This window comes from Coregonus lavaretus (genome assembly GCF_964263955.1).
Source record: "Coregonus lavaretus genome assembly, contig: HAP1_SCAFFOLD_3075, whole genome shotgun sequence".
In the NCBI taxonomy this organism is placed as follows: Eukaryota; Metazoa; Chordata; class Actinopteri; order Salmoniformes; family Salmonidae; genus Coregonus; species Coregonus lavaretus.
In genome coordinates this window covers 948-69,216 of record NW_028157728.1, presented here as the reverse complement: position 1 = coordinate 69,216, position 68,269 = coordinate 948, and the positions used below count along the sequence as shown (strand labels likewise).

The 68,269-nt window shown below is 44.6% G+C and overlaps 3 protein-coding genes across 4 annotated transcripts; all 3 read right to left on the bottom strand.

Annotated features, from left to right (window-relative positions):
* Positions 1-7,980: 7,980 nt before the first annotated feature.
* Positions 7,981-13,297, bottom strand: LOC311124982 (uncharacterized protein; the record flags this gene model as incomplete). The annotated part of the gene is made up of 1 exon (XM_084199070.1): positions 7,981-13,297. A coding segment is annotated over exon 1 (4,839 nt), but the record flags the coding sequence as incomplete, so codon positions are not given.
* Positions 13,298-16,249: 2,952 nt separating this feature from the next.
* Positions 16,250-27,195, bottom strand: LOC311124981 (P2Y purinoceptor 3-like). Of its 2 annotated transcripts, none has more exons than XM_084199068.1 (3): positions 26,942-27,195; positions 18,079-18,496; positions 16,250-17,889 (listed from the first exon to the last, which is right to left on the bottom strand). In XM_084199068.1, exons 2-3 carry the CDS (start codon positions 18,477-18,479, stop codon positions 17,163-17,165), a joined length of 1,128 nt encoding a protein of 375 aa, XP_084055194.1. In that variant the 5' UTR covers positions 18,480-18,496; positions 26,942-27,195; the 3' UTR covers positions 16,250-17,162. The 2 variants fall into 2 exon arrangements, with proteins under 2 accessions (XP_084055194.1, XP_084055195.1); XM_084199069.1 differs by lacking the exon at positions 26,942-27,195 and adding an exon at positions 19,863-19,914.
* A 21,004-nt stretch (positions 27,196-48,199) lies between these two features.
* Positions 48,200-58,626, bottom strand: LOC311124980 (myelin-associated neurite-outgrowth inhibitor-like; the record flags this gene model as incomplete). The annotated part of the gene is made up of 5 exons (XM_084199067.1): positions 48,200-48,325; positions 48,608-48,788; positions 48,880-48,924; positions 49,959-50,122; positions 58,546-58,626. Coding segments are annotated over 5 exons (587 nt in total), but the record flags the coding sequence as incomplete, so codon positions are not given.
* Between the last annotated feature and the right edge of the window lie 9,643 nt (positions 58,627-68,269).

The following is a 68,269-nucleotide window of genomic DNA, read 5'->3' as shown; positions in this document are numbered from 1 at the left end:
AGAGATGAACTTGGAGAAGAGTCCCCTAAGTAAGCTGGTCCTGGGGCTCTGTTCACAAACACAAACAGACCCCACAGAGCCCCAGGACAACAACAACAACAACAACACAATTAGACCCAACCAAATCATGAGAAAACAAAAAGAGAATTACTTGACACATTGGAAAGAACAAACAAAAAAACAGAGCAAACTAGAATGCTATTTGGCCCTAAACAGAGAGTACACAGTGGCAGAATACCTGACCACGATGACAGACCCAAAATTAAGGAAAGCTTTGACTATGTACAGACTCAGTGAGCATAGCCTTGCTATTGAGAAAGGCCGCCGTAGGCAGACCTGGCTCTCAAGAGAAGACAGGCTATGTGCACACTGCCCACAAAATGAGGTGGAAACTGAGCTGCACTTCCTAACCTGCCAAATGTATGACCATATTAGAGATACATATTTCCCTCAGATTACACAGACCCACAAAGAATTCGAAAAACAAACCCAATTTTGATAAACTCCCATATCTACTGGGTGAAAAACCAGTGTGCCATCACAGCAGCAAGATTTGTGACCTGTTGCCACAAGAAAAGGGCAACCAGTGAAGAACAAACACCATTGTAAATACAACCCATATTTATGTTTATTTATTTTCCCATTTGTACTTTAACTATTTGCACATTGTTACATCTCTGTATATATACATAATATGACATTTGAAATGTCTTTATTCTTTTGGAACTTCTGAGTGTAATGTTTACTGTTAATATTTATTGTTTATTTCACTTTTGTTTACTTCACTTGCTTTGGCAATGTTAACATACGTTTCCCATGCCAATAAAACCCTTAAATTGAAATTGGAGAGAGAGAGAGAGAGAGAGAGAGAGAGAGAGGAGAGTGTGTGATATTGACCAGGTGTATCTGAAAAATACCATGAGTGATCACTCCCACGCAAGCCTGTGTAAATATGACCCTCGCCTAAAGTACACTACAAAAGGAAGTCACTCATACACACTACTCTGAGATCGACTCACACACCCCTGTGTTTACTCCCGGGGGGTTCAGGGCCATTATGAGAGCGAGAGAGAGAGAAGATAGATAGACCACATTCCTGCTGCCTGTCTAAATGAAAACACTGCAGACGCTCTTTCTCTCTCTCTCCTTTCACCTGTCTCGCCCCCTCTCCACTCCCTCGTTCTGTGTGTTCCTGTATCTGATATCTGGCTAAATCTCGTCTCAAGAAGCCAGAAGGAGATGACCTCATCTCCCAGCAACGCTCCTCGAGAGAGACGAAAGAAGAGGAGAAGATAGAAAAACAAGGCACAGAAAGCTATGACATAATGACATTACAGCTATGACATAATGACATTACAGCTATGACATTACAGCTATGACATAATGACATTACAGCTATGACATAATGACATTACAGCTATGACATAATGACATTACAGCTATGACATAATGACATTACAGCTATGACATAATGACATTACAGCTATGATGGAGTCTAAAGGAAAACCCTGTAAACTGACTGACAGACAGAGAGGGGGGGGGGGGGCAGGAGAGAGAGAGAGGGGGGCAGGAGAGAGAGAGGGGGGGCAGGAGAGAGAGAGAGGGGGGCAGGAGAGAGAGAGGGGGGGCAGGAGAGAGAGAGAGGGGGGGCAGGAGAGAGAGAGGGGGGGCAGGAGAGAGAGGGGGGGGGGCAGGCGAGAGAGGGGGGGGCAGGAGAGAGAGAGGGGGGGCAGGAGAGAGAGAGAGAGAGGGGGGCAGGAGAGAGAGGGACAAGAACCTGACACCCTCAGCACACAGGGGGACAAACACCTACCTAGAGGTGACAGCATTCCCTCCCCCATATGCCCCCCTTGGCACAACTATGATAACATAACCAACAAAAACGGGTCACAACTCCTGCAGCTCTGTCGCACGCTGGGTCTGTACATAGTCAATGGTAGGCTTCGAGGGGACTCCTACGGTAGGTACACCTATAGCTCATCTCTTGGCAGTAGTACTGTAGACTACTTTATCACTGACCTCAACCCAGAGTCTCTCAAAGCATTCACAGTCAGCCCACTGACAACCCTATCAGACCACAGCAAAATCACAGTCTACTTGAACAGTGCAATACTCAAATCATGAGGTATCAAAGCCAAAGGAACTGAATAATATTAAGAAATGCTATAGATGGAAGGAAAGCAGTGTAGAAACCTACCAAAAAACAATTAGGCAACAACAAATTCAATCCCTTTCAGACAATTTCCTGGACAAAACGATTCACTGTAATAGTGAAGGTGTAAACTTGGCAGTAGATAACCTGAACTGTATATTTGACCTCTCAGCTTCCCTATCAAATCTAAGAAACTTAACAATGACAAATAGTTTGATGAAGAATGCAAAAACCTAAGAAAGAAATTGAGAAACCCAGAAAACCTGAGAAACCTATCCAACCAAAAGCAGAGACCCAGAAAACCGTAGGCTCACTACGCCTTCACTATGGTGAATCACTACAACAACCCAGAAATACACTACTTAAAAAGAAGGAACTGCACGTCAGAAATCAGCTCAATTGAATTGATGAATCCATAGAATCTAACCACTTCTGGTAAAATTGGAACACACTAAACAAACAACACAAAGAGTTTTCTATCAAAAATGGAGATGTATGGATAAACCACTTCTCCAATCTTTTTGGCTCAATAAAAAAGAACAAACAGCAAAAACATATACATGATCAAATTCAAATCTTAGAATCAACTATTAAAGACTACCAGAATCCACTAGATTCTCCAATTACATTTAATTTAACTACAGGACAAAATACAAACCCTCCAACCCAAAAAGCCTTGTCGTGTTGATGGTATGCTAAATGAAATTATAAAATATACAGACCACACATTCCAGACTTAAACTCTTTAACATCATCCTTAGTTCTGGCATCTTCCCCAATTTTTGGAACTGAAGATTGATCACCCCAATCCACAAAAGTGGAGACAAATTTTACCCCAATAACTACCGTGGGATATGCATCAACAGCAACCTTGGGGAAATCCTCCGCATTATCATTAACAGCAGACTTGAACATTTCCTCAATGAAAACAATGTACTGAGCAAATGTCAAAATTGGCTTTTTACCAAATTACCGTACGACAGACCATGTATTCACCCTGCATGAGGCATGAGAGTTTGCTATACAAATGGATGGAAAGTGGTGTTGGGGGAAAAACATACAACATTATAAAATCCATGTACACAAACTAAAATTGGCAAAAAACACATTTCTTCCCACAGGGCCGTGGGGTGAGACAGGGACGCAGCTTGAGCCCCACCATTTTCAACATACACTACATGACCAAAAGTATGTGGACACCTGCTCGTCAAACATCTCATGCCAATATCATGGGCATTAATATGGAGTTGGTCCCCACCTTTGCTGCTATAACAAATTCCACTCTTCTGGAAAGGCTTTCCACTAGATGTTGGAACATTGTTGCGGGAACTTGCTTCCATTCAGCCACAAGAGCAATATTGAGGTTGGGCACTGTTGTTGGGCGATTGTGCTTAGCTCGCAGTTGGCGTTCCAATTCATCCCAAAGGTGTTCGATGGGGTTGAGATCAGGGCTCTGTGCAGGCCAGTCAAGTTCTTCCACACCAATCTCGACAAACCATTTCTGTACGGACCTCGCTTTGTGCACGGGCGCATTTTCATTCTGGAACAGGAAAAGGCCTTACCCAAACTGTTGCCACAAAGTTGGAAGCATGAATCGTTTAGAATGTCATTGTATGCCGTAGCGTTAAGATTTCCCTTCACTGGAACTAAGGGGAATAGCAAGAACCATGAAAAACAGCCCCAGACCATTATTCCTCCTCCACCAAACTTCACAGTAGGCACTATGCATTCGGGCAGGTAGCGTTCATCACTATATATATATATATATATATATATATATATATATATATATATATATATATATATACATATACACACACACACACAAATACACACACACAGTATTTATTTTTGTATTATCATTTAATTTCTTTGTCTCCCTCTCTGCTCTCCTACGAGATCAGAGCATGAAGAAACAGACAGACACCTCCCACACACACACACACACAGGTCCCATCACCCAGCGGCTGGCGGCCCTGGCTATCATCAAACATCAATAACCACAACAACTTCCTGTTTCTCTAAGCCCATTTCCTGTCTGGAGAGGATAACTCTGCTGTCAAGGCAACACAGAGGGGAAGAAAAAAAAAAGGGGGGGGGGGGGTTACGGAAAACACTCACATACAACTTCCTAAAGAATAGTCAACAGTGCTTGTGACAAACAGTAATTTCATATAACAAAGTTATGTCAGATGGATAAAACCGTGTGTGTGTGAGTGAGTGAGTGAGTGAGTGAGTGAGTGAGTGAGTGAGTGAGTGAGTGAGTGAGTGAGTGAGTGAGAGCAAGAGAGAAAGAGAGAGACGTTCCAGGGAAGATCTAACCACAATGTTTGTTTGTGTGTCTGTAGAGAGAGAACAATCTTTCTCTGAGTGATACAGTTGAAGTCGGAAGTTTACATATACTTAGGTTGGAGTCATTAAAACTAGTTTAACAACCACTCCACAAATTTCTTGTTAACAAACTATAGTTTTGGCAAGTCGGTTAGGACATCTACTTTGTGCATGACACAAGTAAGTTTTCCAACAATTGTTTACAGACAGATTATTTCACTGTATCACAATTCCAGTGGGTCAGAATTGTACATACACAAAGTTGACTGTGCCTTTACACAGCTTGGAAAATTCCAGAAAATGATGTCATGGCTTTAGAAGCTTCTGATAGGCTAATTGACATCATTTGAGTCAATTGGAGGTGTACCTGTGGATGAACTCAGTGCCTCTTTGCTTGACATCATGGGCAAATCAAAAGACATCAGCCAAGTCTGGTTAATCTTTGGCAGCAATTTCCAAACGCCTGAAGGTACCACGTTCATCTGTACAAACAATAGTACGCAAGTATAAACACCATGGGACCACGCAGCTGTCATACCGCTCAGGAAGGAGACACGTTCTGTCTCCTAGAGATGAACGTACTTTGGTGCGAAAAGTGCAAATCATTCCCAGAACAACAGCAAAGGACCTTGTGAAGATGCTGGAGGAAACAGGTACAAAAGTATCTATATCCACAGTAAAACAAGTCCTATATCGACATAACCTTAAATGCCACGCAGCAAGGAAGAAGCCACTGCTCCAAAACCGCCATAAAAAAACCAGACTACGGTTTGCAACTGCACATGGGGACAAAGATCGTACTTTTTGGAGAAATGTCCTCTGGTTTGATGAAACAAAAATAGAACTGTTTGGCCATAATGACCATCGTTACGTTTGGAGGAAAAAGGGGGACGCTTGCAAGCCGAAGAACACCATCCCAACCCTGAAGCACGGGGGTGGCAGCATCATGCTTTGGGGGTGCTTTGCTGCATGAGGGACTAGTGCACTTCACAAAATAGATGGCATCATGAGGAAGGAAAATTATGTAGATATATTGAAGCAACATCTCAAGACATCTGTCAGGAAGTTAAAGCTTGGTCGCAAATGGGTCTTCCAAATGGACAATGACCCCAAGCATACTTCCAAAGTTGTGGCAAAATGGCTTAAGGACAACAAAGTCAAGGTATTGGAGTGGCCATCACAAATTCTCTCCCACACACACACCCTAATAAGAGTTCACACACACACCCTAATGTGAGGACAATAGGTAAGGACTAACTACAGGCAGCAGGGTATAAGGACTAACTACAGACAGCAGGGTATAAGGACTAACTACAGGCAGCAGGGTATAAGGACTAGGACTACAGGCAGCAGGGTATAAGGACTAACTACAGGCAGCAGGGTATAAGGACTAACTACAGGCAGCAGGGTATAAGGACTAACTACAGGCAGCAGGGTATAAGGACTAGGACTACAGGCAGCAGGGTATAAGGACTAACTACAGGCAGCAGGGTATAAGGAATAACTACAGGCAGCAGGGTATAAGGACTAGGACTACAGGCAGCAGGGTATAAGGACTAACTACAGGCAGCAGGGTATAAGGACTAGGATTACAGGCAGCAGGGTATAAGGACTAACTACAGGCAGCAGGGTATAAGGACTAACTACAGGCAGCAGGGTATAAGGACTAACTACAGGCAGCAGGGTATAAGGACTAACTACAGGCAGCAGGGTATAAGGACTAGGACTACAGGCAGCAGGGTATAAGGACTAACTACAGGCAGCAGGGTATAAGGACTAACTACAGGCAGCAGGGTATAAGGACTAACTACAGGCAGCAGGGTATAAGGACTAGGACTACAGGCAGCAGGGTATAAGGACTAGGACTACAGGCAGCAGGGTATAAGGACTAACTACAGGCAGCAGGGTATAAGGACTAACTACAGGCAGCAGGGTATAAGGACTAACTACAGGCAGCAGGGTATAAGGACTAACTACAGGCAGCAGGGTATAAGGACTAACTACAGGCAGCAGGGTATAAGGACTAACTACAGCAAGCAGGGTATAAGGACTAGGACTACAGGTAGCAGGGTATAAGGACTAGGACTACAGCAAGCAGGGTATAAGGACTAGGACTACAGGCAGCAGGGTATAAGGACTAACTACAGGCAGCAGGGTATAAGGACTAGGACTACAGGCAGCAGGGTATAAGGACTAACTACAGGCAGCAGGGTATAAGGACTACTACAGGCAGCAGGGGCTGACTGTATGGCTGTAGTGCAGCTTGTCTCTCTCCATTAGGTGCCCACAGTCACATACATAAGCAAGAGGTAAATAAAGTAGAGCAGAGCATTGCCCAGGCTATTACCAGCAGGCGCTAGTCCAGAAGCTAATGTGCCCAGTCCAGTGCTTGTTTAACATTTGTTCTAACAAATGTTTGTTTAACGCTTGTATAAATCTGTTTGTTGTGTTTTTTAATGTTTCTGCTAACAAATACACTCTGAGAATAACCATCAGAGCATGTCCATGGCATTAGAGGCCTGTTTTGTGTGTGCGTGCATTAGTGGTGGAGAGCCTGTGTGTGTTGACCAAATAGCACTCAACAAGGCCCAGCCAACAGAAGACACAGTGAGCGGGGCAGTTTCTCTCCCCCAGGCAGTTTCTCTCCCCCAGAGCTGTTTCTCTCCCCCAGAGCAGTTTCTCTCCCCCAGAGCAGTTTCTCTCCCCCAGAGCCATATGCTGAGCAGTTTCTCTCCCCCAGAGCCATATGCTGAGCAGTTTCTCTCCCCCAGAGCCATATGCTGAGCAGTTTCTCTCCCCCAGAGCCATATGCTGAGCAGTTTCTCTCCCCCAGAGCCATATTCTGAGCAGTTTCTCTCCCCCAGAGCCATATTCTGAGCAGTTTCTCTCCCCCAGAGCCATATTCTGAGCAGTTTCTCTCCCCCAGAGCCATATGCTGAGCAGTTTCTCTCCCCCAGAGCTGTTTCTCTCCCCCAGAGCTGTTTCTCTCCCCCAGAGCAGTTTCTCTCCCCCAGAGCCATATGCTGAGCAGTTTCTCTCCCCCAGAGCCATATGCTGAGCAGTTTCTCTCCCCCAGAGCTGTTTCTCTCCCCCAGAGCTATAGAGATAAGGAGCTTGGCAAACTGTCCTCCATATCTGCTCCAAACACTCCATCACTAGAACATTCTACATAGTAAACACACACACACACACACACGCACGCACACACACACACGCGCAACCAAGCCCTCACACATGCAAGCGCACACACAACACACACAAACACAATCCTGGCGCAGCTCTTTAAAGTTAGGCTGATGCATCATGAAGTATAAAAGGGTTCCTCCTTCAACACATCCTTACCAGCCTAGTGTGGATAGATTCATGTCAGAACACAACTCCATCTAGCTGTGTTGATTTCATCCATGACAACAGCAAACATTCAGCCTCCTCTCCTGCAACATGAAAACACACTTTTGACCACTTAGACACAGACACACGTTGGCGATGTTACTCACCACTCTGGGTTTGGCTCTCTGTGGGGCTGGTGTGGTCAGCTCCTCGCTGCTCTTCCTCTGCAGTCTGGGTTCTCTGGCACCAGTGGGAGTAGCAGGGCTTGAGTTGGACACGTCTGGTACATGCACCGTTCCTCCAGACCCAGACTCAGAACCAGACCCAGATGGCTCACTCTCGCCCCCTGGAGCATTCAGGGACAGAATATACCGCTTGGTCACATCTTCCAGGGAGGGGGCCTCCTCACCGGTGGGCTTACCTGGGATGGAGGGTTCAGAGGCGGGTAGGAGGGAAGGCAGGTCCCCCTGGGCTCGCTGGGGCTGTGGGGAGATGGGGATGAAGGTGGCAGGTTCGCTGGCGTGTCGGACGTGCTTGGGCCTGGTTTTGGGTTTGGGGGTGGCAAGGGGCAATGGGGGGGTGAGAGCACTCTGGTCTTGATCCTGGTCCTCCTCTGGACCCTGATCTTCTGGACCTGGTTCCGAGTGGTCCGGCTCTTCTGATGCTGATTGGGTGACCCAGTTGGGGCGTTTCCTGGAGGTCCGCCGGCCCATTCTAGGAGATCGAACCTCCGCTAGTTTGGGGTCAAAGTTCAATATCTCCCCTCCTCCCCCTCCGTCTGTGTCATTGGGAACATAACAGTCATCACCACGGAGACAGGAGTGCAGCTCCCTTTCTGATTGGGAGCGGAATTTCCCGCCTTCAATGTTGCCATGGCGACTACGTAATGGGCGTCCACGTTCATCTCCGAGCTCACACAGCTCGTCTCTCTGTTCACTCAGGATTGGCTCGCTGCTGGAGGGGGGGATCTGACCAGGCTGATCCAGCTCACTAATTGGTTCTTTAGGGTGATGGTTACTTTTGAACCCTGGTTCATCAAGCAGGGGGCCTTCACCACGGCGACTGGGGTCAGAGAAGGACTTCTTCTTCGTGGCTTTCCCATTGTTCTTGTCATCCGTCATCAATCTGTCCATCGCTCCTGGCGCTGCAACAATGCTCCGGATCACATTGCTGTAGTCGTCACGGAGACCACAGTCACTGCACACCGATAGGTCGCTGGCCGCGCTGCACTCTGATAGATCAGCTGCAGAGGAAGACTCTGGGACTCTTCCTCCACCGACTCCTCCTGCCCCCTTGTAGGAGAGAGAGAGCGACCCCAGCAGGTTACTATCCACAGAGAAACTGTTATTACCTTCTTCTGACACAGAGCGGCGCCGGTGAGGCATGGGGTCGCTTAGCGAACGGTAAACAGTAGGATCCCCGTTCCCGTTGGACTCCCCGTTGCTGCCGTTACTGGAGTCAGAGCCCGTATTCCCGGCTAAGGAGAACTTACGGCGGCGGCGGATAGCGCTCGGAGTGGGAGGAGCCTCAAGTCCTGGGACTGAGGCACTCTGGGATACATTGGCCCTCCCACTAATACTGTTGTTGTTGATGCCGCTCATCTCTGTTACTACAGCAACGCCCTCACTCTCAACCCCAAGGGCAGGAACAGAGACAGGGTTCTCTCGTTTCTCTCTCGCTCCTGCATGTAACCCTGATCCCTCTCTCATTCCCTCGTTTAATCCTGGCCATTCCTCCTCATGCAGAGCAGACTGCTTCCAGGTGGTCAGGGGTTGACCCAGCACATCTCTGGCCAACGATGATCCTAAACTTGACCCCACAAATAACCTCTCAGGGTCACCCAGTCCAGTCTCTGGTTCTGTGACTATGCCCTCATCCGTGAGGCTCGACTCGTGACCCGATAGCTCATCAACAGATCGGTCACAAAACACATTCTCCTCAGAATCTCCCTTCTGTCTTTCTCTGTTTTCACATTCCCTCTCGCTCTTCTCTTTTTCCTCTGAAACGGAGGAGGCTGCCCCAATGTCAACCTCTTCTCTAGCTCTCCTCTCCTCATTTTTCAATTCACCTCCCTCGCTCTCTTTTATCTCCTGCTCCTCCACTTCCTTTCTTTTGAAACCCTCATCTTCAGTGCCATCTGTCGCTAGCACATCATCATCATCATCATCATCATCATCCTCATCCTCGCGAGCGCTCATCTGGCAGATATCTCTGATTACCTGTCTGGCCTCCTGGACATACCTGTCCTGCAGCAGAGTGGGCATCACATCCTCATAGCCTCCTGCTCTGCAGTCCTCTCTATCACTCTCCACCTCTCTGTCAGGCACCGCCCCCCTCCCTCCATCCCTCCCTTCTTCTTGATCCAGACGTTGCTCAGAAGTGCTTTTTTTGGCCGAGGAGCCGGCTGGATGTTGCCTCCCTACTGGTTTATCGGAGTAAGTGAAGGATTTGGCGCGCCGGAGAGTTGCAGTGAGGTCCTTTAATGAAGGGCGGAGTCCTGGGTAGAGGCCTCTTGACCCCATCCTGTACACCGTAGATGACCCCTCAGTAACCCCTGACCCTGACCTGTCCGTCTTCCGAACTCTGAGATCTGATAGGTCACTTTTCAGGAAGCTGAGGAGAGACATTGTTTCCGAGGCGATATCCGGGTTTGACATTGACATCCTGTTCCTGTCCTTATCACCGACTACGCCACCACTTAGCAACCGACGGAACACTGTAGTCTCCTCCCTAGCAACCCCTCCAGTGTCCCCTGTAGCTGGGGGATTGACAGGGGAAAGAATGCGGGGGCGGACCCTAACAGGGGCGTGGGAAAAGTTATCCCCGTGTCCGAAGCTAGGGGAGCGGTACATGGTGAAGTTACCGTGGTAGGTCTTACTAAGCATGGAGGAGGATGCACCAACCACACTGCCTGGGGTGTTGGTGGTAGTAGTAGTAGAAGTAGTGTTAGAGTTCGCCCGTCTGTTAATATAGCTAGCTTGGTCCTCTTCTTTCAGTGTCTCTGTGCTACAGTATCTACTGCTGCTCTGCGAGCCACCGGGACTCGAAATAAATGACGAGATGTTGACCTTTGACACCCGCGAAACCCCTGGGAGGGGCGTGGTCATGTGAGATGTCCCCGCCTCACCTGAGGTATATTGGCGTCTATAGCTCTCCTGCGCCCCCATCTGGTTAGGAGTGGAATTGCGCCCCCACTGCGCTACACAGGTTCTAGAGCCTTCGGGTTCTCTAAGCCGGTTCCGGGAGCTCCCAGACTGTTCTGCGGTGGCGCCGGTGTTCTGTTGGTGTCTCTCCAGGTGTTCCATCATACCTGTCTGCTCGTCGTCACTGTCGTCTGATTCGCCATCATCTCGCCCCGTTGCTACGGCAACCTCGCTGTTCTTCTTCTTCTTCTTCCTCAGTGAGCGGCGTCTCACAGTGTCTCGGCTGGGTCCTAGTGACGCAGGGCTGTCCTCCTCACTGCCTGAAGACCTTCCGAGGACCTTACCACCCCACCAGCCATTCTTACCGCGGCAGAGGTAACCTCTGCTGACACCTAACGAGGGAGCGCTCCTTCCTCCTGATCTGTGGTACTCTTCTTCCTCTCCTGAGCTGAACCTCCAGCGGGCTGTGATGGCTGCCCTGGTTGAGGCTCTATCAGAGGAGGGGGCCACTGGTCTGGAGAAGCTATGTGAGGAATGTAAACTGTCCCTGGGCTGCCCGGCACCCTGGCTCTGCCTCTGCTCTTCAGAGGGGCGGACACGGGAGGAGGAGAGGCCCACGGAGTTGCTCTGAGGTGGGGGAGCGGGGGCAGAGGCGAGGACCGAGGCTGGAGAGTCAGAGTTCAGACTAGAAGTCCAGGTCTCAGGCCCCTCTCCTCCACTGCTGGGGCTGTGGGCTCTGTGTGTGTTTGATGGCTGGGCCACCCTAAGAAACCTACCACTTCTACTAATACTAGTGCTGGCTGACTCAATCTCTGCCTCGTCTGAGTAATGCTGGTCAGGGTGAAAGGCTGAGTCAATGCCCTGGTGTCTCCTCTCTCTGCCCAGGAAGGCAGCCCTGCTGCGGTGTCTGTCTGACAGTGAGAGGCTAGTTGTTTCAGGGGCTGGGCTGTTGGGAGACTGCCTGTCGCTTCTGTCTGATAAAGAGTTCTCTTTAGAGCTGGCGGAGTGCTGGAGGTGGTCAGCAGATTTTAAATCCTCTGCATCGAAAAGCTCTCTGATCTTGGTGACACTGGGCCAGTAGGTTAGGTCAACGTGAATAAGAGGATCTCCATGGTGAGTTGGGAAATAGCTCCTGTGTGACTTGCAGGCAGGTGCCCCACTGACAAAAACGTAATCCGCAGCATTCGAAGTCTTACTGCAGTTATTGTTATAAGAGACAGATGGATCAATTTGGGAATAATCTCTTTTACCAGCTCCAACGCTACCTTGAGCAGATTTGCGAGTATAAATCCATTTTTGATTTCTCTCCGAATCCGATCCAGAGACCGAGTCTGTGCCCGAATAAAACGTTTGTTCCTGAACTTTAGTGTCAGTCTGAGACTCTGTTAAAACCGTGTCAGTAACTTGTAAATATCCACGGTCCTCATGGAATGATTTCAGAGACGGGGACCCTTCTCCCCTGCTGCTTTTAACCGGTGGTAAAGTTGTGCTTTTCCCGGCCACGTTACTGCCAGGGCTCGGAGCTCCATGCGTTCGAGACAAATTAGTGCTACTGAACTTCTCAGTGAGTTGGCGAATAGAGGGAGAAATGGAGGAGAGAGGAGTGGTAGAGCCTTTCTTTAGCTCTGCGGTGGGGTGGCTGGCAGCGGAGATTTTGGAAACTTTCCTTGACACACTAACATTACGCAGAGCCGAGGGCTGCGCTTTCTCCCCCGCTGCCGTAGATGGAGGGGGAAGGGCGCCGCTACTGCCCTCCAAATCCGTCCATTTGTTTTGTTGATCTTCACAGCGACTTTTGCTCGCGCTACAACCTTCTGACTTTTTGAAAGAGACACTGCGATACTCCTTCTCCTTTTCTGCCATCGTGCACGTCTTTCTTTTGTTAGTTTGTCTCCTTTTGTTAATTCATTGATAGAGTGGTAAGGCACTTTTTTTATTCTGCAGTGCCTTTCACCCCTTTTCAACCAAGCACAATAGGCTACTTTTAACCAAAACTTGCTGGCAAGGCTTTTTCTCTCTACTGCACTGAAAAGAGGCCAAAGTGTTTACACTAAAAGGAGAGTGAATTATGGAGTAAACAAAGTGAAAGAAAGATAACTCTTCTGCATTCTGACCTTACAACAAGTTGTCCTCTCGAATCGCATCCAAGCACGAAGAAAAAGGGCTAAAGTTTGTCTAAACGTTTCTCCTTCAACTATGCAGCTTTTCCATAGATCCCCCCATATTCCAGACTCTTTCCCATCGCTTTATCCACGCGGCTGGCCCTAAACTCACAACTCATTGTAATCCCGAACTGTTGCTATATTCCTTATTTTTGTTGACATAATTGAGTTTTCCGTGACTTATGTTTTTACATGCAAATGCCTGAGAATGAGAGACCAGGCGTGGGCGTGACTAATCGGGGTATAAGGGCTGTCATAGCCCCTCGGGAATGGGCAGAAAAAAGCATTTCCTTTTAGATGGGAGAGCACAGATATTTCGGACAGAGAGGGAGAATTATAGCTCAGGACCGTGTAAAGTAAACCGTTGGAGGGCAGAGAAATTGTACTTTAAACTAAATTAAACTAGAATAACCTTTGGTAACAGTGTTCCCACTGTCAGTGTATTTAATGAAGTTATTATTAGTGCTGACTCATGCGGGGTCGTGAGTGTCGGGTTTGCGAATTGTGTCAACTTTAATAAAGCATTTTCTCTCATGCACAATGACTCTTATGGTTTTTCCCATGACTGTCTGGTAAAGTAGCTCTTTGTTCCAGCAGGGATATTATACCGTCCTCTGGGTGATGGAATGTTGACCGCAGCGCCATCTTACGGCCAATGTATAAAAGTGCACCATTCTTTTTGCTCTTAGGGTCGAGCCTATGACCTGCCCTGCCTCTCCCAAATGACCTGCCCTGCCTCTCCCTCTGTTTTTGTAGATGAGTGGCGGAGCGAGAACAGAACATTTCCAATCAATATATTAACTGTATACCAGAATAAACACATCTGGTTGATATATGTAATCTTTATTGACAACTGAGAATATTATGTTTATTACAGTGTCAACAGGCTTGTTAATTGGAGAGAAGGTTAGAGCTACAAAGCAGAGGTACGGACATGCCTGGGCATGTATAAAACAGCACAACTAATAAATACATGTATAAACATAAGTGAAGAAATAAAACTAATTTGTAACAAAAAAGTAATTCTGTTCTCTCTATGTTATAAAAATAAGTCTAACTGTAAAAAATGATACACTGACACAGAAACATATCCGCTCCAAGAAGAGCATCTGAGATCTACTTTGGTTCCTATTAGACCCATACAGACATGTGCTCCACATATCAAACTTATGTTATCACTTCATTAAGGGCCTTAAGCTAAGGCAGAGGTTACACAAACACACCACACACACACACACACACACACACACACACACACAGGCACCACACACATGTCACACACATTTGAACAAACCATGCCAAAAATGTGTGGAATTGAGCAATCCAATCTGCTGCAGCTGATACACATAGGGACAACAGCTGATCTGTAAGTCCAGGTTTGAGGAACTAGTCCTGTGATATTCTCTTGGAGACTTATGCATTTACAAGGCCATTGTTTGAAGAAAAAAACACATTAAGCAACATTTAACTAAAATACAACTCTATCTCATATAGTAGTGGCAAAAATATTGAGGAGTGCATTAGATCACAAAGCATCAGTATCAATCTACATGTCAGGGACACAGTTTGTCATGCATACAAGTGCTTATTTCAAGACATTTAATGTTTGTCTCAGACATTCTCACTTTTAAAATGTCTAAATGCCTATTAGATAGGAAAGGAAATAGCACATCACAGTCGAAACAGACACAACAGTCAATTTAAAAGGAATAATCCCCCCCCGAAAATAAAACAATTATTAAACTCTGGTCAATTTGGTGAAAGCCTATGTTCTATTAGTAGGTAAAATAAAATATTTCCCAATGATTTTTTATTTAACTTGTATGTGGTCCGTCTGTGAAATCAGGAAATCGTGTAGGAACGCATCATAGCTACATGGTTCTCATCACTATCACATTTCCTAATGCTTTTAAAACAATTACCTGCACTCCAGATCGCCAAATCAGCCAATAGATGGTATGGGCACACCTGTTTAGAACACATCCATCCATTTTTATACAACGGGTGGGTCTAATCCTGAATGCTGATTGGTTAAATCCACATTCCAGCTGGTGTCTATTCCACAAGTTACCACCGGCTAAATCTATGACGTTAAAATGCCGATTTACTCTGTTCCATCTGACTGCGCAATCCACTGTCTCATCAGCCCAGCCAGGCGATTTATAAACTTGATCTCCACTATAAAAAGCATCTAGACATCATCTCACATTTCTTTTAAACTAACATTTGGTTTTCAACAGCGGAGATTTGTATAAACCTTGCTGTCTGTCTCTCCGACATTTGCAACATTTGCAACATTGTTTCAATATTCAAATTTGACTCCAGCTGTCCCATAGTAATGAATGTGTCGGGAGTCGGGATGAGACAGAAAGGCAGGCAGCGTTTCTCAGCCAGTCGAAATCATGAATCAGCTGGCATCATTTTTATGGATATATAAAAATAAATGTCAATTGAAAAAAGGTAAAACCAAACTAAGTGCAGCTAGTTTGCAATCTTTCCAGCCTCAGTTTAAAGTGATTGTGTTAGCTGTGTTGTTGGCTAGCTCCTCTGAACAACAGTGTCCTGATGAGTGAGCACATTCTCTATGCCAGGCGAAATCGCACCTCATTAGGTCATTGTTATGGATGTATCCAAATAAATGTCACTAGAAAACAGCTTAAACAAATGCAAATGCAGCTACTTTGTTATATTCTGGCTGCACTTTTTGACGTGACTATAAGTTAGCCGTAGTTGGCTAGATAGCAAGCAACTGGGTCGTGTCTCTGGCAACCGAACCGATAGAACAAACGACCAGCTGGCTTGGGTAGCAACCCTAGATTTGTGTCGGGACTATATCTTGTGGAAGGATGAGGTAGTATGAATAAATTAATACAAATAAATGTTTTAATGAAAATACGTCTATCATTATTTGAATATGGTGGTAACCCGGTGGTAACCCGTTGTAGTAGCTCAGTTGGTAGAGCATGGTGCTTGCAACGCCAGGGTTGTGGATTCGATTCCCACGGGGGGCCAGTATGAAAAATGTATGCACTCACTAACTGTAAGTCGCTCTGGATAAGAGCGTCTGCTAAATGACTAAAATGTATAAAAGTGAAAATGCCCTCGAAGCCGGTGTTTGGAGGATATATTAGCACGGTCTGCCAGCCCTCGACAACACCCGTGCCAATATATCCTCCAAACACCGGCTTCGAGGGCATTATCACTTAAATATCGTCATGGCAAAGTATACATTTCACTTAGTTGTGCTCAATCTAAACACTGTACCAAATTATTCAACTCAGTTTTCTCCTTCAAGTACCATCTCGCAATGCACCCTGTGTGTCTGTGGGAAAGGGTCACTGTTGCCATAGCAATGTATTCTGTACACGCTCTGGGCAGAGAGGAACTGCAAACTGAACTCGGTGAGATATTCTCCTAAATTGATGCAATTTGTTTAGGTGATTTTACAGCTAATTAGCTACTTTACATGCTGATATTGTCTTTGGTATTATTCTGTGTAGCTACGTTCGCTAGCTAGCCAGCCCAGAAAGAGAGCATTGCATGTTTTGTATTCGATTTGAGCTGCAAAAGATTTCCACAACGATTTTCATGTTGCTACCAACCGTGTTATAACGACAAAATTAAACATTTGTTTTCATAGATTAGTGTTATTTAACACTGTTTAACACTGTTAATCATAGGAATTAGTGGTTTGGGGCGGATTATCCCTTTAAGGCCATGGGATATGTAGGTAATACATGCCACCTAGTGGCTCATATAGAAAACAACCAGCGGTGTACGCGGACATACAGGATACAATACATAATACTATGGCAACCAAACGCAGTTATATGGCTGACTACTTCATGCATTTTAGCATACAGTCACAAGCAAACATAGTAGCAAACACACTGGCTTGTTGCCATGCTGGCAGAGCAGAAGTCAATGAGGGTTCTGGATGGGTTCTAGGAACCCAGAACCCATGGTATCAATACAATCGTGGACTATGGGTGTTTCACACACACCGCGGTTATTTTGTGAGTTTACCCTTGAATGAGCTTCTAGTTAAACATTGGTTCTAAATAATCTAGGGTTATAGGTGAGGTTTTTCACTTTCTCACATCTTGGTTCCCTGTCTCTGAGAGTGGTGATCTTGGTGACCAGTATTCTGGTGCTCTTGCGGAACCGCGGCTGTGTGAAGTAGAACAGTATAGGATCTAGAACACTGTTCATGCTGGCGAACGGCCTGGTGCACTTGTAGATCACTGAGAACAGGTTCCGTGTCGCACACGGAGCACCTGGTAATGTTCGTATCAACAGATACATGGTCTTAGTAAGGTGGAACGGCAGGAAGCTAACAGCGAACACCGTCACCACGATGATTATCATCTTCACCGCCTTGTCCCGTTTCTCCATTGAGGCGGCCATGTTAACACCCTGATAGGACGGTGGGCGGCAGAGGAGGCGACCCATTCGACAGTAGCACACCACCACGCCCATAAAAGGCAACAGGAAGCCCAGGCAGGTCAGGGCCATCCCATATGGGTAGTAGTCGGTCGAGTGCTCCGGTCGACTCAGGTCGTAACAGACGGTGCGGTTGCGTTGTGTTCCTGTGGAGGCGTAGTAGAAAGTGGGGGCACAGAGGAGGGCGACCACCAGCCACACACCCCCACAGACCACCCATGCCAGCCTGCGACCCCCCTGCTTGTGCCAGCCAGCCATAGGGTGGCAGATGCCCACATAGCGCTGAAGGCTGATACAGGTCAGGAACAGAATACTGCCATGCAGGTTACTGTGGAAACAAGAAATTATATCACTGATGTTGACAGGGTTTTCTCTCTACAATCCACTCAAAGCTCTCTCCACAGAAAGGTAACATGCAGTGTATGACTCATTATTACCTGTAGATCTGTAAGTATAAGTTTTTAAAGTAATATAGAACTATGATATGAATATGTCAGTTAATGAGTAGCTATATTACCTGTAGAACTGAAAGCGGACCAGTTTGCAGGCCAGCTCTCCAAAGGGCCAGTAGTCATGATTGCCGTAGTTGTAGATGAGCAGAGGTAGTGACATCACATACAGGAAGTCAGCCATGGCCAGGTTGAGCATGTAGATGTTGCTCCGGGTCAGGTTGGGTCGTAACCTCCAGTTCTTCAGGATGACTGCCCCGTTCAGAGGCAGACCAATCAGGAAGACCACACTGTAGATGGCAGGAAGTAGGAAGCGCTTAAAATCCTCGTCATAGGTGCATTTTGGCCCTGTGACATTGTTGTCGCCCATGGCGATGAGGAATTCCTCAGAGTGGGGTTCTGTGTAGGGTGAGAATGTTCCAGGGAGGAACGGTTCCGTAGAGAACTCTTCTAGAGAGGATATTGACATGGCAACAGCTTCACATTCTGAAACAGAGAAGAGAGGAGAGGGTTAATTGCATCAAAGTTGACAACCCTGTACTGCTGCGCAATTAACCGAAATGTCATTTTTTTTGTGTGGTTATTAAATAACTAATTGACTGACGTCGGTTCAATTACTTGAATTCCATTTAGTTTTGTTTGTGAGCCCAACGCACCGTTTCTCTAGAGAGAAATCAAATCAAGAACTATGTGGGACGCTGGACTGAAGGGAGTTGTAGTATTCAACCTAGTTCAGCACAGAAACGTGGTAATGAACTACAATGACCATAATCCATTGCGCCCGTTCTTTCAGGCTCGGACAGAGATAGATACACTTTTAGCTTGCTATGTTAGGTTAGATACACACACACACAGTGGCGTCATACACCCCGAAAATCTGAGGGGGCACAAAGTACATGAGGATGGCTAGGTGGGTGGTCCGTAGGGGGGCTTGGCCCCCCGTCCGTAAATTGGAGAATTTAGGATTTTTCAAACACCCTTTTCCTGCAATATAAGCATTATGCTTAATTCTATGTAAAAAATATATGTATCTTTCTGCATATCTAAGCATACCTCTTTACTGGTTCTAACAGCAGACCTATCAGCTTGCTGCCAGCTCTTAGCAAAGCATTGGGGAAAAAATGGTGTTTGACCAAATAAAATGCTACTTCTTTGTAAAAAAAATTTACAACAGACTTTGGTTGAAAGAAATTGATAATAAGAAGATTTGGGGAGATGTACTGTTAGATTTCAGTGCAGCCTTTGATATTATTGACCATAACATGTGTTATGGCTTTTCAACCTCTGCCATATAGTAGATTCAGACCGATCTATCTAATAGAACTCAGAGGGTTTTCTTTAATGGAAGCTTCTCTAATGTCAAACATGTAAAGTGTGGTGTACCGCAGGGCTGCTCTCTAGGCCCTCTACTCTTTTCACCAATGACCTGCCACTGGCATTAAACAAAGTTGAGGGGACTATATTACTTAGTGTTACCTTAGACTGTAAACTGTCATGGTCGAAACATATAGATTCAAAGGTTGTAAAGATGGGGAGAGGTCTGTCCGTAATAAAGAGATGCTCTGCTTTTTTGACACCACACTCCACAAAGCAAGTCCTGTAGGCTCTAGTTTTGTCTCATCTTGATTATTGTCCAGTCATGTGGTCTAGTTAAGATGCAGCTGGCCCAGAACAGAGCGGCACGTCTTGCTCTTCATTGTAATCAGAGGGCTGATATAACTACTATGCATGCCAGTCTCTCTTGGCTAAGAGTTGAAGAAAAACTGACTGTGTCACTTCTTATTTTTATAAGTAACATTAATGTGTTGTAAATTCCAAATTGTTTGCATAGTCAACTTACACACACACTTACCCCACCAGACATGCCACCAGGGGACTTTCACAGTCCGCCGCTCCAGAGCAAATTCAAGGAAACGTACAGTATTATACAGAGCCATGGAACTCCCTTCCATCTTATATAGCGCAAGTGAACAGCAAACCTGGTTGCAAAAAACAAATAAAGCAACACGTCATGGCACAACGCCTCTCCCCCATGTGACCTACTTGTTGTGTATGTGTACTGACATGTATGTGTAACTGATAGATGCACACACACACACACACACCCTACATGTTAATGTTTTTAAATGTATGTAAATTGTAAAGTATTTTGTCTGTAATATATTTTTTGTTAAATGTCGGACCCCAGTAAGACTAGCTGTCGCCATCGGCGTCGGCTAATGGGGATCCTAATAAATCAAATCAAATCTGCTAAAATCTGGGTAAAAGATTTAAAGAATGTGAATCTTATTCAGTACATTTAGTAAATGCTTGAATATTTTTCAATAATCGAACCTAAACCGAACAGACCTCAAAAAGCACTAATCGCTAGCCACTACAACCCTGAGAGAGATGTATCCCCCCCCCCCCCTTCCAACAGCTGTCCTCTTCATCTCAGTATACCTGTACTCTCCACCAGGTGGTGTTGGAGAATATAGTGTTTTCATGTATTAACTCATTTGCTAATATAGTAACTAATATAATCCCTAATTTCTGGCAGTGTGCTATGGGACCATCCATATGTAAAAAAAATTATGCACGCATGACTGTAAGTCGTTTTGGATAAAGAGTCTGCTAAATTGTATGCATATATTGGTGTACTGGTCCAAACCTGTGGATCAAACCCAGCCTAAAGTAGTTTAGCAGTGGGAATGCCTGTCTGTCTGTCTGTCTGTCTGTCTGTCTGTCTGTCTGTCTGTCAGCCCCCCACTACCGACTCTTGGATTGTACGTCTGTGGTTTCAAGATGTTGCATAATCAACATCAATCTCTTATCCTAGCCCCTTCACCATCAACATCAATCTCTTATCCTAGCCCCTTCACCATCAACATCAATCTCTTATCCTAGCCCCTTCACCATCAACATCAATCTCTTATCCTAGCCCCTTTACCATCAACATCAATCTCTTATCCTAGCCTTTTCACCCTCAATCTCTTATCTTCTTCACCATCAACCTCTTATCCTAACCCCTTCACCATCAACATCAAGATCATCATTATCACCCACATCTCTCTTCGTCCAAACCACACGTGGGCAAGTTTTAGATCGCTAGAGCTGCCTTCCAAAGCCAATCTCCAACAAACATACTAGGCTTCTATTGTCTGAACAGTGACGCATGGTTTCACAACATTTCATACCATGAATGACAAGTGAGGGGGAAGGAAAGGGAGTGCCAATATTCCATATCACAGTGTGTGTGTGTGTGTGTGTGTGTGTGTGTGTGTGTATGTGTGTGTGTGTGAGTGTGAGTGTGATGGCTGAAGTACCAATTTCCTGGCAGCTGATTAACCTCCATCACTGAGGAGCAAACTGCAATCACCAGGCTATTATCTACACTCCCCCATCTCTCTCTCCCCCCTCTCTCTCTTTCTCTCTCACTCTGTGAATGTGTGTGTCATCACCAGCCCCCTAAAGCCCCCATGGCCTTTGGGCAAAGTGTTTGCACAAATCGTTTCATTTTAATGGAAACATCCCCAAAGAGTGTGTGCATTTCCAATAAAAAGCTCCAGATTGCCCACCTAGTGTGTGTGTGTGTGTGTGTGTGTGTGTGTGCGCGTGTGTGCGTGTGTGTGCGTGTGGTGTGTCTGCGCCAGTGAATTCTCAGAAAGCAGAGACAGGTGCAAACTCACACACTGCAGAAGCTGTCAGACACACGTCACGTGTGTGTGTGTGTGTGTGTGTGTGTGTGTGTGTGTGTGTGCTTGCCAAGATTACACACCCAGACACACGCAGTGCCACACACTTACTTATTTATAAACCGCATGATCACGTGACCCAAACCAGACACATCAGATATTTCAACAAGATAACATTAAGCCTTATCTTCCAAACCAGACACATCAGATATTTCAACAAGATAACATTAAGCCTTATCTTCCAAACCAGACACATCAGATATTTCAACAAGATAACATTAAGCCTTATCTTCCAAACCAGACACATCAGATATTTCAACAAGATAACATTAAGCCTCATCTTTCATTTGCTCTTTCTCATGCACAGTGATTACACACACACACACACACACTATAATGAAATTCTCTGATTAAATCCCTGACCATGCGAGGAAGGCATATTTTCCTCAGCCTAATCAAAGACTAATGCTGCTGCCTCCTCTTCTGTCTGTGGTTTTACTGGATGGATGAGAGGGGCGGTCACCCTGTCTTCAGTCTGTGGTTTTACTGGATGGATGAGAGGGGCGGTCACCCTGTCTTCAGTCTGTGGTTTTACTGGATGGATGAGAGGGGCGGTCACCCTGTCTTCAGTCTGTGGTTTTACTGGATGGATGAGAGGGGGCGGTCACCCTGTCTTCAGTCTGTGGTTTTACTGGATGGATGAGAGGGGGCGGTCACCCTGTCTTCAGTCTGTGGTTTTACTGGATGGATGAGAGGGGCGGTCACCCTGTCTTCAGTCTGTGGTTTTACTGGATGGATGAGAGGGGGCGGTCACCCTGTCTTCAGTCTGTGGTTTTACTGGATGGATGAGAGGGGCGGTCACCCTGTCTTCAGTCTGTGGTATTACTGGATGGATGAGAGGGGCGGTCACCCTGTCTTCAGTCTGTGGTATTACTGGATGGATGAGAGGGGCGGTCACCCTGTCTTCAGTCTGTGGTTTTACTGGATGGATGAGAGGGGCAGTCACCCTGTCTTCAGTCTGTGGTTTTACTGGATGGATGAGAGGGGGCGGTCACCCTGTCTTCAGTCTGTGGTTTTACTGGATGGATGAGAGGGGCGGTCACCCTGTCTTCAGTCTGTGGTATTACTGGATGGATGAGAGGGGCGGTCACCCTGTCTTCAGTCTGTGGTATTACTGGATGGATGAGAGGGGCGGTCACCCTGTCTTCAGTCTGTGGTTTTACTGGATGGATGAGAGGGGCGGTCACCCTGTCTTCAGTCTGTGGTTTTACTGGATGGATGAGAGGGGGCGGTCACCCTGTCTTCAGTCTGTGGTTTTACTGGATGGATGAGAGGGGCGGTCACCCTGTCTTCAGTCTGTGGTTTTACTGGATGGATGAGAGGGGCGGTCACCCTGTCTTCAGTCTGTGGTTTTACTGGATGGATGAGAGGGGGCGGTCACCCTGTCTTCAGTCTGTGGTTTTACTGGATGGATGAGAGGGGCGGTCACCCTGTCTTCAGTCTGTGGTTTTACTGGATGGATGAGAGGGGCGGTCACCCTGTCTTCAGTCTGTGGTTTTACTGGATGGATGAGAGGGGGCGGTCACCCTGTCTTCAGTCTGTGGTATTACTGGATGGATGAGAGGGGGCGGTCACCCTGTCTTCAGTCTGTGGTTTTACTGGATGGATGAGAGGGGCGGTCACCCTGTCTTCAGTCTGTGGTATTACTGGATGGATGAGAGGGGCGGTCACCCTGTCTTCAGTCTGTGGTTTTACTGGATGGATGAGAGGGGCGGTCACCCTGTCTTCAGTCTGTGGTTTTACTGGATGGATGAGAGGGGCGGTCACCCTGTCTTCAGTCTGTGGTTTTACTGGATGGATGAGAGGGGGCGGTCACCCTGTCTTCAGTCTGTGGTTTTACTGGATGGATGAGAGGGGGCGGTCACCCTGTCTTCAGTCTGTGGTTTTACTGGATGGATGAGAGGGGCGGTCACCCTGTCTTCAGTCTGTGGTTTTACTGGATGGATGAGAGGGGCGGTCACCCTGTCTTCAGTCTGTGGTTTTACTGGATGGATGAGAGGGGCGGTCACCCTGTCTTCAGTCTGTGGTTTTACTGGATGGATGAGAGGGGCGGTCACCCTGTCTTCAGTCTGTGGTTTTACTGGATGGATGAGAGGGGCGGTCACCCTGTCTTCAGTCTGTGGTTTTACTGGATGGATGAGAGGGGCGGTCACCCTGTCTTCAGTCTGTGGTTTTACTGGATGGATGAGAGGGGCGGTCACCCTGTCTTCAGTCTGTGGTTTTACTGGATGGATGAGAGGGGGCGGTCACCCTGTCTTCAGTCTGTGGTTTTACTGGATGGATGAGAGGGGGCGGTCACCCTGTCTACGGCTCTCAGACACACACACACACACACACACACACACTTGACAAGCCATTTAAAGCCAAGGCCATATCTGATTCAATCAATTTACATCATCAATCAATCTGGAGACAGACATTGTAACCATAGAAACATACCCAGGACAGAGGAAGCATAACTCTAAAATTGACATACGGGAAAAGTGGAAGTTGCCAGGGTTTATCTGACCCTCACCTAACCCAGTGGGGACACCAACGCTTCAAGATAAGAAGTTGCGTCCAGATGTCTGTGTGCTACTCTGGGTCAATATTACAACAAACAATACCCACCATTACGGATTACTGGCTTCAGAGCTGGCTTCTCCCCCTGGGGTGACACAGTTAGGGGAACATGGAGTGACTGGAAAGAGGCTCAAATCAGATCTGATGCACAGAAGCAGCAGTTTTCCTGAATGTCCTGACAGAGGTCTGCTCTGCTGAGTGTCCTGACAGAGGTCTGCTCTGCTGAGTGTCCTGACAGAGGTCTGCTCTGCTGAGTGTCCTGACAAAGGTCTGCTCTGCTGAGTGTCCTGACAGAGGTCTGCTCTGCTGAGTGTCCTGACAGAGGTCTGCTCTGCTGAGTGCAACATCAAGCCATCTATCTGATATCATGGTGAGTAGACCAGCTTATTCAGCATGTAGCTCAATATCAATTCTTCAAACTACTTATTAATCATGTACTGTAGCTCAATATCAATTCTTCAAACTACTTATTAATCATGTACTGTAGCTCAATATCAATTCTTCAAACTACTTATTAATCATGTACTGTAGCTCAATATCAATTCTTCAAACGACTTATGTTTAGTCTCCAAACCCATGCAGTCTTACAGCTACTGACTTTCAGTTCCAGCCTAAAGGAGATCCTCCAGGGGTGTTTAGGCACGTATGCTCTAAAGAAGACCCTCTCTGTTAAGGGGTTCGTACAGATACCTCTGTCACCGTTTTTTAAATTATTATTATTTTTTTATTTTTTTATTTCACCTTTATTTAACCTCTGTCACCGTGGCAGAAGTTGTCATGGTTTCGCAAGGCGAGGAGGAAGTGAATGTGCAGCTGGTGAAAGGACCGTCAGTAAACTACAGAGACATGCAGGACAGTTAACTCTGGCCAATAACAAACCATGTTAACGGATTGTATTTGTATTCCTCACCAGGTCTCAAAGCACTATATTCTGTAGGTGAGGAACTCCCCAAATCCACCATCTGTAGCATTGGCACCAACCTGTATAGTTCGTCCATCCCTGAATGAACGTTACGCCCACCAGACCAGGAGAGAGGCGGTTAACATAGAATACACACTGCTTCTCAATCTCCCTCCATCCTCTATGTCAACTGTGTCTGTGCCAGTGGAGCCAGAGAAAGCACCCACAGGACCCTGACTAATGTCTGATGTGGTCCGATCCAACAGGACCTTTACTGGAAACACTGCTGTGGTCACTATACACGTATTATGCTTTCCATCACAAAAGATGCACACACAGGTGTACACAGACAGACAGACAGACAGACAGACACGGACAGACAGACAGACAGACAGACAGACAGACAGACAGACAGACAGACAGACAGAGAGAGACAGACAGACAGACAGACAGACAGACAGACAGACAGACAGACAGACAGACAGACAGACAGACACACACACACACACTATTCTCCTGCAGTGAGGTGTTATATAGAGAACACTGTAATAGCACCAACTGTATATCATTCATCAGCCATGTATTTTATTAATAATTAACAGTGTTTCCCCTAGGAATTTATTCAGCAACGTTGGCAGAGTTAGCAGGGGTCCACGATAAATGCCACGGCTAAATGCATATAAATGTTAGATATTACTTGTTAGATATACTGCACTGTCGGAGCTAGAAACACAAGCATTTCGCTACACCCGCAATAACATCTGCTAAACACGTGTCTATGTGACCAATAAAATGTGATTTGATTTGATTAAGGGAAATGGGAAACACCGAGTAGCCTAAACATGTCTCGGACAGAAGGTAGAGCTAGAGGAATGGAAAGCTGTAAAACTGAGTGGGTACTGTACTCCACATGCACAACATAGTCCTTACTGTTCCTAATCAAATATTATTGCATCTCAAACAAGGTGTGTGTGCGTGAGAAAATAGCAACTCGAGGGTTGGCTTTATCAACATGGTGCTCTAAAGTGCCTCACCAAAACAGGATTTCCTGTTTATCCGAATTACAGCAATAGGACAACAAATCCCCCACCATTCATCATGACACACTGAAGGTTATTGAATAGCAATAATAGGCCACTTCATGTTGTTAACAGGTTAAAATAGCGATGTGGTTTAAAGGGGGAGTCTGCTGTTCAAACAATAACATAGGAGTTACCCCACAACTGTTTGGGTAAACAACTGAGGGTAGGCCTGGAGAAATGTATCCACTCTCAAATTCATAGACAAAGTTATGGATGACCATAACAATATTCTAGTTTTAAACATGTTTTGAGGCTATATAGTGTTTGTTTACATTTACTTTGTTTACAAACAATGGAGTAAAACAAGCTTGGGTTCTGATGAGGTACGACAGTTGAACTGAGCTCATTAGGATTTATACGTTATTTTCTTCAAGAATTAATGTGTTTATATCGTGAATTTAAAAGTTTAAGAAATGATGTAGACAACTAGCTATCGATCGCAGAATTCCCCTTTAAGGTCATTAACTCATGCCCAAAAAAATCTGTCTCGAAGATTTGATCACATGTAATTCGGAGAGCCATTGCCAAAATTATTTTATATTCTATGGAAACATGTTTCAGACTACTATGGTATAATGGTATAATGACTATACTATGTGCCAATGAGGTTATTTAGAGTCGGCTAAATATAAAGTGAAATTGTAACACTTACCTCTGCAGCTGCGACAAAATATCGACTTTCTCTGCTGCTGTCAACAACCGGGAGATCCAACCCTGCTAAGGTGCCTCAGTCTATCTCGTGTTTGACGAGGCAGTCGCCTAGTAGTCCAAACAAAGTACTTTCATGAGAAAAATAAGTAAGCCAATCAATGGAGATCCTTCATAAAGTCCAACTGATTTTCATGTTTTTTGCAGCACCAGAGAGCATGATATCGTTGACATTGGGCGGATTCGATTATGCAAAGCCGCGCGGCACCGGTCTAGAAGGCCCGTGATGTGACGGCAAAAGCACTGAGGGAGGAGCGCGGTGTCAAATCGAAGAGTAATCTGCGCGGCTCGGTGATGTTGTCAACAAGGCAGCATTGTATTTTTCCATAAAATATATGTTTGAATTTTCGAACTACTTTTCATTGGGAAGGCAGATAAAGCGTGTTTATCAAAAACAGTCACTTTTGCATGTGGAAACAGAATCCTACTCATTACTCCGTGCTAATTACGTTACGTGGGCTTTGAACTGGGCACCTGGCTCACACCCAGGAGGCAGCGGTAGTGGAGGGTATAGTATGAAAATGTATGCACTCACTAACTGTAAGTCGCTCTGGATAAGAGCGTCTGCTAATGACTAAAATGTAAAATGTATACCCACTTGTTTTTCAGTGGGCATTGCGTATACTCACTTGTTAATCCTCACTGATGCTTATCAAAGTAGTGTAGTGGAGGTATATGCCGTGTAAATGAATAGGGCTGATGGAACAGATCGTAATGTTTTGCTTCAAATGTTGATAAACTATTATTTCTTCACCGTTTAGCCGCAGAAATGTACACACGGTAGTATAGTACATAGTATCGAAGGCACGCGTGAACGTTCCAAAATGCAATTTGCGGGAAAACACTGTTCTAAAATGCGCACCGCACATGCAAGCGGTTTCATGGACAAGTGATGGGAATAAAGATGCAACAACTATCATGGGTTGCTAATATGATTCGGATAATGCCCTTGCCAACTAGACAATGAAATAAAGTTGACAACCAATAGAACAGGAGAACGCATATGAGTAAGTCTTCATAGAAATAATTGTCTCCACGTTTCTATGGTGGGATTTTGGCTATAGGCTACTTTGAAGCAAGGTAAGACATGCCTGATAATATGAAGTAAAACGTCCAGGTTTCAAACAATTAAGCAACAGGAAAAATATAGAGATGCTCATGATGGGCCTAACCAGTGGCGGTTCTAGACACATTTTACTAGGGGGGCCAAGGAGGGGCCAGTGTTTAATCAGGGGGGCACACATAAAAAAACTGGCAACACATGATATTCAAAGATTATAAACTTTATTTTACTTTAAAATCATATGACATTTATTATAACACGTATTTTGTACAAGAGTGCAGATGCAAGAGAGATAGTGCCATAAAAAAAAAAAAAAGTACAGGGTACAAATACAGGGTTCATATTCAATGTGAACAAAACTCCAGGATACAACAAAGGGTACAACAATGTGCCATTTCCTATTTATGGAAGCCCCACTACTGTGGACAGTTGATTCCCCATTTTGTTTTAAGAAAGAAAACTTTCTGAGTGATTTATAAACAAAACACACTACCCTGTATCCATTTAGGTAAAATAAACCAAATCAGAAAAGAAATTCAATTCAAAGAGGCTTTACTAGCATGACCATATTGACATACAGTATTGCTAAAGCACATAAACAGGAAAACGTGTTACACATTAACATCCAGTAGTCCAATAGGATGCAGACAATAAACATTAAGTTAACATTCGTTTAAAAGCAACAATCATGTCAACACAATGTAGCAATATGAACAACACTGATGGATATCAGCAACAACATGAAAACAAGAATATTACAGGTGTCTGTGTGTGTGTGTGTGTGTGTGTGTGTGTCTGTGTCTTTGTGTACTTCACTGTCAGTTGATGAGCAGGTGTACAAAAAAAGGCTTTACAACATATATGGGCAAGTCCATTTAGGACAGCACATTTCCACCATAGTTCACATTAGGAAAAAATGACAGCATGAATGCTCACTAAACAAACATATACTACATATACCTTTTTATACACATTTTTTTTCAGTAATTTTTTAAGAGTGAAGGGGAAGTAAGCAATCGCTCATCATAGGATCATACATATTTCAGTTACAATATTAGTTACAATATTAGTGTTAGTTAGATCATCATGTCAAAGCTGGACCTGCAAAGTCTGAACGACACAAGTGTGCAATGATTGGAGTGATTTTGTTTCTTTTTTTTCTTGCTTTGCTTGTTTTCAAAAGGAAAAATCATAGTTGGTAAAAAATAAAATAAACTTTAGTTGAAAGGTATCACACTGTATAATTTACAAATATCTAAAGAGGTTTAGTGGATGCCATAAAACATCTGTGGAGCTTGAAGATTTGTAGTACATAGATGTTTGGCAGAGATAATTCAAAAGAATAAAATCATAAACGCTATCTATCTATCGAGAGAGAGAGAGAGAGAGAGAGAGAGAGAGAGAGAGAAGTGTTTCCTTAGAGCAGTACATGCAGCAATCACTTAATGGAGTGATGTCATAATGGGCCACAAAACTTTGGGGATGTGGATGGAAAGTTACAGGCAGGAGAGGGGAACCAACAGAAGCAGGTCTTGAGACATGAGTTTGCCCCTTTTTGAAAACCTCTTGAGAGAGGATTGGTGGGATATATATACATACAAACATACATACACTCTAGTAGTGTGTGGAACTACTGGTACTGTGAGGAAAAAAAGATAGATGATGTAAAATGAAAAATAAAACAAGCTTCAGCTTCTTAAGACACGGTGGGTTCATCTAAGTAGACACATGTAACTTCATGTGGACACCAGACTGTCTTTGTCTACACATCTAACTTCATATGGACCCCAGACCGTCTCTGTTTACACATGTAACTTCATATGGACACCAGACTCTTTGTCTACACATGTAACTTCATATGGGCACCAGACTGTCTCTGTCTACACATGTAACTTCATATGGACACCAGACTGTCTCTGTCTACACACGTAACTTCATGTGGACACCAGACTGTCTCTGTCTACACATGTAACTTCATATGGACACCAGACTCTTTGTCTACACACGTAACTTCATGTGGACACCAGACTAACTCCATTCATTTTACCGGTGGTATTGAGAACAGATAAACCCACCGTGTCTTAAGAAGCTCAAGCTTGTTGTTTTATTGTTCATTATATCTCTTTTTCCTCACAGCGGCACTCATACGCTACTAGCGTATATATCATATAGATACACTACAGCAACAGGATACGGCGGTTGTGCTGTCTGGCAAAATGGTCCACAAATACATCAAGATCCAGAGCCTTGGCCCTTCTGGACTCTATGCTCAGGACACCAAGATCACTGAGTCTCTCATCACTAGTGGTGGACCGCAGGAAGGTTTTTATCAGTTTCAGTGTGGAGAAACTGCGTTCGCAAGAGGCTGAGCTTACAGGAAGGGTTACAGCAATCTTGCACAGTCTAAAGAGCTCAAAGAAAACTTCCCTGTATGGCTCAATAAAACAAACCAGCTCAACTGTACTGCATGGCTTTTTGACTTCACCACTCTGTATTTTTCTGTCCAAAACTCTCTTAAATTGATGGAGCTCATGCCCTAAATCATCAATGTCTGCATTATACAAACGGCCAAATGAAAAAACATTGCTCTCCTTTAAAAAGGTATCACTCTGGGGACTGAGAGACTGTATGCTTCTCATGAGCTCACAGTTTGTATTGGAGAAACGTCTGTTCAACTCATTGAGCATGATAGAAAAATGATGTGAGAAACATATCTTTGTCACGTTCTACCTCCCTCTGACCAACAGTGCTTAGCGTGCAGTAGCCACTGAGTCTAGAGCTCAGCATTTTCTGACGTTTCGCCACTGACCTTGTTGCAGAATCACACTGCTCACAAATATTCAATGCTTCATCCCACAACTCATCAAAGAAAGACTCCTGCCTGTGGTCTTTCAATGTCAGGACTAAAGCATTTACTAAGTCAACAGCACTTGACAGATCAACAGTTTGTGACTGTAACATGTCAGACAATAGCTTTGTCTCCCCAAACAACTTACGCAGAGTAACAAGATGCACAACAAATTCTAGGTCAATTTGAGCAAGAAGACCTCGGGCCTCAACAGTTCTTTCACCATGACGTTCTTGAGCAATCTCTTGCAGTAGTCGTTTAAGGGCAGGTAGAGTGTCCATGATATTACGTAGGGCTAGAAATCGGCTTGACCAACGTGTGTCGCTTAAACGTTGCAGCTCTCTGGTTCTGCCATACATTTCTCTTTGGAGAGACAGCCATTTTGGGTGCACATATGAGGAAGAAGTAAACATATAAAGACTCTGTAACAAAGAAAAAAACTCCTCCGTTTCTGGGACACTTTTGACTACATCAACTAACACTAAATTCAGACAATGAGCACTACAATGGACGTAGAAGGCAAATTTAGCCTGTTCTTTGATCCTTGCCTGAACCCCTGAATGCTTACCGCTCATAACGGCAGCGCCATCGTACGCTTGGCCTACGAGGTTATTTTTGTAGTCCAGGCCATAACGTTCCAGTAAGTGTACTATTTTTCCAGTAAGCCCTGCTGCATCTAACCTCTCTGCAGATTCAAAATGGAGAAAACTCTCCTTAATGGCCCCATTGTAATAGTACCTGAGTGTGAAGGACATCTGTTCTTTTTTTGAAATATCCTTTGTTTCATCTGCCATGACGCTAAAAACCTCACTTTTCTTCACTTCTTCTATGATTTCAGACCGAACCATTTCTGCCAAACAACCCAAAACCTCATTCTGGATGATCTTGCTTGTGTACTTTGCATTGTGAATGGAAGTTAATCTTCTCTTAACAAGTTGGTCGTGGTTAGCAACTGTGTTAAGAATTTCCCTAAAGTTTCCTTTGTTAGTGGACCCTTCAGATTCATCATGTCCTCTTTGTGCTATGTTTTGTGTAGCTGTAAGCAACAGCACTTCCCCAACTGTTTTAATGTATGCCTGATTTTCTTGTACTTGTTTAGTGTGTTCTTTGTCAAGGAGATCTGTTAGTGTTGCGTCAGTTCTAACAGCTCTTTGATAATCCCTCCATGCGATCATTGCACACTTGTGTCGTTCAGACTTTGCATGTAGTGAAAACCCTGCATTTCTCATAGTTGCCTTTTTCCAGTTTGTAAAACCAGGTGTTGAAACAAAAACGGTGTCTGGGGCATTTGGTGTGCTAAAATGTCTACATGCATAGCAACATGTAGAGTCCGTCATTACAGAATACTCAAGCCATGGATGAGTAGTGTACCAGTTTGGTCTGAAGCTTCGTCTTCTGTCCCCCATCAGTGTGGTTGGGAATATCTTCAAGTTCGGCTGTACTGGTACGTCATACTTAGACTTGCTGATATCTGAAGAAGATGGACAGTAAACATAGGGCACAACTACAACATTTATTTACTGTATATCTGCATGTATTTCAAAATGTAGGCAAAGTATTTACTTAAAAAAAAAACAGAGCCATATTGACACAAAAAAGAATTAACAGCAGAAAGCAGCATTTTAAGGACACCCAGCAGGCCTACCATTACATTGTAATTGCATTGCTTTGCAAATAGTAAGAACCTTCCTCATCACAAACCTGATGGTGCAGTACTTGATCCACATGGATCCACTTGCTGTCCCTCTGGCTGTTCATCTCTCTGTCCCTGTATGCTTTCTTCTTCATGCTTCTCACCCTCTTCTTCATTCTCCTCGCCCTCTTCTTCATTCTCCTCACCCTCTTCTTCATCCTCCTCACCCTCTTCTTCATCCTCCTCACCCTCTGGAATTTCCCTCTCTTTGTCAGACCCCTCACTTTCATCACATGCTGGCTCTCCCTCTTCCTCAACTTTCTCAAAACCTCTATTTGTTTCTCTCACTTTTTTGTTTGCTGGGGCAAAAAATGACTTTATGTCCCTTCCTCGTTTCATGATAACTATTAGAAGAAGAAAAAACGTAGGGGCATGCATTACATTTTGTTACCTAACCATCCCTCCCTACTTAACACTGGCAGATAACCTGTTGATTACTTTACTAAAAATGTATTTGTTATCGCGATGCAACAGCCAAGACGGATGAAGTTACGTGGTTAACATCACAACATTGTGTAGACCTAGCAAGGATAGCCTACTAACATTTGGATATTTGCTTCTGCTTCGATGAGTTTGCTTAGATATGATTACATTTCTAAACAAATCGAGACCAGACGTTTAAAAACTTGATTTGATTTATGTGTGAGGAACAAAATGAACATGTAGGCTATGTGCAAGAACAACAAGTCACTTATGATATTAAATCGTTTTGCTTACCTTCGACTCCTGCAAATCGTAGCTCCTCTCGCAAATAGTAGTTGCTGAGCTCTCATTCACCGAAGCAGCACCACACGTGGCAGGCAGGCAGATGGCAGGATACAGTTTTTGGGTGCGCCACTCTAATTTACCCGTGTAGAACGTTGCCGTGTAGAGCGTTGCATTAGTTCCGCTTTTGGCGCTCGCGTGTAAAATAGTTATAAATTCATAATTTTTTATTTGGTCAGCACGGGGGGGCCACAGGGGTGGCCAGGTACATTTCCAGGGAGGCACGGGCCTCCCCCGGCCTCCGTGTAAAACCGCCACTGGGCCTAACAGTCTTCTGGTAGATGGAAAGGCTTTCCTTAAAACCTTCTCTATTAAATGTTAACTAGCTACAAAGTAGCCTATGCCTACCTGTCAGAATGATATCATGATTATTTGCTTCAATCCAGTGGCCATTTCTTTTGCAAACTCCATCTCATGTGCTACAGAAACACTGCTAATCAAACAATAGTTTGATTGAGTGGCGGAGTGGTCTAAGGCACTGCATCGCAGTGCTAACTGTGCCACTAGAGATCCTGGTTCGAATCCAGGCTCTGTCGCAGCCGGCCGCGACCGGGAGACTCATGGGCGGCGCACAATTGGCCCAGCGTCTTCCAGGGTAGGGGAGGGAATGGCCGGCAGGGATGTAGCTCAGTTGATAGAGCATGGCGTTTGCAACGCCAGGGTTGTGGGTTCGTTTCCCACGGGGGGCCAGTATATAAATATATATATATATATATATATATATATGTATTCACTAACTGTAAGTCGCTCCAGAGCGTCTGCTAAATGACTAAAATGTAAATGTAATTGAATTAAAGGGTAACTACTCTCAAAAATCCAAATTTCTTAGATTTTTCCCAGACCTCAAAAGTGGTCTCCTGATGTGGTTTAAGCATTGCTATGGACTTAGAACATATACTTATTATTTTTTTGTGAACATCTGAAACCTGTGAATTTCTGACTCAGTTCATCTGTTTCAATAGTAGTCCTACTATTAGCCTACTGTACAGTACAGCTTGGGTTGGCCTGACTGTGAAAGACCAATATGGGATTTATCATTTCAGGTCACATTCAGAGTGTATGTCATACGCACAACAGGTTGACTAGTGAGCTTATTTCACAGTGGCTTCATAGTCTTGCAATAAGACCTATGACGCTAATATTTGTGTAAACTCTACATAGTTGTTTTCTGTTGGTGTCACTGAGTAGACTGATAGCCCATTTCATGGGTGCACCCTCCACAGGTAAGGCTGAACAGTGCATATACATTGCATATACAGTGGGGGGGAAAAGTATTTAGTCAGCCACCAATTGTGCAAGTTCTCCCACTTAACAAGATGAGAGAGGCCTGTAATTTTCATCATAGGTACACGTCAACTATGACAGACAAATTGAGATTTTTTTTCTCCAGAAAATCACATTGTAGGATTTTTTATGCATTTATTTGCAAATTATGGTGGAAAATAAGTATTTGGTCACCTACAAACAAGCAAGAATTCTGGCTCTCACAGACCTGTAACTTCTTCTTTAAGAGGCTCCTCTGTCCTCCACTCGTTACCTGTATTAATGGCACCTGTTTGAACTTGTTATCAGTATAAAAGACACCTGTCCACAACCTCAAACAGTCACACTCCAAACTCCACTATGGTCAAGACCAAAGAGCTGTCAAAGGACACCAGAAACAAAATTGTAGACCTGCACCAGGCTGGGAAGACTGAATCTGCAATAGGTAAGCAGCTTGGTTTGAAGAAATCAATTGTGGGAGCAATTATTAGGAAATGGAAGACATACAAGACCACTGATAATCTCCCTCGATCTGGGGCTCCACGCAAGATCTCACCCCGTGGGGTCAAAATGATCACAAGAACGGTGCGCAAAAATCCCAGAACCACACGGGGGGACCTAGTGAATGACCTGCAAAGAGCTGGGACCAAAGTAACAAAGCCTACCATCAGTAACACACTACGCCGCCAGGGACTCAAATCCTGCAGTGCCAGATGTGTCCCCCTGCTTAAGCCAGTACATGTCCAGGCCCGTCTGAAGTTTGCTAGAGTGCATTTGGATGATCCAGAAGAGGATTGGGAGAATGTCATATGTTCAGATGAAACCAAAATAGAACTTTTTGGTAAAAACTCAACTCGTCGTGTTTGGAGGACAAAGAATGCTGAGTTGCATCCAAAGAACACACCATACCTACTGTGAAGCATGGGGGTGGAAACATCATGCTTTGGGGCTGTTTTTCTGCAAAGGGACCAGGACGACTGATCCGTGTAAAGGAAAGAATGAATGGGGCCATGTATCGTGAGATTTTGAGTGAAAACCTCCTTCCATCAGCAAGGGCATTGAAGATGAAACGTGGCTGGGTCTTTCAGCATGACAATGATCCCAAACACACCGCCCGGGCAACGAAGGAGTGGCTTCGTAAGAAGCATTTCAAGGTCCTGGAGTGGCCTAGCCAGTCTCCAGATCTCAACCCCATAGAAAATCTTTGGAGGGAGTTGAAAGTCCGTGTTGCCCAGTGACAGCCCCAAAACATCACTGCTCTAGAGGAGATCTGCATGGAGGAATGGGCCAAAATACCAGCAACAGTGTGTGAAAACCTTGTGAAGACTTACAGAAAACGTTTGACCTGTGTCATTGCCAACAAAGGGTATATAACAAAGTATAGAGAAACTTTTGTTATTGACCAAATACTTATTTTCCACCATAATTTGCAAATAAATTCATTAAAAATCCTACAATGTGATTTTCTGGATATTGTTTTCTCATTTTGTCTGTCATAGTTGACGTGTACCTATGATGAAAATTACAGGCCTCTCTCATCTTTTTAAGTGGGAGAACTTGCACAATTGGTGACTGACTAAATACTTTTTTCCCCCACTGTATGTACTGTATGTATGCCCCCAATGCAATTATGCAGTCTAATAAATCCACAATGGGATTTAAAGTTTTTTTTTTAAACTGTATACTAAAAAAAACTTTACATATATATTTCCGCGGGGGTGCGGACATCGACCTTAGGGGGTATGATGGATGCACTAACTGTAAGTTGCTCTGGATAAGAGCGTCTGTTAAATGACTAAAATGTAAATGTAACTCTCACACCCTGATTCAAAAGCATCACCTAGAGGAGCTGGTCTCCCAGGGGAGGATTCTTAAGAAACCCTGGAAGAGTATCATGTTGTTCTCTCATAATAACCCTTTGTATTTAAATGTTGTGACACTGGGGTCACAAATCTTTCCACTCGTTCCCCGAAAGAAGAGGTGATATGTCTGTAGCCTGCTCTGACAGAAACTCTGTCCTTCATGAAAGAAGAGGTGATACTGTTAGTCAGAAGAGACTGCCTAGTGTAGCCTGTTAGTCAGAAGAGACTGCCTAGTGTAGCCTGTTAGTCAGAAGAGACTGCCTAGTGTAGCCTGTTAGCCAGAAGAGACTGCCTAGTGTAGCCTGTTAGTCAGAAGAGACTGCCTAGTGTAGCCTGTTAGTCAGAAGAGACTGCCTAGTGTTGCCTGTTAGCCAGAAGAGACTGCCTAGTGTAGCCTGTTAGCCAGAAGAGACTGCCTAGTGTAGCCTGTTAGCCAGAAGAGACTGCCTAGTGTAGCCTGTTAGTCAGAAGAGACTGCCTAGTGTAGCCTGTTAGCCAGAAGAGACTGCCTAGTGTAGCCTGTTAGCCAGAAGAGACTGACTAGTGTTGCCTGTTAGTCAGAAAAGACTGCCTAGTGTAGCCTGTTAGTCAGAAGAGACTGCCTAGTGTAGCCTGTTAGCCAGAAGAGACTGCCTAGTGTTGCCTGTTAGTCAGAAGAGACTGCCTAGTGTAGCCTGTTAGCCAGAAGAGACTGCCTAGTGTAGCCTGTTAGTCAGAAGAGACTGCCTAGTGTAGCCTGTTAGCCAGAAGAGACTGCCTAGTGTAGCCTGTTAGCCAGAAGAGACTGCCTAGTGTAGCCTGTTAGCCAGAAGAGACTGCCTAGTGTAGCCTGTTAGTCAGAAGAGACTGCCTAGTGTAGCCTGTTAGCCAGAAGAGACTGCCTAGTGTAGCCTGTTAGCCAGAAGAGACTGCCTAGTGTAGCCTGTTAGCCAGAAGAGACTGCCTAGTGTAGCCTGTTAGTCAGAAGAGACTGCCTAGTGTAGCCTGTTAGCCAGAAGAGACTGCCTAGTGTAGCCTGTTAGCCAGAAGAGACTGCCTAGTGTAGCCTGTTAGCCAGAAGAGACTGCCTAGTGTAGCCTGTTAGTCAGAAGAGACTGCCTAGTGTAGCCTGTTAGCCAGAAGAGACTGCCTAGTGTAGCCTGTTAGTCAGAAGAGACTGCCTAGTGTAGCCTGTTAGCCAGAAGAGACTGCCTAGTGTAGCCTGTTAGTCAGAAGAGACTGCCTAGTGTAGCCTGTTAGTCAGAAGAGACTGCCTAGTGTAGCCTGTTAGCCAGAAGAGACTGCCTAGTGTAGCCTGTTAGCCAGAAGAGACTGCCTAGTGTAGCCTGTTAGTCAGAAGAGACTGCCTAGTGTTGCCTGTTAGTCAGAAGAGACTGCCTAGTGTAGCCTGTTAGTCAGAAGGAGAGAAAGGATAAGACACATGATATATATACAAGACACAGCATTAGAGGATTTACAATAATCTGTATTCATTCCCAGAGTGAGGAGTGAGTGTTTGCAGGAATGTGTCTGTTTGGTATCAGTATTCTCTCTCTTTCCCCCTCAAACTGCTACAGCCTGTTCAGACAGAAACTCTGTCCATCCTGACAGATTTTGTCAGATAGTATTGATGGAAAGAGATATAACTGATTCCTCTCCTTTCATCCTCCTCTTTACAGTATTTCAACAGTGACCAGGGAGGCGTGTCATTGATTTGAATGGGATCCAAATATTGATCATAACCAACTGTTAGGCAATCTATCAAAACAGCCTTGAAAATCAATGTCCAATGTATGATACCGGTACATACCTCATCACAACAACAACCACTGCAAAGCCTTCAGATCCTAGCAGAACGAATGTAGACCTGGTCAAGGTAGGCAAAATCAGTGTTCAAACATGAAAATATTCCATGCATTCTAGTGTTAGAGTTGACTGAAAGATCCCAGAGTAGCATTAGTTTGGTTTATTTTCATCGGAGTTGCACAAATTTGGAGGTACAGGCTCAACCACATCCGGATGTGGCTGTGTGTGTGTGTGTGTGTGTGTGTGTGTGTGTGACTGTGTGCCCTCAGGTTGGAGTTTATGTTGTGAAGTGTGAGCATGGTTTTGAAAAGACAACCCGCTGGCACACCTTGAGGCAAGCAAGTTCAGTACAGTTCACATGAACGGGAGACAGACAGAAGAGGAAATCACCGAACAAGTTTGTGTGTGGGGTTTAGAAATGTACATAAAAAAACATTTGATAAGTGTTTTTACATCGACTGGTAAGCCAAGGAGAGTGGCCTGCTTCCGTCATTAAAATCTAGGAAAATCAGACCAGATATGTGGACTGTACTCGGCTGCATCCTTCTACAGGCCACTTCACCTGTTTACACAATAACTCCGTCCAAACTCTGGCACAGATATTGTGTTTCATTAGTGCCAAAATTCAAACGGCTTCAGAAATATTAAAGCTGCTCGAAATGCCAGCCGTCTTAAATCAAACTGTACACCTAACTCACACACTTAAGTAAATCAGAGCTCTCTGTGCAATCAACTTTCCAAATCAACTAAATGAGCCTGACTTATGAGATGGATTATTTAATGCAATACAGTAGCCTTGCATCATGTGTGTGTGCGTGTTGAAAGAATGCAATATTGCACAATTTGGCTTGAGCAATAATGACTGTTAGCCAAAGACCCGCCGTCCTCTTTATGTTCCAGTTTACTGAAAAAGGAATCGAGTATCTTAAACAATCCCACAATAACCCCCCCTCCTCACCCACCACATAAAAAAGAAGAAAAGAAAAGAGCATTTCGTGAACTAACACACGCACACTTGAGTTACAGCATGTAGTGTATACCAGGTTAGTACTGTACATGCAGATATTACAGTAACCATTTCTCTCCTGCAAGGTGTGACTGCTGGGATTTAGAGCAGTTTTTTTTCCTGGCAGTAATCATGTTCCAACGGACTTCTTCCATCACCCCCAGGCCTGGACCTGTATAACTACTACATGTCAGCTATTTACCAGAATGATTTATGATGACAGGCCACCAGTGTGTGATCATTAATGTAGAAGCTAGTCAAATAGGTGTGTACCAGTATGTGTAATGCCAGATTCTGACTCTGAATGGTGTTGTGACATCAGGGTGAAAGTACCTTGCAGGTACACTTCATTCCAAAAGTATGGGCATTAATATGGAGTTGGTCCCCCCTTTGCTGCTATAACAGCCTCCACTCTTCTGGGAAAGCTTGATGCTAGATGTTGGAACATTGCTGCAGGGACTTGCTTCCATTCAGCCACGAGCATTAGTGAGGTCGGGCACTGATGTTGGGCGATTAGGCCTTGCTCGCTGTCGGCGTTCCAATTCATTCCAAAGGTGTTCGATGGGGTTGCGGTCAGGGCTCTGTGCAGGCCAGTCTTCCACACCGATCTCAACAAATCATTTCCTTATGGACCTCGCTTTGTGCATGGGGGCATTGTCATGCTGGAACAGGAAAGGGCCTTCCCCAAATTGTTTCCACAAAGTTGGAAGCACAAAATCGTCTAGAATGTCACTGTATGCTGTAGCGTTAAGAGTTCCCTTCACTAGAACTAAGGGGCCTAGCCCGAAACATGAAAAACAGCCCCAGACCATTATTCCTCATCCACCTAACTTTACAGTTGGCACTATGCATTCACGTTTCCACTGCTCCAGAGTCCAATGGTGGCGAGCTTTACACCACTCCAGCTGACACTTGGCATTGTGCATGGTGATCTTAGGCTTGTGTGCGGCTGCTCGGCCATGGAAACCCATTTCATGAAGCTCCTGATGAACAGTTATTGTGCTGACGTCGCTTTCAGAGGCAGTTTGGAACTCGGTAGTGAGTGTTGAAATTGAGGACAGACGATTTCTACGTGCTTCAGCACTTTGCGGTCACGTTCTGTGAGCTGGTGTGGCCTAACAATTCGCGGCTGAGCCGTTGTTGCTCCTAGATGTTTCCACTTCACAATAACAGCACTTACAGTTGACCGGGGAAGCTCTAGCAGGGCAGAAATTTGACGAACTGACTTGTTGGAATGGTGGCATCCTATGACGGTGCCACGTTGAAAGTCACTGAGCTCTTCAGTAAGGCCATTCTACTACCAATGTTTGTCTATGGAAACTGCATGGCTGTGTACTTTATTTTATACACCTGTGAGCAACGGGTTTGGCTGAAATCGCCGAATCCACTAATTTAAAGGGGTGTCCACATACTTTTGTATATATAGTGTATATCTATGCTATCATGCGCAACATAACATCCTATTTAGCCACATAAGTTATTGAAAACTAGCGACAGAAAGTACATTAGCATAAGGTAACAATCCCCGACAGGTTCATGGAGGATCCCACCACCACCAATGTAGTGAGTGATGCCTATTTACATGGTGGTTCGTTAGTGGCCCATTAGCAGTTACATGGTAGTTAGTCAGTAGACCAGTGTCTTCCTGAGGGGGGATGTGGCCAGGGCTGTGTATTATGGAACACTCTACAGGAGGGCTAAATCAAATAGGGACAGAGCTGTACTGCCCCCAGACACTAGGGGAGGATGGAGACAGAGCCAGCTGTACTGCCCCCAGACACTAGGGGAGGATGGAGACAGAGCCAGCTGTACTGCCCCCAGACACTAGGGGAGGATGGAGACAGAGCCAGCTGTACTGCCCCAGACACTAGGGGAGGATGGAGACAGAGCCAGCTGTACTGCCCCCAGACACTAGGGGAGGATGGAGACAGAGCCAGCTGTACTGCCCCCAGACACTAGGGGAGGATGGAGACAGAGCCAGCTGTACTGCCCCCAGACACTAGGGGAGGATGGAGACAGAGCCAGCTGTACTGCCATAGATATGAGGGATGGTCTGTGGTCATCAACATTAGACATGAATAATAACCTCAGGATCTCTATGTTCATTATGATCTAACAGCTACACTACCGGTCAAAAGGTTTAGAACACCTACTCATTCAAAGGTTTTTCTTTATTTTTACTATTTTCTACATTGTAGAATAATAGTGAAGACATCAAAACTATGAAATAACACATATGGAATCATGTAGTAACCAAAAAAGTGTTAAACAAATTCAAATATATGTACAATTTGAGATTCTTCAAATAGCCACCCTTTATCTTGATGACAGCTTTGCACACTCTTGGCATTCTCTCAACCAGCTTCACCTGGAATGCTTTTCCAACAGTCTTGAAGGAGTTCCCACATATGCTGAGCACTTGTTGGTTGCTTTTCCTTCACTCTGCTGTCCGACTCATCCCAAACCATCTCAGTTTGGTTGAGGTCGGGGGATTGTGGAGGCCAGGTCAATAAAGAAAGACCCTTGAATGAGTAGGTGTTCTAAAACTTTTGACTGGTAGTGTAGGTCTGGAAACTCTATGGTCATGATAATCTAATAGCTAGGTCTGGAAACTTGCTCTGCAGCTGTGTTTAAGAAGGAATCAGCCATTACCCCACTCATGGTCCCCAGCCCCTCGTTGTTGTGGGAAACCTAACAGGATTAATATCAGGAGATTTCGTTTTTTTATGTTCTGTTGGAGCTATCATCAGTTGTATGTTTGTGCAAAGATCATTGCCCCCTGGACTGTGACACCCAAAGAGAGCTTGCTCTGTAGCTGGGTTCAAGAGAGAGTCAGCCACTATCCACCCATGGATCCCAACCCCCCCATGGATCCCAACCCCCCCCATGGGTCCCAACCCCCCATGGATCCCAACCCCCCCCATGGGTCCCAACCCCCCCCATGGGTCCCAACCCCCCCCATGGATCCCAACCCCCCCATGGGTCCCAACCCCCCGTTGTTTGGGAAACCTAATAAGGCCTAACATTAGTGTAAGGATATTTGGGTGATTTTCGTTGGAACTATCAGTTATACTTTTCCACAAAGATCAATGTCCCCCCGGACTGTGTGCATGTGAGTGACACAGTCAAAGGTTGGATGCCACTGCAGCAGAAATGTCTGTTCTGACCTCTGCACTAATAAGAGATCATCTACTCTTCTGACTGGAAATGAAACCTTTAATTCATGGACATTCATTCAAATTATGGACATTGGTCATAGATGTACTGACACTGATATGAATATGTTTTGCGATAGGCCTAGATCAGATGTCTGACGCCTCTCTGTGCTCTTGAGCTCTCTGGATCTCTGGCTCTGTCTCAGCTTCACTCCTCTCTCAGTCTGGGCTCTCTGCTTCACTCCTCCCTCAGTCTGGGCTCTCAGCTTCACTCCTCCATCAGTCTGGGCTCTCAGCTTCACTCCTCCCTCAGTCTGGGCTCTCAGCTTCACTCCTCCCTCAGTCTGGGCTCTCAGCTTCACTCCTCCCTCAGTCTGGGCTCTCAGCTTCACTCCTCCCTCAGTCTGGGCTCTCAGCTTCACTCCTCCCTCAGTCTGGGCTCTCAGCTTCACTCCTCCCTCAGTCTGGGCTCTCAGCTTCACTCCTCCCTCAGTCTGGGCTCTCAGCTTCATCAGGTCCTAATCCAGGCACTTGTAATATCCTGTCTCGACTACTGCAACTCTGTTGGCTGGGCTCCCCGCTTGTGCCATCAGTGCGTGTTTATGCATAGGGAGTGGTGTGTATTGCTCAACTACCCAGAAAGCCTGGCAGGGGGCCTGGAGGGAGAAGTGAAAGACAGACGTCTCTTTCTCAATCAGCTACGCCTACACACAGACTTTCACTGTCTGTAGGAACAGCAGCACGACCTCTACCCTGTGTGCTATTGGACCTTCCTGAAATATGTAGCCTTAAACCATCACTATAGTCAGAGGCTACGAATGCACCCAACTACCACTACTATTACTGAAAGCAGTTCTAATGAAACCACACCTTATGGCACCCACCCAATTCTTCATTCATCCGTCACTACTGTTGGTGTTAGTCACAGCACTGGTCCTAATACACACCTACTTGTGCTATATTTCGATGGCCAGAAAAACTTCCACTCAGAAAGTAGAGACTAAGACAGAATTCCTTTTATAGGAACATTTTAATAGATATTCGATGTTCTACATCTTACAGTAAATATTATACAATTACAAACTTGGCTTAGTTATGGTATGAAGATCACTAACTGATCTTCAAAAAAATAAAACCAAAATTAACAAAAACATAAAAAAAACAAAATTCAAAACAGATTTACACTTCATATCACAAGCCTGACGTGGGTCCGCGACACTGGACCAATAGCTAACATACAATTCAGTTCACGCAACGTTGAGAAAACGTTGTGCCATAGTTTGCCACAACGGTAGGGTAATGTTACCATTGTTTGTGCAAACTGGGTACCAAGCTTCAAGGGGGTTGTTCCTAAACTCGCTCCAGGGATTAAAGTATTTTGGAAGACGAGGAATTTCCACTTTTTGCATCACATTTAGTGTTCAAATTATTATTTTAGAAATAAAAAGCTGCAGAACATCGAGGAAAAAAAACACACAAAAACAAGTCCACCATACCTCCAATAGTTGGGTTTTAATTTGAGGAAACTGCTAAGATATGAAAACTGTTAAGACATGACCACTGAGGCAAAAGAAGAGAGTCAGAAAAAGAGAAGTGGGGGAGAGGTTGGTGTTTGACACCATTTTGATTTGACATAATGAAGAAGAGTAAAATACACAAAAACATCAACAACAAATAATCCTTTAACATCTTTAAAGGATCTTTAACTTCTTTCACATTTTTGGAAACGTATTCAGAGATGGAATGATACAAAAGGTGAAGGAATCATAAGTTGATAGAGTACGAGTAAAAATACCTTAAAATATATCCCCCTTTGAGCTCTGCAGGTAAGTGTTTCATCAGGGTTAGGGTCAATTCGATTTGAATTCAGAGAACGAGTTGAAATTCAGTTCCCTTCCTGGAATTGACCCAATCCCTCCTGACATCACTCCCATCAAAAACACAGGCATGCAAACAGGTGACAGTGTGTGTGTGTGTGTGTGTGTGTGTGAGAAAGTCCGAAACAAGCCCCCTCGGAATGAGTGTGTTAGCCGAACCGCTGAGACTTGTGCTATAGAATAATAAAACACAAAATCGCAGTTAAAACCTTAAATAACACTTATGGTAAAAAGCGCTCAACTTTACACGGCTCAGGAAATCCAACATTCTGTTTCCTATTTTAGGCCGAGGTGTAGAATACTGGAGGGAATTCCTTTGCCCATTCCAAAAATCATCCACTTATCAGTTGCTCTTAAAGCATCTGATGGGTTCAAGCAACACAGGTAACAGCTCCATCTTCTGGTAGGTTCAGTAGTTGAACAACCATCTTGCTTCAACCCATCCAACCCTCTCAGATCTACATGAGCTAGAGGTTGATGTCAGACTGTGCACCAGACTCTGGTGGGTTAGTGTGACACCCCATCCAGAGCACAACCTCAGCTAGGATTAGATTGGATTACATGAGACATCTACAGTCCTGGTCATCTACATGGTTCCAGTCTGCCATTACACCTCACTTCATCTCTGTAATGAAGAGGTGCCGAGGGCTGCTTTTTACCAACGTTTAAAGGGGGAGAGAGAGAGCGAGAGAGAGAGCATGAGAGGGAGCTGGAACACAGAGCCACAGACAGAGAGAGGGGGGGGGGAGGAGGGGGAGGAGTAAAATTGAGGAAGAGAAATACATATATTGAGAAACAGAGACCAGTTCCAACCCCGATGGCAGGATGTGGAGGTCATTAGTAACTAATTATTACATTAGAATTTACGTGAAGAACAGATTTTCAGACAGATCATGTTTGGGATTTGACAAAGACCAACAACTGGACTTATTAAATAACATTTACTAAAATACACCACTGAGCGGGAAGGACAAACCAGAGAGTGTGAAGGAAGGAGGGACTGCGCGAGAGGGAGAGCGAGGGAGAGAGAGAGAGGTGGGGGGGGGGGGAGAGAGAGAGCGGTGGGGGGGAGAGAGAGAGAGTGGGTAATGTCTGATTTATTAGATTCTAAAAGGTGGTGAATATCTTGAAGTTGATAAAAGCATGCTTCGCAGTAACACACAACCACTCAGTGTATAAACAGACTGCATTGTGATGCATGACGCTCCATGCTACACTACACCTGAATATGAACCATCCTTATGTTCAAAAGACCACAGAAAGAAAAACACGCCATATTATTTTCCGAAACCTCAATGCGAAACAACACTGAAATAGTGGTTGATTAAATAAATGCTCATGAACAACAATAAGCCATTTTCTTTTGTTGAGAATTATACTAACTAGCACAAACATTATCAGGACTAAGGACACCTTACTGAACGCTTGATATCTATTGTTTTGTTTTCTTAAATGACAGTTTAAACTGCCTCTCTCTGTTTCACTACGAAGTCTATCTACCTGGTAACTAGTATAAATTATTGTTGTCAGGTTTTTTATTGTGCAAGCTTCCTCGTGCGATTATTACAATAACTCTGATATGTACTGCTGCCACCTCAGAATACAGTAACAGTGATTTAAAGGGATTGAGGCTGGATACAGAGCCCATAATCCAGATTTAAGGATTACCAGAATAAGGATTTTAAAATTATCTTAATTCAAAACGACTATAAAATAATTACTGTGTGGTAACCGTATAACGAGGCATTTCCTCTTATTGCAATTAACGACTTGATCTACTTCGATACATTGTAAATGCTTTGTAATGACCCGTGCCCCACAGATCCTAACTGTGATTCATACTAATCTATTAAAACCCTGAAACATGGCACACACACACACCGTTCCCTGCTGCTCTCCCCTCCCCTCCTGACCCACCACTCCCCTCCTCTCTTCCTCTCCCCTCCTCTGCCATGTCACCCTGCCCAGTGCTTCCACATCTCTTTAACTCTTTAACATGTTCCTCAACACGCCATCAGTCCGAGTGGTGGTTTAATGTACTGTGTGTGCATGTGTGTTTAACTGTGTTGGCACACGTTTGATTCAACGTCTGATTATTTGATTGACATTAAGTGATCCAGCTCTAAGTGTGACTTGTGTGTGTATTTATATGATTTTTGTGTGTCCCCACAAGGTTAGTTATACAAGACTGTGTATGTGTGTGTGTAATTGTGTGACTGCGTGCATGACCACACATCCTGTACAAACACACACAGCTATATAAATATATCTTGTAATTTATAGGTTTAAGCTAAAAGACATAAACGGCCTCTAGATTGAGATTAATTCAGTAACTGGTAAGTACTGTGGCCCTTGTGATGCTGCATACCACGTCTTAACAGCCACACAGCAGATCTAGTCGTCACAGATCTAGTCAGATAGCAGATCTACGCCACAGGTCAAAAGTTTTAGAACACCTACTCATTCAAGGGTTTTTCTTTATTTTTACTATTTTCTACATTGTAGAATAATAGTGAAGACATCAAAACTATGAAATAACACATGGAATCATGTAGTAACCAGAAAAGTGTTAAACAAATCTAAATATATTTTATATAGCCACCCTTTGCCTTGATGACAGCTTTGCACACTCTTGGCATTCTCTCAACCAGCTTTACCTGGGATGCTTTTCCAACAGTCTTGAAAAAAAAACTTGAATGAGTAGGTGTTCTAAAACGTTTGACCGGTAGTGTAGTCGTTACAGATCTAGTCAGACAGCAGATCTTTACAGATCTAGTCAGACAGCGGATCTAGTCATTACAAATCTAGTCAGACAGCGGATCTAGTCATTACAGATCTAGTCAGAAAGAGGATCTAGTCATTACAGATCTAGTCAGACAGCGGATCTAGTCATTACAAATCTAGTCAGACAGCAGATCTAGTCATTACAGATCTAGTCAGACAGCGGATCTAGTCATTACAGATCTAGTCAGACAGCGGATCTAGTCATTACAGATCTAGTCAGACAGCGTATCAAGACGTTACAGATCTATCTAAGAAACAGCTATAAGCTGGAAGACAACCCTTGTTATCAGAAGATGAACTGAAGATCAGAAGGAGAAGTGGAACAGAGGATGTGAAGGAGAAAACAACAGGCTGTTCTAAGACAGTGCTTTGTTGGAAAGGAAAAGTAAGGGATTAAAACAAATCTAAATAAATAAAATCAAAACCCTGTGCTGATATCTAATGGTTAGAAAATTTGCCAGCATAAGTTGGTGATGATAAAGGTGGTGATGATAAAGGTGGTGATGATGGAGCAGGAAGTGACCAGTACATTGATGATGGAGCAGGAAGTAAGCAGTACATTCCCACCACTGGCACACAGCAGCAGAACACAGTCCACAAGCAGGGCAACAGACACTCGTGATTGGTCAATCACTCTGGAGTTCCAATGATGATGGAAAAATTTAAATGATGGAAAAAATATATATATATTACAACACCAAAAAACAACGAAAACAAAGTAATGCAACGAAATATTGGCAAATCAATGGAGAAAGAAAAAAAATCTTTGAGTAAAAAAAAAAATTAAAGCAGCTTTTGTAAAACACTAGAGAATGCAGCAAGTGTCCGTTGCTCTTTAGTTTTGTTGTTGCAGACAGATGTGATGTTGCCATGGTGACCATAAGAAGCCCGTGTAAAACTTGAGTAGTTGCATACGATGTTGGACTCCAGATCTGAAATGACACGACACAGACAGAGAAAGAGTGACAAGACATTGGATTGATTGAGAGTGGAATGTGGACATTTGGAATTATAAGATTACTTGAAAAAGTTCAAGGTGAAAGAGAGAAATAAGGAGAGCTAGTCACATGACTTACTTCTTTTTTTTTGGGGGGGGGGGGGGGGGGGGGGTCTACCAGTGGGGAGGGACATAGCTGTATCCCGGTGTGCCCTGGGGTCGGTACTGTGGCATGGTGACGTGTTGGTGCGCTCCCAGCTGAGCGTGCTGGGGTGTGGTCAGCAGGGTTCCTACAGGACGTCACACGCATCATCAGTGTTGGATGTCATTTTGTCACTATTGTTTTGACCGTAGCACTATGGTCAATATGGCACCGACTAAACTAATAACACTTACACCAAAAACACATAACAGCAATATTATAATTTTTGCATAACTTAAGTATAATCAATTTAGCATAGGAAATTAAATTCACTCATTAAAAAAGGTATTTAATATGAAAATATCTTCCTTGTTCACGTAACGTCAACACATTCTGTAGCTACATCAGTTTCCTCAGTCATCAGCCCTACCTGCACTCATAGCCATGGTGGTCCCGGCAACCATCCCCATGGCAGCCATTCCATTGTTTCTAGGGGCTTGGACAGGGGCGGGGTAGAGGGCTGAGGGCATGCTGTTTGGCTGAACCACCGTGGTGTGGTGGATGACATGGGGCTGAGGCTGAGCCGCATACACTGGCTGCGTGTAATATGCCTACAGGGGACAGAGAGACAGAGGTTAGAGCGGGTCTGTATTAGTGTGTGTTTATGTGTGTGTGTGCATGTGAGTAGTGTTGTTGATTTACATATGGCTGAGCCGCATACACTGGCTGGCCATAATACGATGCTGCCTACAGGGAGACAGAGACAGAGGTTAGGGTGTGAGTGAGCTTACCGATACGTAAAGGTTCTACTGAGGGTAGACGTTGAGGGAGTACGGTGTGTGTATGCTGAGGTTAGGATTGTATATAGGTGTGTGTGTGTGTGTGTGTAGAAGCTGCTGAGGGTAGGAGTTGGTAGAGTACGGTGCGGGTGTGTGAAGGGTGTGTGGGTGTGTGAAGGGTGTGCGGGTGTGTGGGTGTGTGTGGGTGTGTGAAGGGTGTGTGGGTGTGTGAAGGGTGTGTGGGTGTGTGAAGGGTGTGTGGGTGTGTGAAGGGTGTGTGTAGAAGCTGCTGAGGGTAGGAGTTGGTAGAGTACGGTGCGGGTGTGTGAAGGGTGTGTGGGTGTGTGGGTGTGTGAAGGGTGTGTGTAGAAGCTGCTGAGGGTAGGAGTTGGTAGAGTACGGTGCGGGTGTGTGAAGGGTGTGTGGGTGTGTGAAGGGTGTGCGGGTGTGTGAAGGGTGTGTGGGTGTGTGAAGGGTGTGCGGGTGTGTGAAGGGTGTGTGGGTGTGTGAAGGGTGTGTGGGTGTGTGAAGGGTGTGTGGGTGTGTGAAGGGTGTGTGTGTGTAGAAGCTGCTGAGGGTAGGAGTTGGTAGAGTACGGTGCGGGTGTGTGAAGGGTGTGCGGGTGTGTGAAGGGTGTGTGGGTGTGTGAAGGGTGTGCGGGTGTGTGAAGGGTGTGTGGGTGTGTGAAGGGTGTGTGGGTGTGTGAAGGGTGTGTGGGTGTGTGAAGGGTGTGTGGGTGTGTGAAGGGTGTGCGGGTGTGTGAAGGGTGTGTGGGTGTGTGAAGGGTGTGTGGGTGTGTGAAGGGTGTGTGAAGGGTGTGTGAAGGGTGTGTGAAGGGTGTGTGAAGGGTGTGCGGGTGTGTGAAGGGTGTGTGTGTGTGAAGGGTGTGTGAAGGGTGTGTGAAGGGTGTGTGGGTGTGTGAAGGGTGTGCGGGTGTGTGAAGGGTGTGTGAAGGGTGTGTGAAGGGTGTGTGAAGGGTGTGTGAAGGGTGTGTGTGCTTACCTGTGCATACAAGTTCTGCAGGTTCTGCATGCTCTGCTGGGGGTAGGCACTTCTGATTGGGTACATGGCTGTTTGGTAGGGGTTGGGGGAGGGGGAATAGGGCGGGGGTGCGCCGTTCATCTGGGTGGGGGGCACTTTATATGGAGTACCCGCTGTAGTGTATCCTACACACACACACACACACACACACACACACACACACACACACACACACACACACACACACACACAGAGAGAGAGAGATATGAAACATCGGTCCAACAGCCAAGACACCATTTAAGGGTAACACATCCTTCCTTTCAGTCCTAATCTAGTACCATCATAGCACAGTATTAATTTTGTCCCCAAAAAAATGGTGACTCAAATATTTGTCAAACACCTATTTTTCAGAGGCAATTGAAGAGACTATATAACTGACTAAACAGACCCAGAAAAAAATATAGCTAAACCAAAATAATTGCTATTTCATTTGACTAAAAAAATCAACTTGACAAAACTATCTCTGACTAAAATCTGACTACTAAGTCTACCGGCGCTACGATTTGTTTCCTTTCTATCGTGGCGGGCCGCATTTTACATTAATAACCGGACCGTTAACCATTTATTTAGGCTACACCTTGTTCAGTCATGTTACCTCATTAACTAGCTATTGCTAACAACCTGGGCTGCATTCAGCAGGATGCAATGTTTTGGAACGTTCAGATAGAAATATGCTATGTAGAACAAACATGCCTCTCTGACATGTTGAATAAGAAATAACGTCGGCTCTTATTCATGGTTTTCTATCTGCAAAGTTCAAGAATGTTTTTCAACTGAACATTACCAATAGCATTACCAGTAGCCTGCATGCAAACATTTGGTGGCACAGAAAGAAAGCAATGTTTGAAATGTGTTCTACCCTCTGAGTCAGTGACTGTTGTCACGGAGTGATCTCGCTCTCTCATGTAACGTGCAATATCTATGTAGGCTGAATTAGGAATTTACATGGCCAGATAATCCTTCTATAATGCAGAAAAATATGTTGGTAGGAAAAGGCTATGTATGCCCATGGAAGTCAGTTATTTATGTTTACTATAGGTTAATGAGGCAATACAAATCTGATGACTAAATAGAAAGGGCATTTAGTTGACAAAAATTGCCAACTTTTTGTCATTTTGACAAATCCTAGACTAAACCATTATTCAAATGACAAAAATGTGACTTGATATTTTGGTCAAAATGACTAAGACTACAATAAATCTAAAAAAAGAATGCCAAAATGAACACTGCCATAGCATGTCATCCAGTCAGCGTATGACTAGTCATTGTCTTCTCCTAGTGGTAGAGCCTCATCACTACAGTCTCCTCCTAGTGGTAGAGCCTCATCAATACAGTCTCCTCCTAGTGGTAGAGCCTCATCACTACAGTCTCCTCCTAGTGGTAGAGCCTCATCACTACAGTCTCCTCCTAGTGGTAGAGCCTCATCACTACAGTCTCCTCCTAGTGGTAAAGCCTCATCACTACAGTCTCCTCCTAGTGGTAGAGCCTCATCACTACAGTCTCCTCCTAGTGGTAGAGCCTCATCACTACAGTCTCCTCCTAGTGGTAGAGCCTCATCACTACAGTCTCCTCCTAGTGGTAGAGCCTCATCACTACAGTCTCCTCCTAGTGGTAGAGCCTCATCACTACAGTCTCCTCCTAGTGGTAGAGACTCATCACTACAGTCTCCTCCTAGTGGTAGAGCCTCATCACTACAGTCTCCTCCTAGTGGTAGAGCCTCATCACTACAGTCTCCTCCTAGTGGTAGAGCCTCATCACTACAGTCTCCTCCTAGTGGTAGAGCCTCATCACTACAGTCTCCTCCTAGTGGTAGAACCTCATCACTACAGTCTCCTCCTAGTGGTAGAGCCTCATCACTACAGTCTCCTCCTAGTGGTAGAGCCTCATCACTACAGTCTCCTCCTAGTGGTAGAGACTCATCACTACAGTCTCCGCCTAGTGGTAGAGCCTCATCACTACAGTCTCCTCCTAGTGGTAGAGACTCATCACTACAGTCTCCGCCTAGTGGTAGAGCCTCATCACTACAGTCTCCTCCTAGTGGTAGAGACTCATCACTACAGTCTCCTAGTGGTAGAGCCTCATCAATACAGTCTCCTAGTGGTAGAGCCTCATCACTACAGTCTCCTCCTAGTGGTAGAGCCTCATCACTACAGTCTCCTAGTGGTAGAGCCTCATCACTACAGTCTCCTCCTAGTGGTAGAGCCTCATCACTACAGTCTCCTCCTAGTGGTAGAGACTCATCACTACAGGCTCCGCCTAGTGGTAGAGCCTCATCACTACAGTCTCTTTCTAGTGGTAGAGCCTCATCACTACAGTCTCCTCCTAGTGGTAGAGTCTCATCACTACAGTCTCCTAGTGGTAGAGCCTCATCACTACAGTCTCCTCCTAGTGGTAGAGCCTCATCACTACAGTCTCCTCCTAGTGGTAGTGCCTCATCACTACAGTCTCCTCCTAGTGGTAGAGCCTCATCACTACAGTCTCCTCCTAGTGGTAGAGCCTCATCACTACAGTCTCCTCCTAGTGGTAGAGCCTCATCACTACAGTCTCCTCCTAGTGGTAGAGCCTCATCACTACAGTCTCCTCCTAGTGGTAGAGACTCATCACTACAGTCTCCTCCTAGTGGTAGAGCCTCATCACTACAGTCTCCTCCTAGTGGTAGAGCCTCATCACTACAGTCTCCTCCTAGTGGTAGAGCCTCATCACTACAGTCTCCTCCTAGTGGTAGAGCCTCATCACTACAGTCTCCTCCTAGTGGTAGAGCCTCATCACTACAGTCTCCTCCTAGTGGTAGAGCCTCATCACTACAGTCTCCTCCTAGTGGTAGAGCCTCATCACTACAGTCTCCTCCTAGTGGTAGAGCCTCATCACTACAGTCTCCTCCTAGTGGTAGAGACTCATCACTACAGTCTCCGCCTAGTGGTAGAGCCTCATCACTACAGTCTCCTCCTAGTGGTAGAGACTCATCACTACAGTCTCCTAGTGGTAGAGCCTCATCAATACAGTCTCCTAGTGGTAGAGCCTCATCACTACAGTCTCCTCCTAGTGGTAGAGCCTCATCACTACAGTCTCCTAGTGGTAGAGCCTCATCACTACAGTCTCCTCCTAGTGGTAGAGCCTCATCACTACAGTCTCCTCCTAGTGGTAGAGACTCATCACTACAGTCTCCGCCTAGTGGTAGAGCCTCATCACTACAGTCTCCTCCTAGTGGTAGAGCCTCATCACTACAGTCTCCTAGTGGTAGAGTCTCATCACTACAGTCTCCTAGTGGTAGAGCCTCATCACTACAGTCTCCTAGTGGTAGAGCCTCATCACTACAGTCTCCTCCTAGTGGTAGAGCCTCATCACTACAGTCTCCTCCTAGTGGTAGAGTCTCATCACTACAGTCTCCTCCTAGTGGTAGAGCCTCATCACTACAGTCTCCTCCTAGTGGTAGAGTCTCATCACTACAGTCTCCTCCTAGAGGTAGAGCCTCATCACTACAGTCTCCTCCTAGTGGTAGAGCCTCATCACTACAGTCTCCTCCTAGTGGTAGAGCCTCATCACTACAGTCTCCTAGTGGTAGAGTCTCATCACTACAGTCTCCTCCTAGTGGTAGAGCCTCATCACTACAGTCTCCTCCTAGTGGTAGAGAGTCTCCTCCTAGTGGTAGAGCCTCATCACTACAGTCTCCGCCTAGTGGTAGAGCCTCATCACTACAGTCTCCTCCTAGTGGTAGAGACTCATCACTACAGTCTCCTCCTAGTGGTAGAGACTCATCACTACAGTCTCCTCCTAGTGGTAGAGCCTCATCACTACAGTCTCCTCCTAGTGGTAGAGCCTCATCACTACAGTCTCCTCCTAGTGGTAGAGACTCATCACTACAGTCTCCTAGTGGTAGAGCCTCATCACTACAGTCTCCTCCTAGTGGTAGAGCCTCATCACTACAGTCTCCTCCTAGTGGTAGAGCCTCATCACTACAGTCTCCTCCTAGTGGTAGAGACTCATCACTACAATCTCCTCCTAGTGGTAGAGCCTCATCACTACAGTCTCCTAGTGGTAGAGCCTCATCAATACAGTCTCCTCCTAGTGGTAGAGACTCATCACTACAGTCTCCTAGTGGTAGAGACTCATCAATACAGTCTCCTCCTAGTGGTAGAGCCTCATCACTACAGTCTCCTCCTAGTGGTAGAGACTCATCACTACAGTCTCCGCCTAGTGGTAGAGCCTCATCACTACAGTCTCCTCCTAGTGGTAGAGCCTCATCACTACAGTCTCCTAGTGGTAGAGTCTCATCACTACAGTCTCCTAGTGGTAGAGCCTCATCACTACAGTCTCCTCCTAGTGGTAGAGCCTCATCACTACAGTCTCCTCCTAGTGGTAGAGTCTCATCACTACAGTCTCCTCCTAGTGGTAGAGCCTCATCACTACAGTCTCCGCCTAGTGGTAGAGCCTCATCACTACAGTCTCCTCCTAGTGGTAGAGCCTCATCACTACAGTCTCCTCCTAGTGGTAGAGACTCATCACTACAGTCTCCTCCTAGTGGTAGAGCCTCATCACTACAGTCTCCTCCTAGTGGTAGAGCCTCATCACTACAGTCTCCTCCTAGTGGTAGAGACTCATCACTACAGTCTCCTAGTGGTAGAGCCTCATCACTACAGTCTCCTCCTAGTGGTAGAGCCTCATCACTACAGTCTCCTCCTAGTGGTAGAGCCTCATCACTACAGTCTCCTCCTAGTGGTAGAGACTCATCACTACAATCTCCTCCTAGTGGTAGAGCCTCATCACTACAGTCTCCTAGTGGTAGAGCCTCATCAATACAGTCTCCTCCTAGTGGTAGAGACTCATCACTACAGTCTCCTAGTGGTAGAGACTCATCAATACAGTCTCCTCCTAGTGGTAGAGCCTCATCACTACAGTCTCCTCCTAGTGTAGTTATGAGTCTCTACCACTAGGAGGAGACTGTAGTGATGAGTCTCTACCACTAGGAGGAGACTGTAGTGATGAGTCTCTACCACTAGGAGGAGACTGTAGTGATGAGGCTCTACCACTAGGAGACTGTAGTGATGAGACTACCACTAGGAGACTGTAGTGATGAGGCTCTACCACTAGGAGGAGACTGTAGTGATGAGTCTCTACCACTAGGCGGAGACTGTAGTGATGAGTCTCTACCACTAGGAGGAGACTGTAGTGATGAGGCTCTACCACTAGGAGACTGTAGTGATGAGGCTCTACCACTAGGAGACTGTAGTGATGAGGCTCCAAAAACACCCAAAATATGGCCTTTTCGAGACATGAAATCGTGTCATTCCGAACTTTATCCGCAACGTTATCTTCCCTTTTGCGCGACTCAAGCCGTTTCCAGCTGTTCCATTCTCTGTGTAGCCTGCTGCTACAGGTAACTGCCAAAATAAAGGAAACACCAACATAAAGTGTCTTAATACCGCGTTGGGCCACGACGAGCAGCCAGAACAGCTTCAACGCACGTTGGCATAGATTGTACAAGTGTCTGGAACTTCCTGGGTGGAAGTACTCCATGCTTTCAATATACTTTGCAACCCTCATTTAGTGTTTTGTTTATTTTGGCAGTTACCTGAAGAATGGACGAAGAGGTAAATGGAATATACATTTTTGAATGGCACAATTTCATGTGTACAATATCAAAAGACCTGCATCACTATACTGAGAGCTTTGCCGTTTCTGAAACAACATTTTGGGGTGTTTTCGAGCCTTTGTTCATGTTACACAACGAGGAAGTGATTATATGGTTGGGGAAAGTTTCTCAAAAACATGCGAAATCACACAAAAGCTGTCTGGACCCTTCTATAACATGCCATTTACACAGTGCTTGACTTGGACAGGAGTTCACCGGAGCGGAGTGCCGGCACCTCAAAATCTTCTACTGCTTGAGGTCCTGTTCCTCTTATAGAATTTTGGCTCAACAGTATTGTGGCGCTCCTGCACCTAAATATAAACAGTACCGGCACCCAAAATGAGTACCGGCACCTATTTCAGTCCAAGTCAAGAACTGCATTTACAGTGCATTTAACAGTCATGTTAACACATACAGTGCATTGGAAAGTATTCAGACCCCTTCCTCCACGTTGTTACGTTACAGCCTTATTCTAAAACGGATCTAAATGTATGCTCATCAATCTACACAAAATACCCCATTATGACCAAGCGAAAACAGGTTTTTAGACATTTTTGCAAATGTATTACAAATAAAAAATTGAAAAAAACATTTACATAAGTATTCAGACCCTTTGCTATGAGACTCGAAATTGAGCTCAGGTGCATCCTGTTTCCATTGATCACCCTTGAGATGATTCTACAACTTGGAGTCCACCTGTGGTAAAATCAACTGATTGGACATGATTTGGAAAGGCACACACCTGTCTATATAAGGTCCCACAGTTGACAGTGCATGTCAGAGCAAAAACCAAGCCATGAGGTCGAAGGAATTGTCCATAGAGCCCCCGAGACAGGATTGTGTCGAGGCACAGATCTGGGGAAGGGTACCAAAACATTTCTGCAGCATTGAAGGTCCCCAAGAACACAGTGGTCTCCATCATTCTTACATGGAAGAAGTTTGGAATTACCAAGACTCTTCCTAGAGCTGGCCGCCCGACCAAACTCGGGGAAGAAGGGCCTTGGTCAGGGAGGTGACCAAGAACCCGATGGTCACTCTGACAGAGTTCCAGAGTTCCTCTGTGGAGATGGGAGAACCTTCCAGAAGGACAACCATATCTGCAGCACTCCACCAATTAGGCCTTTATGGTAGAGTGGCCAGATGGAAGCCACTCCTCAGTAAAAGGCACATGACAGCCCGCTTGGAGTTTGCCAAAAGGCACCTAAAGGACTCTCAGACCATAAAAAACAAGATTATCTGGTCCCCATCCAACCTGACAGAGCTTGAGAGGATCTGCAGAGAAGGATGGGAGAAACTCCCCAAATATAGGTGTGCCAAGCTTGTAGCGTCATACCCAAGAAGACTTGAGGCTGTAGTCGATGCCAAAGGTGTAAAGGGTCTGAATACTTATGTAAATGTGATTTCATTTTAAACATTTTCATTTGCAAAGATTTCAAAAAACGTGTTTTTGCTTTGTCATTATGGGGTATTGTGTGTAGATTGATGAGGGAAAAAAAAACTATTTAATCCATTTGCTTTGGAATGGGGTATTGTGTGTAGGTTGATGAGATTTTTAAAAAATGTAATCAATTTTAGAATAAGGCTGTAACATAATGTGGAAAAAGGGAAGTGGTCTGAATACTTTCCGAATGCACTGTATGTGTGTGTGTGTATATATATATATATATATATATATATATATATATACACACACACACACACACACACACACACACACACACACAGTGCATTTACAATGTATTCAGACCCCTTCCCTTTTCCACATTATGTTACAGCCTTAATCTAAAATGGATTACTTTTTTTTTTTTTATCTCATCAACCTACACACAATACCCCATTCCAAAGCAACTTGAATGGGAGAGAAAAACGACTCGCACACACTAATTCAAAGCAACAATATTTGAGTGAGAGGCTGTTTTAAAACTCTGCAGCTGCAATAAAAACATATTTACAATAACAAAAAATAAGGTGATCCCGAAAGCCAGATGGAGATGGGTAAATTAGATGTGCATTCGGTGCTTATATTACTGTACCATAGGCTATGCTGTAGCAAATGTAGGCCTATCTGTCACAAGAATAAAAGTTACCATGAGATGATAGGTCTACATGCATTGTGAACTGCGCTCCATACTGAGATGGGCTGTCTGTCCCCACCATGAGCGTTAATGATTGATCATGCAGAGATCAGAGAGAAGGCCATAGAGAAGCCAGATTTAGACATCACATATAATTTAACAGTTCCATTTCGCACCATGCTGTTGATATCATTTATTATAATTTACCGGTTTCTCACAGTTATTTATCCCGGGAAAAGGGAGTGGTTTCCTGCCATTCAACCCTACTGTTACCTTTGTGTCCTACTATATGTGTAGTACTCTGCTAGAACCAGCAGGGGGCAGCTGACTACTCTATAACTGGGTTTCCAACATTTCCTTGCAAGAGAGCTACTTTTTAAAATGTTGCTGAGCTACAAAAAAAATTATAACTTTCAAATAGGCACATTCTTCTCTCCCCCGGGTCCTTAGTGTACAAGAGAAAGTCGTGCACGGTTTTCTGTCAATATACCTGGTAAAATAATGGTTAATAAACAACTAAGGGGAGCCCTATAAAATCTGTGTTTTTCCTCCAAAAAACTCAGTTTTAGGCTGGACTACCTGTTCCGGTCGAAATTGTGTGTGTGTGTGTTCTTACCCGGTGGGTACCCTGGACTACCCGTTTGGTAGAGGTTGGGTGTGTGTGTGTTCTTACCCGGTGGGTACCCTGGACTACCCGTTTGGTAGAGGTTGGGTGTGTGTGTGTTCTTACCCGGTGGGTACCCTGGACTACCCGTTTGGTAGAGGTTGGGTGTGTGTGTGTTCTTACCTGGTGGGTACCCTGGACTACCCGTTTGGTAGAGGTTGGGTGTGTGTGTGTTCTTACCTGGTGGGTACCCTGGACTACCCGTTTGGTAGAGGTTGGGTGTGTAGGTGGGAGCAGCAGTGGGGTAACCTCCTGGGTAGCCTACAGACACAGGACAAGAGAGAGTCTTAAGGAACGTGCGAACATCCGAAACAGTTTGAAACAGTTCATATACGATGACAATTTGGTGACGTTTTTCTTCGATTTAGTCTTCGGCTAGGGTTTTTTCGGCTGTTCGTGAACACCATTTTTTTTTCTTGAGGCAAGCCGAAGTTCGGCACACGAAGTCCATGCCCCTTCGTCAGTGATTGGTCAACAGTATGGATTCTTCAATGAAGTGTTTGTTGTCATTCATCGATACTTGATACAATACTGCACCAAACATCTTAGATGTCTAAGATTAATTACATATTTCTTGATTTATCTTAGATTGATTCTGACTATTTTGAGGAAGTGTTACTGGGTATGTTGTTGGTATGGCGTCTCAAGGAGGATAAAACACAAATATATACTTTTTTTCCCAAGCGAATGTATTTTAAGGGCGTATGGGAGATGTTCACTTCCCCTCGCTGAGTTCAGCTAGAAGCAAACCAAACCTATGTATGCGGACACAACACACACACTGGCATACAACACACTCTGGGGTGAACGCAACACACACACACTGGCATACAACACACTCTGGGGTGAACGCAACACACACACACTGGCATACAACACACTTTGGGGTGAACACAACACACACACACACTGGCATACAACACACTCTGGGGTGAACGCTACACACACACACTGGCATACAACACACTCTGGGGTGAACACAACACACATGTTGAATAGTGTCTGTTCTGTTATCACACCAGGATAATACAGTTCTGTTCTGTTATCACACCAGGATAATACAGTTCTGTTCTGTTATCACACCAGGATAATACAGTTCTGTTCTGTTATCACACCAGGATAATACAGTTCTGTTCTGTTATCACACCAGGATAATACAGTTCTGTTCTGTTATCACACCAGGATAATACAGTTCTGTTCTGTTATCACACCAGGATAATACAGTTCTGTTCTGTTATCACACCAGGATAATACAGTTCTGTTCTGTTATCACACCAGGATAATACAGTTCTGTTCTGTTATCACACCAGGATAATACAGTTCTGTTCTGTTATCACACCAGGATAATACAGTTCTGTTCTGTTATCACACCAGGATAATACAGTTCTGTTCTGTTATCACACCAGGATAATACAGTTCTGTTCTGTTATCACACCAGGATAATACAGTTCTGTTCTGTTATCACACCAGGATAATACAGTTCTGTTCTGTTATCACACCAGGATAATACAGTTCTGTTCTGTTATCACACCAGGATAATACAGTTCTGTTCTGTTATCACACCAGGATAATACAGTTCTGTTCTGTTATCACACCAGGATAATACAGTTCTGTTCTGTTATCACACCAGGATAATACAGTTCTGTTCTGTTATCACACCAGGATAATACAGTTCTGTTCTGTTATCACACCAGGATAATACAGTTCTGTTCTGTTATCACACCAGGATAATACAGTTCTGTTCTGTTATCACACCAGGATAATACAGTTCTGTTCTGGCTGTTAATCTGTCTTCATTACAAGGTGTTTCACACAACCAGAGACAAGACTGTGTGTTAACCCTGTGTGTGTTTCACACAACCAGACAACTGGGGCAAGACTGTGTGTTAACCGTGTGTGTGTGTGTGTGTGTGTGTGTGTGTGTGTAATGACAAGAGGAGGATAATCGTCTCACCAATTAGCAGACATTACAACCCCCACTCTACACACTAACGTTTAGAGTTTATGTCTTTTCAGTGATTACGCTGTGTGGCAGGAAGGTGAGAAAGGAGAGGGATGGAGAGAAGGAGGGAATGAGGAAGAGAGAGCGAGATGGAGGAAGATGGAGAGAGAGAGAGAGATGGAGGAAGATGGAGAGAGAGAGAGAGATGGAGGAAGATGGAGAGAGAGAGAGAGAGAGATGGAGGAAGATGGAAAGAGAGAGAGAGAGATGGAGGAAGATGGAGAGAGAGAGAGAGATGGAGGAAGATGGAGAGAGAGAGAGCGAGATGGAGGAAGATGGAAAGAGAGAGAGAGAGAGATGGAGGAAGATGGAGAGAGAGAGAGAGATGGAGGAAGATGAGAGAGAGAGAGCGAGATGGAGGAAGATGGAAAGAGAGAGAGAGAGAGATGGAGGAAGATGGAGAGAGAGAGAGAGATGGAGGAAGATGGAGAGAGAGAGAGCGAGATGGAGGAAGATGGAAAGAGAGAGAGAGAGATGGAGGAAGATGGAGAGAGAGAGAGAGAGATGGAAGAAGATGGAGAGAGAGAGAGCGAGATGGAGGAATATGGAGAGAGAGAGAGAGAGAGTGTGAATGAGGGAAAAAACACAGAAGAACAGGAAGAGAGGAAGAGGAGGGATGTTGAGGGGAAGCATGACACACAGGTCACATCCATGTTGCTGTGTGTGTGTGTGTGTGTGTAAATGGAGGTGACAGCTGTGTGATTGGGGACAGTCATACATTCTGATAGATGTCACACTCTGTCTCATCACACTGTGATATACAGGCCCTGTCATAACATCCCTGTTATAGTGAATGGTACCATCACACTGTGATATACAGGCCCTGTCATAACATCCCTGTAATAATGAATGACTGTCATACTATCTCCAAAGTCAGTCTCCAAACCATCAAATGGTGTATCGGAGACTGATAGATCTGAAGGGGCCCCTTCCTGACCGTCTGCTGTCGGCGTAGGGATTAGGGGCGTAAACGATTAAACGTTAAAACTCTTAAACAAAATTGGGATCCTTAATGTTAAATAATTTTTCCCTTATTAAAATCCCATTAACTTTATGCAAAGAGTCAATATTTGCAGTGTTGACCCTTCTTTTTCAAGACCTCTGCAATCCGCCCTGGCATGCTGTCAATTAACCTCTGGGCCACATCCTGACTGATGGCAGCCCATTCTTGCATAATCAATGCTTGGAGTTTGTCAGAATTTTTTGTTTTTTGTTTGTCCACCCACCTCTTGAGGATCGACCACAAGTTCTCAATGGGATTAAGGTCTGGGGAGTTTCCTGGCCATGGACCCAAAATGTTGATGTTTTGTTCCCCGAGCCACTTAGTTATCACTTTTGCCTTATGGCAAGGTGCTCCATCATGCTGGAAAAGGCATTGGTCGTCACCAAACTGTTCTTGGATGGTTGGGAGAAGTTGTTCTCGGAAGATGTGTTGGTACCATTCTTTATTCATTACTTATACATTTTAGTCATTTAGCAGACGCTCTTATGGCTGTGTTCTTAGGCAAAATTGTGAGTGAGCCCACTCCCTTGGCTGAGAAGCAACCCCACACATGAATGGTCTCAGGATGCTTTACTGTTGGCATGACACAGGACTGATGGTAGCGCTCACCTGGTCTTCTCCGGACAAGCTTTTTTCCGGATGCCCCAAACAATCGGAAAGGGGATTCATCAGAAAAAATGACTTTACCCCAGTCCTCAGCAGTCCAATCCCTGTACCCTTTGAAGAATAACAGTCTGTCCCTGATGTTTTTCCTGGAGAGAAGTGGCTTCCTCGCTGCCCTTCTTGACACCAGGCCATCCTCCAAAAGTCTTCGCCTCACTGTGCGTGCAGATGCACTCACACCTGCCTGCTGCCATTCCTGAGCAAGCTCTGCACTGGTGGTGCCCCGATCCTGCAGCTGAATCAACTTTAGGAGACGGTCCTGGCGATTGCTGGACTTTCTTGGGTGCCCTGACACCTTCTTCACAACAAATGAACCTCTCTCCTTGAAGTTGTTGATGATCCGATAAATGGTTGATTTAGGTGCAATCATACTAGCAGCAATATCCTTGCCTGTGAAGCCCTTTTTGTGCAAAGCAATGATGACGGCACGTGTTTCCTTGCAGGTAACCATGGTTAACAGAAGAAGAACAATGATTTCAAGCACCACCCTCCTTTTAAAGCTTCCAGTCTGTTATTCTAACTCAATCAGCATGACAGAGTGATCTCCAGCCTTGTCCTCGTCAACACTCTCACCTGTGTTAACGAGAGAATCACTGACATGATGTCAGCTGGTCCTTTTGTGGCAGGGCTGAAATGCAGTGGAAATGGTTTTTGGGGATTAAGTTAATTTTCATGGCAAAGAGGGACTTTGCAATTAATTGCAATTCATCTGATCACTCTTCATGACATTCTGGAGTATATGCAAATTGCAAACATCAAAACTGAGGCAGCAGACTTTGCGAAAATTAGTATTTGTGTCATTCTCAAAACTTTTGACCACGACTGTACAATATCCTAGCCTATTCTTTGATGACAGGCCCTGCTTTACAGAAGTAGCAAGACTTTACAAGCCAAGATATTGCGAAACACAGCATCCCATTGCGAGATACAGCTTTTGATTCCAGATAGATAGTCAGAACCATGCACTAGGCCTGTCTGCCTGATGGCCGACCTACCTATACTGCGCCCCTCCCCTCTCTCTCCGTCCCTCGCTAGCTCGCTATGAAAGATGCAAGTGTTTTGAGTTCTCGGAAGTACGGCAACTAATCAGTCTCCTCCGTTCCAAAAATACTGAATCTTAGGAGTTGATTCCTAGCGGAAGATGTGTTTTCGTTCTACCAAATATCTTGGTAATAGGGCTGACCCCATTTAGTCGACTGGTGGATTGTTTGGTCGACCGAGATTTCTATAGTCGAGCAGTAGCATAATAAAATATATATATATATACAGTACCAGTCAAAAGTTTTAGAACACCTACTCATTCAAAGTTTTGTCTTTATTTTTACTATTTTCTACATTGTAGAATAATAGTGAAGACATCAAAACTATTAAATAACACATATGGAATCATGTAGTAACCAAAAAAGGGTTAAACAAATCAAAATATATTTTATATTTGAGATTCTTCAAAAAGCCACCCTTTGCATGGATGACAGCTTTGCACACTCTTGGCATTCTCTCAACCAGCTTCATGAGGTAGTCACCTGGAATGCATTTCAATTAACAGGTGTGCCTTCTTAAAAGTTAATTTGTGGAATTTATTTCCTTCTTAATGCGTTTGAGCCAATCAGTTGTGTTGTGACAAGGTAGGGGGGGTTTACAGAAGATTTCTCTATTTGGGAAAAGACCAAGTCCATATTATGGCAAGAACAGCTCAAATAAGCAAAGAGAAACGACATTCCATCATTACTTTAAGACATGAAGGTCAGTCAATACGGAACATTTCAAGAACTTTGAAAGTTTCTTCAAGTGCAGTCGCAAAAACCATCAAGAGCTATGATGAAACTGGCTCTCATGAGGACCGCGCCACAGGAATGGAAGACCCAGAGTTACCTCTGTTGCAGAGGATAAGTTCATTAGAGTTACCAGCCTTCTGAAATTGCAGCCCAGATAAATGCTTCACAGAGTTCAAGTAACAGACACATCTCAACATCAACTGTTCAGAGGAGACTGTGTGAATCAGGCCTTCGTGGTTGAATTGCTGCAAAGAAACCACTACTAAAGGACACCAATAAGAAGAAGAGACTTGCTTCTTGGGCCAAGAAACACGAGAAATGGACATTAGACCGGTGGAAATTTGTCCTTTGGTCTGATGAGTCCAAATTTGAGATTTTCGGTTCCAACCGTCGTGTCTTTGTGAGACGCAGAGTAGGTGAACGGATGATCTCCGCATGTGTGGTTCCCACCATGAAGCATGGAGGAGGTGGTGTGATGGTGCTTTGCTGGACAGTGTCTGTGATATATTTAGAATTCAAGGCACACTTAACCAGCATGGCTACCACAGCATTCTGTAGCGATACGCCATCCCATCTGGTTTGCGCTTAGTGGGACTATCATTTGTTTTTCAACAGGACAATGACCCAAAACACACCTCCAGGCTGTGTAAGGGCTATTTGACCAAGAAGGAGAGTGATGGAGTGCTGCATCAGATGACCTGGCCTCCACAATCACCCGACCTCAACCCAATTGAGATGGTTTGGGATGAGTGGACCGCAGAGTGAAGGAAAAGCAGCCAACAAGTGCTCAGCGTAAGTGGGAATTCCTTCAAGACTGTTGGAAAACCATTCCTCATGAAGCTGGTTGAGAGAATGCCAAGAGTGTGCAAAGCTGTCATCAAGGCAAAGGGTGGCTACTTTGAAGAATCTAAAATTTTAAATAGAAAACTGTAAAAATAAAGAAAAACCCTTGAATGAGTAGATGTGTCCAAATTTTCGACAGGTACTGTAAGTATTCAGACCTTTTACTCAGTACTTTGTTGAAGCACCTTTGGCAGCGATTACAGCCTAGAGTTTTCTTGGGTATGATGCTACAATTTTGGCACACCTGTATTTGGGAGTTTCTCCCATTCTTCTCTGAAGATCCTCTCAAGCTCTGTCAGGTTGGATGGGGAGCGTCACTGCACAACTATTTTCAGGTCTCTCCAGAGATGTTCGATCGGGTTCAAGTCCGGCCTCTGCCTGGGCCACTCAAAGACATTCAGATACTGTCCGGAAGCCACTCCTGCGTTGTTTTAGCTGTGTGCTTAGGGTCGTTGTCCTGTTGGAAGGTGAACCTTCGCCCCAGTGTGAGGTCCTGAGTGCTCTAGAACAGGTTTTCATCAAGGATCTCTCTGTACTTTGCTCCGTTCATCTTTGCCTCGATCCCGAGTAGTCTCCCAGTCCCTGCCGCTGAAAAACATCCCCACAGCATGATGCTGCCACCACCATGCTTCACCGTAGGGATGGTGCCAGGTTTCCTCCAGATGTGACGCTTGGCATTCAGGCCAAAGAGTTCAATCTTGGTTTCTTCAGACAAGAGAATCTGAGGAGTGGCTTCCGTCTGGCCACTCTACCATAAAGGCCTAATTGGTGGAGTGCTGCAGAGATGGTTCTCCCATCTCCACAGAGGAACTCTGGAACTCTGTCAGAGTGACCATCGGGTTCTTGGTCACCTCCCTGACCAAGGCCCTTCTTCCCCGATTGCTCAGTTTGGTCGGGCGGCCAGCTCTAGGAAGAGTCTTGGTAATTCCAAACTTCTTCCATGTAAGAATGATGGAGGCCACTGTGTTCTTGGGGACCTTCAATGCTGCAGAAATGTTTTGGTACCCTTCCCCAGATCTGTGCCTCGACACAATCCTGTCTCGGAGCTCTATGGACAATTCCTTGGACCTCATGGCTTGGTTTTTGCTCTGACATGCACTGTCAACTGTGGGACCTTATATAGACAGGTGTGTGCCTTTCCAAATCATGTCCAATCAATTGAATTTACCACAGGTGGACTTCAATCAAGTTGTAGAAACATCTCAAGGATGATCAATGGAAACAGGATGCACCTGAGCTCAATTTCGAGTCTCATAGCAAAGGGTCAGAATACTTATGTAATAAGGTATCTGTTTTTTTATATTTAATACATTTGCTAAAATTTCTAAAAACCTTTTTTTGCTTTGTCATTATGGGTTATTGTGTGTAGATTGTTGAGGAAATGGTTTTATTTAACCGATTTTAGAATAAGGCTGTAACGTAACAAAATGTGGAAAAAGTAAAGGCCAGCTTAATTAGTTCTATAATCAATAGCCTTTCTGTTAAATGTGCCTGGCTTTATAAATCATCCATATATATATCTACAGAAATAAGACAGATCCTGCTTCTGTTGCCTGTTTGAGTGTTTGTTTAATTGCCTACTGATTCTGGGACGACATGTCAAGAGAACAATTTCACAAATTCGGCTGTTTTTAATCTTTGCTTTGCTGTAATAAAAGGAGTTACAGTAAAAAAAAAAAAAGTTAGAACAGCCTCTGATATTACTTACATATTTTTGGGTTGTTTGCACTGTTCCAAATTGTCAGAAAAATAATATTTATAATAATGATAATAATAATGCTCATTTTTCTTGATCTCCTTATTGTTATTATTACTATTAGTATTATTATGTCATTATTAGTAGTAGGCTTAGTATAGAAGTATAGAAGCCTTGTATAACTACCATTGAGCTGGAGGCCTAAGAGTGCATCCTGTTTTATCTTAATACCGTAACTTACTTAGGCCTATATATGTGGTCCTCTGTAGCTCAGCTGGTAGAGCACGGCGCTTGTAACGCCAAGGTAGTGGGTTCGATCCCCGGGACCACCCATACACACACAAAAAAAAAATAATGTATGCACGCATGACTGTAAGTCGCTTTGGATAAAAGCGTCTGCTAAATGGCATATTATATTTATTATTTATATTTATATTTCAATACTTACATAGGCTACTGTATCAATCAATCATTCATTCATGTCATCACACAGCATATGAGTCATTCACGAATTGAAACGCAATCAAGCGTTTTAGTTTTAAAATAAAATAAAGCGAGCCTTGAATAATTCGCTTAAACAATAAATAAACCGTTCCATTTCGGAAATTGCATTTACGAATGAACGCGACTGTTTTTAGTCTTTGGTGTAACAGGCTTAACAAAAGACTGTTACAACAGACTCTCTGTGCTTATCATTTATTTACTTTTGTTTACTTTTGTTCCAAATGGTCAAAACAATGACATTGGAAACTAACAGCACCTGTTTGGCCCACATAATATGACGCAGCGCTTACGCCTTACCTTCTTTTTCTTGATCTCCAGTATTTTCAACAACTAGTCACATTTATTCCACACTGACTTCCCCTTTATGTCACGAGCAACCAGTAGATATGAATTTGTCACGTCCTCTGCATCCATTTTGCTGTCACGTGTTACGGCGTTCAGTGTTTGTTATAACCAATGTATTGATGTGATTATGATGTGCTATAGGTCAGGCCCTATTGGGACGGGATTAGTTTTACTGGGGGAGGTCGGTAATGTCATTATGTGCACGAGCACAAAACACCACATCTGTCATTTTAGTCCCGTCCGAATCTGCCATGTCAGTCATTTTTACATGGCAGGAGAGTAACAATTCGAGCCAGAATAACCTCCTGGTTTTTGGCGAACTCCAAGGTCCTCTGATAATACTAGTCCCGTGCGAATCGTCATCCCTGTGTTTTGAGAGTCTGAGTTTGACAGGTGTTGCTTGTGGTTTGAGCAAGAAAACAATAACTGATTAGATAAATTGAACTAAGTTCTGAGCCTATATATGAATGGCCTACATGTAGCCTAGCAACGTACACAGTGAATGCTTTTGTTTGTATGTTCTGTGCGTATAAATTGAATATTGCCAAATGCATCAGTAAAAAAATAGAGCCTATTTAATGCAACCCTTGCTGTTAAGATAGCAAAGCAGCATACAACTGACCTAAACGTTTGGAAATTCTATGTTAACTTTCTCATCCATAGCCTTAACGCATCTCAAGGTCATTTGCACTGTTTAGCTCACATCTGAAGGCTGGGGGGCATTTAGGATGTATTGCAGACCGCTAAAATATCCTAATGATTATGATCACACTTCCTCAATTCAAATATTATGGCGACACTATAACAAAGATGGTTTGGTATGGTTTAGAAACTTGGGAACCAAGCTCAAGTTATCAGTGTGGCCCTATCACCTGGAACTGTTGAAATACTGTATCTTCACGCTTCCTTCATAACTGTCAATTTATTTTATTTACATTTTTTGAATTACAAGGGGCAGTTTTGAAATGAGGGATTTCGGTAACAGAACTTTTAATTCAGAAATGGTTGTAATTCTGAGCCTGGGCCTGGCCCGGCACAATCAAATTGCTGGTCGGACTCCCTCTAGTCATTTG

Bases quoted from the DNA above. Each gene is read 5' to 3' on its own strand.
- LOC311124981 (XM_084199068.1), bottom strand. From the start codon at position 18,479: ATGTCAATATCCTCTCTAGAAGAGTTCTCTACGGAACCGTTCCTCCCT. The intron at 17,890-18,078 runs GTAATATAGCTA...TTGTTTCCACAG, and splicing joins GTCCGCTTTCAGTTCTACAG to TAACCTGCATGGCAGTATTC.